This window comes from Hibiscus syriacus, unplaced genomic scaffold (genome assembly GCF_006381635.1).
Source record: "Hibiscus syriacus cultivar Baekdansim isolate YM2019G1 unplaced genomic scaffold, ASM638163v2 tig00110557_pilon, whole genome shotgun sequence".
Taxonomy (NCBI): domain Eukaryota; kingdom Viridiplantae; phylum Streptophyta; class Magnoliopsida; order Malvales; family Malvaceae; genus Hibiscus; species Hibiscus syriacus.
This window is the reverse complement of record NW_024062780.1, coordinates 848,337-901,429: the sequence shown is the minus strand read 5'-3', so window position 1 is coordinate 901,429 and position 53,093 is coordinate 848,337. Positions and strand designations below refer to the sequence as shown.

General features: G+C 34.4%; 9 protein-coding genes and 1 pseudogene across 15 annotated transcripts; 5 read left to right on the top strand and 5 right to left on the bottom strand.

Moving 5' to 3' along the window:
* Nucleotides 1-1,679: 1,679 nt before the first annotated feature.
* LOC120132213 lies at nucleotides 1,680-13,997 on the bottom strand. The gene is made up of 3 exons (XM_039149026.1): nucleotides 13,719-13,997; nucleotides 11,787-13,225; nucleotides 1,680-1,707 (listed from the first exon to the last, which is right to left on the bottom strand). The coding sequence occupies exon 2, from the start codon at nucleotides 13,076-13,078 to the stop codon at nucleotides 11,819-11,821; it is 1,260 nt and encodes a 419-aa protein (XP_039004957.1). The 5' UTR covers nucleotides 13,079-13,225; nucleotides 13,719-13,997; the 3' UTR covers nucleotides 1,680-1,707; nucleotides 11,787-11,818.
* Nucleotides 6,976-10,340, top strand: LOC120132212. 3 transcript variants are annotated; one of them, XM_039149023.1, is made up of 7 exons: nucleotides 6,976-7,106; nucleotides 7,505-7,612; nucleotides 7,961-9,158; nucleotides 9,416-9,466; nucleotides 9,536-9,634; nucleotides 9,742-9,906; nucleotides 10,024-10,340. In XM_039149023.1, exons 3-7 carry the CDS (start codon nucleotides 7,980-7,982, stop codon nucleotides 10,153-10,155), a joined length of 1,626 nt encoding a protein of 541 aa, XP_039004954.1. In that variant the 5' UTR covers nucleotides 6,976-7,106; nucleotides 7,505-7,612; nucleotides 7,961-7,979; the 3' UTR covers nucleotides 10,156-10,340. The 3 variants fall into 3 exon arrangements, with proteins under 3 accessions (XP_039004954.1, XP_039004955.1, XP_039004953.1); XM_039149024.1 differs by lacking the exon at nucleotides 7,505-7,612; XM_039149022.1 differs by lacking the exon at nucleotides 6,976-7,106 and having other exon boundaries at nucleotides 7,180-7,612.
* A 1,740-nt stretch (nucleotides 13,998-15,737) lies between the features above and the next one.
* LOC120132214 (centromere protein O-like) lies at nucleotides 15,738-19,394 on the top strand. 2 transcript variants are annotated; one of them, XM_039149028.1, is made up of 13 exons: nucleotides 15,738-15,891; nucleotides 16,025-16,070; nucleotides 16,174-16,222; nucleotides 16,313-16,361; nucleotides 16,598-16,668; nucleotides 16,870-16,928; nucleotides 17,153-17,251; nucleotides 17,673-17,730; nucleotides 17,959-18,095; nucleotides 18,182-18,238; nucleotides 18,332-18,429; nucleotides 18,738-18,922; nucleotides 19,176-19,394. In XM_039149028.1, the coding sequence occupies exons 2-13, from the start codon at nucleotides 16,062-16,064 to the stop codon at nucleotides 19,244-19,246; spliced, it is 942 nt and encodes a 313-aa protein (XP_039004959.1). In that variant the 5' UTR covers nucleotides 15,738-15,891; nucleotides 16,025-16,061; the 3' UTR covers nucleotides 19,247-19,394. The 2 variants fall into 2 exon arrangements, with proteins under 2 accessions (XP_039004959.1, XP_039004958.1); XM_039149027.1 differs by having other exon boundaries at nucleotides 16,025-16,073.
* A 968-nt stretch (nucleotides 19,395-20,362) lies between these two features.
* Nucleotides 20,363-43,862, top strand: LOC120131922 (pentatricopeptide repeat-containing protein At1g63130, mitochondrial-like). 2 transcript variants are annotated; one of them, XM_039148779.1, is made up of 4 exons: nucleotides 20,363-21,989; nucleotides 24,698-25,023; nucleotides 40,177-40,187; nucleotides 43,853-43,862. In XM_039148779.1, the coding sequence occupies exons 1-2, from the start codon at nucleotides 20,507-20,509 to the stop codon at nucleotides 24,994-24,996; spliced, it is 1,782 nt and encodes a 593-aa protein (XP_039004710.1). In that variant the 5' UTR covers nucleotides 20,363-20,506; the 3' UTR covers nucleotides 24,997-25,023; nucleotides 40,177-40,187; nucleotides 43,853-43,862. The 2 variants fall into 2 exon arrangements, with proteins under 2 accessions (XP_039004710.1, XP_039004711.1); XM_039148780.1 differs by lacking the exons at nucleotides 40,177-40,187; nucleotides 43,853-43,862 and having other exon boundaries at nucleotides 20,364-21,996; nucleotides 24,706-24,849.
* LOC120131924 (COP9 signalosome complex subunit 5b-like) lies at nucleotides 26,309-28,700 on the bottom strand. 2 transcript variants are annotated; one of them, XM_039148783.1, is made up of 6 exons: nucleotides 28,246-28,700; nucleotides 27,314-27,595; nucleotides 27,083-27,230; nucleotides 26,907-26,980; nucleotides 26,727-26,810; nucleotides 26,309-26,638 (listed from the first exon to the last, which is right to left on the bottom strand). In XM_039148783.1, exons 1-6 carry the CDS (start codon nucleotides 28,624-28,626, stop codon nucleotides 26,549-26,551), a joined length of 1,059 nt encoding a protein of 352 aa, XP_039004714.1. In that variant the 5' UTR covers nucleotides 28,627-28,700; the 3' UTR covers nucleotides 26,309-26,548. The 2 variants fall into 2 exon arrangements, with proteins under 2 accessions (XP_039004714.1, XP_039004715.1); XM_039148784.1 differs by having other exon boundaries at nucleotides 26,727-26,804.
* On the bottom strand, nucleotides 29,975-35,908 carry LOC120132081 (protein KAKU4-like). Its single transcript, XM_039148919.1, has 12 exons — nucleotides 35,581-35,908; nucleotides 34,976-35,040; nucleotides 34,674-34,753; nucleotides 34,312-34,418; nucleotides 34,074-34,183; nucleotides 33,169-33,351; nucleotides 32,536-32,785; nucleotides 32,374-32,450; nucleotides 32,147-32,183; nucleotides 31,017-31,184; nucleotides 30,633-30,717; nucleotides 29,975-30,541 (listed from the first exon to the last, which is right to left on the bottom strand). Exons 1-12 carry the CDS (start codon nucleotides 35,819-35,821, stop codon nucleotides 30,193-30,195), a joined length of 1,752 nt encoding a protein of 583 aa, XP_039004850.1. The 5' UTR covers nucleotides 35,822-35,908; the 3' UTR covers nucleotides 29,975-30,192.
* LOC120132080 lies at nucleotides 35,830-37,219 on the top strand (annotated as a pseudogene).
* Nucleotides 38,723-44,098, top strand: LOC120132079 (replication protein A 32 kDa subunit A-like). Its single transcript, XM_039148918.1, has 10 exons — nucleotides 38,723-38,896; nucleotides 39,015-39,125; nucleotides 39,327-39,424; nucleotides 39,618-39,659; nucleotides 39,783-39,860; nucleotides 40,426-40,504; nucleotides 40,618-40,938; nucleotides 43,337-43,416; nucleotides 43,738-43,806; nucleotides 43,897-44,098. Exons 1-10 carry the CDS (start codon nucleotides 38,798-38,800, stop codon nucleotides 43,979-43,981), a joined length of 1,062 nt encoding a protein of 353 aa, XP_039004849.1. The 5' UTR covers nucleotides 38,723-38,797; the 3' UTR covers nucleotides 43,982-44,098.
* A 1,695-nt stretch (nucleotides 44,099-45,793) lies between these two features.
* LOC120131926 (flowering-promoting factor 1-like protein 2) lies at nucleotides 45,794-46,127 on the bottom strand. The gene has a single exon (XM_039148787.1). It carries the CDS (start codon nucleotides 46,125-46,127, stop codon nucleotides 45,828-45,830), a length of 300 nt encoding a protein of 99 aa, XP_039004718.1. The 3' UTR covers nucleotides 45,794-45,827.
* Nucleotides 46,128-49,608: 3,481 nt separating this feature from the next.
* LOC120131925 (glycosyltransferase BC10-like) lies at nucleotides 49,609-52,396 on the bottom strand. 2 transcript variants are annotated; one of them, XM_039148786.1, is made up of 10 exons: nucleotides 51,930-52,396; nucleotides 51,518-51,616; nucleotides 51,197-51,297; nucleotides 51,040-51,111; nucleotides 50,849-50,939; nucleotides 50,509-50,589; nucleotides 50,313-50,372; nucleotides 50,098-50,220; nucleotides 49,970-50,008; nucleotides 49,609-49,882 (listed from the first exon to the last, which is right to left on the bottom strand). In XM_039148786.1, the coding sequence occupies exons 1-10, from the start codon at nucleotides 52,299-52,301 to the stop codon at nucleotides 49,754-49,756; spliced, it is 1,167 nt and encodes a 388-aa protein (XP_039004717.1). In that variant the 5' UTR covers nucleotides 52,302-52,396; the 3' UTR covers nucleotides 49,609-49,753. The 2 variants fall into 2 exon arrangements, with proteins under 2 accessions (XP_039004717.1, XP_039004716.1); XM_039148785.1 differs by lacking the exon at nucleotides 50,313-50,372 and having other exon boundaries at nucleotides 49,869-50,008.
* Nucleotides 52,397-53,093: the final 697 nt, after the last annotated feature.

Genomic DNA, 53,093 nt, shown 5'->3' with positions numbered 1-53,093 from the left:
TGTTTGTAAGTCATCTGGTATGTCCCACTCAGAAGGATGTGGAATAGGGTAGACAATCTCGGCATAAGTCTGTCGATAAACTTCTGTAGTGTAGCAATCCATAGCGTATGCGCTTGAATCATCTTGGTTTAAATGAAGAGCAACTTTTATAACATGGCCACACGGATAACCAGATGTTTGCCATTTCATACAACTACACGTCTTTGCATTTAGATCGACTAGCCCATTTAAGTTATTATCCAGTACTTGAAACAAAGTGTTTGAACATGGTTCAACTCTCCATGACGTTGACTTCACAACACGTTTCGTTATCTTTTTTTCAGTCCATGGTGTAACACGATGTTCCAATGTTCCTGTAAATTTAAATAAACAATACTTAGTAAAATATATAAATATGATAAGTTACGAATTCAAAGAAATAATACCTGCATGGTTTCTTTTCTTGTAGTACCACTGTTGAATAGAGGCTCGAAAAAACTCCATTAACATAGTAATGGGTAATTTCCGGGAATGACGACTTAGAGCGTTGATTGATTCTGCACTATTAGACGTCATGAAACCATATCTTGCTCCAAGTTGATGTACTCTTGACCATCTTTCAAACCCGACATCTTCTAGTGTTTGAGCACACTGAGGCAAAACACGTCTTAAACAATTTATATGCTTATTGAAATCCACTTCCCGATAAGCTTTTACAGCCTTCCAGTATGTCCATTTGTGCTTTTTTATACCAGCAGAACTTGATTTTAGATTTCTATACAAATGAACACCACAAAGTCCATGAAAAGCATCTGGGAAACACCTTCTAACAGCGTTGTCAATTGAGTTTGCCCTATCGGATATGATTGTCAGATTGCTAATAGGACCTATGCAATCCCTAATATGCCCCATAAACCATGTCCATGAATCAGAGGTTTCAGATTTGCCAACCCCGTAAGCTATTGGCAATATCCCATTGTTAGCATCCATGGCTACTGCTAATAAGTTTACTCCAAGGTATCGACCTTTCAAATGTGCTCCGTCAACTATAATAACTGGGCGCATGCAAGTAATAAACGAACGAATCTACAAAATAATATACACAAGAAATATAATCATTTAAATGTGAAATGCATGTAACTAACAAAAATGAGTCAACAAAATTATATTGATTTACTAACCGTAGCACCAATGGCGATAAATAGCAACTCAAAGTGTCCATCTCTATCTGTTTTGATATGAGTTACCGACCTAGGATTTTTCAGCTTTAAATTGTGACAATAAGCCGGCAGTTGGGCAAACAATGCTTCTGGCGACCCCTCAACAATTCCAAGGCATAACATTTGGCTCTCCAAGCTTGAGAATATGATATACTAATCTTGAACCGAGCATTCATGTCAGTCATAATTTCATGTCCCCGATATACCCTGCCATTCAAAAACATTAACTCAGCCAGAAAACCACCCAACACCTTTTTGTTTGCCTGTCTATGGTGAGGAAAAACTTGGGTTCTTGAACATGTATGTTTATCAATAAAAGTCCTAACTTGAAACATTTCGCAATCTTTTATTCTCTTTGCAATCATACGCAACGTACAGTTTTTGTCAATCATACACCTTGTTTCGAAACGATCTTTGCTTGATTTGTTAACTTTTAGTTGATAGCCATCTTCCACACATTTCGTATACAAAGCTATCTTCAAGTCTTCCTTTGTATCAAAACAATCATCTTTCTTGATACGAATAACTTTTGTGTAACAATCAACTGCTTTCTTTACCAACTCTTCTTCCGGTATCTGAAGTAATTTTGGTATATTCCAGTTATACGCCCGTGGCATTTTCTTTTCTTCGGGGACTTTTTCTTCTTCTTTTTCTTCTTCAGGATTATATGAATTACAGAATGGATGTTCAACATGTTCATTCACAGTCGTAACTTCCTCCTCATTATCATCAACAATACATTCTTCGGCAACGGCTGTTTCATCATCAAAATTCGGGTATTGACCAATATCAAAATCATTACACGCAGGGTCTGTTTCTTCTTCTGAAACATCATCAAAATCCGTGTATTGACCAATATCAAAGTCCGGATATTGACCAAGACCAAATTTCGAATACTGACTAGTACTCACAATTTTTTCTGTTGGCTCATCATCGTCTAACTGGTCAATACGAAAACCGGAATTTGGTGCTGAAAGTTGATTGGGATTTGGATTAGAGAAAGGTTGTGGGTTTTGAGAAAAACTTAGTTGATTACTACCCGCTACTGACCCAACAATACTACTTCTAGGTTCAACAACATACAATGTAACATCATCTTGTGAAACACTAATGTAAGCAATGAATCGTTCAACATCTTCATTGTCGGTTAACAAATAAACTTTACCATTTCTCTGATAAGATAGCCTAAATCCACTTAGGGGCTCTAAATTCAATTTATTTGAAACACGTAGCATTAGAGTTTCATAAGTTAACTTTTGTAAAGACAATTTTAGTTGAAGATTCATGGGTAAAGGCATATATTGTAAAACACCATGAACATTATCCCATGACCCTCCAAAACACAAATCTATCCAAACATGATCAACATTAGATGATTTCATGGTTGTAAATTAATTTACTAAACAGACGAGCTGTGAAACTAAAACCTGTTACCGGATTGGGAAGGATGTCGTTGGATATAGGAACGGATGTCGCCGGAGAGAGTGATAGATGGAGATGGAATGAGTTGCGATTTAGGGATTTAGTTTATGATTTGCTGCTGTTGCGTAGTTATATACCCAAAATTTCAGTGTTGTGATTTACAGATTCTCGTTGCGATTTACGGATTATCGTTGCGATTTACAGATTCTCGTTGCGATTTACGGATTATCGTTGCGATTTACGGATACGCGTTGCGATATACGGATACGCATTGCGATTTACGGATACGCGTTGCTATTTACGGATACACGTTGCGGTTTACGGATACGCGTTGCGATTTATGTGTTCGCGTTGCGATTTTCATATTCGCGTTGCGATTCTTGAAAATCGCAATGCGAATTTGTACTATCGCATTGCGATTTTCAAGAATCGCGTTGCGATTTTGGAAACTGATTTGCGATTCTGGGGATCGCGTTGCGATTTTTATTTCGCGTTGCGATTTTGTTGGTCATTTTGGCAAATCCAAAAAAAGTTGGTTAAAATCGTATATTATAAGGCATTTTTGGTCACTGAGGCGATTTTCTCTAATAGTAATGGTATTGTTGGGTATTAACCATTCTTTCTTACCAAATCTCATCAATCAAAATGAGTATTTATGTCGTACGGTAGTCTTAATATATGGTTAAATACTATTTAAAACATTATTTTTTTACTAGAAATGTTAATTTCGCTAATTAATTTTCGGTAGAACCCAATATTAACATTTTCGGTATAAAAAATAATATTTTACGTAACGCTTTACCGGAAATGTTAAACATTTTAGGTAGCGTCAAATATTAATATTTTTAATAAAAAATATTATTTTAAATAACACTTTACTAAAAATATTTTAAAAAAATAATAATATTTCCATAAAAAAATTATTTTAACGGTATATTAAATTTGCGTACGTGAGACGTCCCAAAAATGACAGATATGGTATCCTAATTGGTTACGTACGGTGCTTGCTTTGATGATGTTTATTGAACACACGTTAGTTTAATGGGGAAACTACATATTTAACACTTCAATTATCAATTTTGGTCCGATTTATAATCTAAACTTTAATTTTTTAAATTATACTTAATGTTTAGCTTTCATTTTAGTTTAGTACCCGTTGTAAAAACTTAATACCTTTGATACCTAAACTATCAGTTTTGGCCCATTTACTACACAAACATTCGTTTTTTTAAATTTAACGTGATACTGAAATGAAACAAAAGTTAAAGTTTTTAACGACGATATATTAAAATGAAACAAAAACAAAACTTTAGGTGTGTTTTTAAAAAAAATTAAAAGTTTAGATACTAAAACAAACTAGAACTAATAGTTTAGATACTAAACACGTAATTTACTTCTTTTTTTTTTTTTTTGCAAAACAATGTATATAAAAGACATATAACGAAGTCTCTTCAAATACTTCACAACACAAGTCTTAAGTTCATAATTGTGACATTTGTGCTTACTGAGAAGAGTTATAAAGAATTACAATAAAAGAGAAATGAATTAATAATAATGGTTAATTTAACTTTTGGCCATTGATTTTGAATTTAATAGCAATTTTACCTCTGACTTTGATTATGTGTTGTAAGTTGGCCCGTGACTTTTTGAAGCTTAATATTTGATAGAATATGTAAATATTGAGTGTTAATTTTATTGGTTTTTTAAACTAGAATCAAATGAAAGAATGTGTAAATATGGGAAACTAAATCTATAATTATACCAATTAAAAATTAATGAAAAATAAATAAATATTGACAGCTACTTACTCAAGTGTTCACTTTCAAAATCGTCAAAGATTAAATTACTTTATTTATCTCGAGAGAAATACAAATTTAAGGTTGCTTGTGATCACAAATTGAGATTTAGCTCTTTAAATTTAATTTTTAAAAAAATATTAAAGAAAGACATAAGAGTTATAGGTTATAATTACGAAGTTTAAACCATTTTTATAAAAAAATGAATATCATATTTATGTTAAGAGGTCAAGAATGAATTATGTTTCGGTGATGATGGTGAATAGTGAATGACGATGAGAGATTTTAGTCGAATTCACAAGTTAAATTAATATATTATCTAAATTTCAGGTGTGAAATAGAAAAAAAATCTTTTTTACTAGAGTGATACATCATCAAATTAATGACATTTAACTTTCAATAATATAAGTCGATAATTTAAGTGATTAAAATATTTTTTAAATTTAATGACCAAAAGTGACCATTTAAATAGTTTGCCCTTTAATATTTTACCCGTAAATAAATATAATTTTAATAAAATAGAAAGTAAAATTAAGCAGTTGGAAACGGCGGCAGTTTGGATCTTTCTTTCACTTTCAAACACGTGGAAAATACTTAAATGTTCCATTCCCAGGGCAAATTAAGGCGTTTATACCGAAATATCACATTCAAACCCATTAAATACCTTTCAGACTCTTACATAATATTACTAATCTAAAGGGTAAATTACCCTCTCGTATTCGCGGGGTTCTGTCCAAACTGGAGTCACATAAAAAAATGTACGAATTATCATCCACGCCTTCGTTAAACTTGTAACATATATGGAAGACGTATATCATAAAGCACGCTATGTGAGAGGGCGCATTTCAAGATGCACACCTTTCGAAGTCCAATTCATCCATCAAAATATTTTAAAAAATATACTTTAAAAAAATTAAAAAAATAAAACTATAAAGATTAATATCGTAATTTTATACATATTAATTTCAAGAGTTGAAGATCTTAATGACAACACAACAACAACAACAACAAAACTCTATTCGCATATATAATGGGGTAAGGGGGAGGTAGGGTAGTAGACTGCCCCAACGTTAAGTTGAGAGCAGCTTCCGTGGAAGACCTCCGGCACTCAGAAAATTAAAAATAAAGATAAAATACAATGCATGTATAAATAAATAAATAAATACATAGTTGAACAATCTTCGTATGTGCGTCTGAATAGGAAGTAATCCCTGCAAATAAATCCCTGCAAATAAATCATTGCGTAAAAATCTCTGCATATAAACATAAATGTAAGACCCGACTAAATTTAAAAATAAGAAAATGAAGAGAATGCTACACAGAAGTCAGTGATAGCAAGCTACGAGAAGTAATATAATTAAATGGGTTAAAACCTAAACTAAGACAACATTACTCTGCTACCATAGTTCTAAGTCTTCATAAATTTCAATGACATAAACGTATAAAAATAGAAGTCATGTAAATTACTACAAAAAAAAAAATGGCTGTCCCTTTTTTCCCATATGTATGGGGGTAAGGGGGAGGTAAGATAGTAGGCTGCCCCCAACACCAGGTTGAGAGCAGCTTCCGTAGGAGACCTCCAAATTATGAAATGCCCTCCATGGGACTTGATCCCACGACCTCAAGGTTTAGAACCTTGTGCTCTACCAACTGAGCTGGATGTAAATTACTACAAAGACATTAAAAATAAAACAGAGATGCTACACCCTATGGTTGTGACCCACACTACTCGTCTACCCTGGTCTTAAGTCTCTATACTTTCCTATCAGAGTTCATGTTCTCGGTAAGGGCTAAATCCTTCAAATTAGATATCAAGCAGTATACACACTTCCTCCTTGGTCGTCCTCTCTTTCTGGCACCGTCGACTGTAATCGACTCTACTCTCCTGACCGTATCCGACGGTTGTCGCCTAAGGACATGCACAAACCATTGTAGTTTTCTCTCCCTCAATTTTTCGGATACATGCGCCACCCCTAATGACATACTAATTGCAGAGTTTGGTGTCATGTCCCACAGAGTCCTATCACATGCCCATCGAAGCATTCTCATTTCTACGGCCTCCATTCTCTTTACGTGATCCTTCTTGATTGCCCAACATTCTGATCCATACAACAACGCTGGTCTTATTGTCATTTTATAAAATTTTTCCGTAAGTTTTAGAGGCACATTATTGTCACACAAAACTCAAATAGCAGCCCTCCACTTTAGTCATTCCGTCTTTATATGGTGTGTAACGTCATCATCTATACCCTCATCTTTATGTATCATAAACCATAGGTACTTGAAAAAATCATTTGAGGGGAGAATGTGTCATTATATGCATACTTCTACATCTTCATCTTCATCGTTTTGGTTCATACTGAAGTTTAAATATAAATATTCCGTCTTTTTAATATTGATCCGTAGACCTTTTTCTTTCAAAATAATATTTCAGGTAATCAATTTACTATTCAGCTCATTTTTTATTTCAATAATTAAAATAATATCGTTCGCAAAAAATATATATCATAAAATACTATTTGGTGTCGTACAATAGATGTGATACATAATCGAAGCAAAGATGTAAGGCTTGAGAAATATCTTTTCCCCATTTTATTCTTCGCCTCCATCTTCTTTAAGACTTTAAATCTCGGTTTCTCTCCCTTTGCACATTCGAATAATCAAAACGACAATACGGAGAAGCGTAGAGGTATATTTTCCCTTCATATTTATCGCCCCTTTATTTTATTCCCTTTTTTATTCTTTTTGCCCTCCATGAATTCTCTTTTCTGACCGCTTATTTTGAAGAAAAAGAATCAAAATCCCTTAAAGCTTGATTATTTTGATGCCTTGATCTTTCTGTTTTCCAAGGATTTTTTTTTCATGCGGTAGCTTGGGAAGGGAAAGGCATGGCCAAGTCTTGAGGAAATCTTCAATTTGCTTTTCCTTTTTAGGGTTTCCTTTTGTCTGCTACTTTTTTTTCAAGTTTATTTTCGTTTTATGATGTGTGATAAGCTTTTTCCACCCTCAAATCACGGACGAAGTCTCCTTTTTTCTTAGAAAAAAAAGAAGAAATGAAAATGATTGTGCGCTGAATAATTTAACCAGAGAGAGAGAGAGACCCGCTTTTCTTGGGAACAAATTCAGTACTGGAGCGTGTGGCCAGTCTCTGCTATTGCACTCTTTGAACATGTTTTGATTCTTTTGATAACAAAGGTGTTTCTTTCTTTTATATCTTTCTTCCTCTTTCCTCTCTGCTCTCAAGTATTCTTCTATCTTATTTCTTCCATTTAGTTTTTTAGCTGCATTTTTCTTCTTGGACTTTGCCATTTCTTACTGTGTGTGAATTCTCCTTTAGACTCCATAGTTTTTATTGATAGAAGGTAAGTACAAAGTTTAGGGTTTTATCTATTATGCATGTTAGTGTTGCTTTAGCAGTTTTTATCTTACCACCATAATTCGTGGTTTCTGCTGGTAGTATGTATGCTTGCGGTTAATTTTTTTTGGCCTCCTGAACTAAATTTATTTCATGGCTACGCCATTAATATGATACATTTTTTCCAGAAAGATACTTTTAACCTACATGGATGGATATACTGGTAAAAGAGCTATTAGTGGGCTTGTACCTGGCAGGAGATCAAGGCTTGTCCTGAAGGATCAGGTTAATATCAAAGAGCAAAATGCACGGTTTTGCAGCCGTATTGGATGCAGTAGGAGGATGAACACTGTGAAAGGAACACCCAATTTTTGCTCTGAAAAGGCCAAATCTCCTAATCCTTCTTGCTGCACTTCATCTAGTGAGAAGGAAATTATTGGAAGTTCTTCTGGTGTATATCCTGCAGTTGGCAACACTAGAAAATCCTCTACAAATCTTATCAGAAAGTTACCATCTCAGCTGGAAATAGATTCATCTGAAACTAGTAGTGTTGAGGAAGAGACGGAAGTGTTAGAGATCGTATCCCCACCAGGAATTATTCAAAGAGGGCTGCAGCCTCAAGCTGAAGCTGTTGATGTTGAGGAAGTTACCGTGATGGAAGTAGGAAGCTATAGTCTAGCATCAAACACAAGACAAGGGAGAAGCTTTACTCAAAGTTCTGGGTTGGACAACCAGGATACTCAGGCAAGTCCATCTTTTACTTTGGCATCTCGAAGTGCTTTCCGTGCAACACAACGTAACACAAGCAAGTATGGTTTGAGAAATCCAAGATGTAACTCTATTTCTGTTGTCTCTTCTGGTTGTTCATCTTCGGATTCAAGCCTCAGCAAAGGGAAAAATACAGTAAAAAGGAATAATTGTGAAGGAGAGGGTAGTTCATCCACCTGGGGGAAGAAGTTGAGTGGGTCATCTTTGGAAGGACTGAACAACAGTTCTAGCCTTGGGGTTTCTATTTCTGATTCAAGGCAAGCCAGAAACTGGTCTTCTAATAGGGATTGTAGTATTACTTCTTCAGTCAGGACTCAGAGATTAAACAGTAGTTATGCTAGAGGGAGACTCCCTAACCAAGCAAATGGGAACAGTTTAACTTCAAACGGGTCACCCTTAGTCATCCCACAAGCATCTGAATCTGATATACATTTTGATTTGAATGCTCCTGTTTCCACAGAAACTGCCTCAACTTATGCTAGTTCTTACAATCGACCGGGTAGTGTGGGTGAGAGTTTACGCAGTGTCATGCCTTCTATACCTTCAGAAGTTGGCCTATACCGCTCTTCAGTGAATTGGGCTAGATTCCAGCGCTTCAATATGGATGACATTGCTGAGGTATACTAACAGGATATTCCAACCTGGAATTCTTATGCATGGATTTACAAAATTTCCTCTCCCCCGGCCTTCTTTACCATGGAACTCAGGGAAGGGCCTGAGTGAGGTTTGAATACGGATTTACCCATTAATATCTTGAATCATCTGGTGTTATAGAATCTCTCTTGGGAGAGGCAGAATGAAACATTAGTTGTCCTTTTGTTGCATCATTAAGCTATTGGAGCATAATCTGTTCCTTTTGCTTTGTATTTACCCAGGTATTATCAGCACTTGAGAGAAGTGAACAAGTTGCACAGTTGACATATGAGGTAACTAGTTTTGAAGTGCCTGAGCTTATCTGATTATTCTATATCGTTGATTCTGTTTCTGTCCTGCAGCAATTACTTGTTCTGGAGACCGGCTTGCTCCTTGATGGCTTAAACTTTTATGACCGGCATAGAGACATGAGATTGGATATTGATAATATGTCATATGAGGTTTGTCATTGTTTCACTATGTGGGTTCAAATCTGCATTTTATTTTCTCCACGCTATGCTTGTTAAGATAAACTAAAAGTATTAACTTTTGTTGCTATTCATGACAGGAATTACTAGCTCTAGAAGAAAGGATGGGTACTGTGAGCACTGCCCTACCTGAAGAAGCAATGTCAAAATGCCTTAAGAAAGGCATTTTTGAGGCAACATCTTGGGAAGATGCAGTTGTCTGCTTTAAGGGAGAAAAAGATGATATCAAATGCAGTATATGCCAGGTCCTTTGCCACTCAACCTTCTACTTTATTAATGTTCTTCTCCGGATATGACTGCAACGGTTTCTTGACCGGTTTCACTTAAACTTAATGGAATTCGTTGGGTTTTTTTCTCCGTAGGAAGAGTATGTCATTGGAGATGAAGTAGGGAGGTTGCACTGTGAGCATAGGTATCACATTGCATGCATACAACAGTGGCTACGGATGAAGAATTGGTGCCCTATTTGCAAAGCATCAGCAGAAGCCACATAGTTGTATTCGCCTACCTCATTATCAAGTTGAATTTTAAATAGGACCATATATGTAAATATCAAATCCATCCATATAGTGGCAAGGATATTTTTGGTCATTTGTGGCTCTCTCAAGACAGTGGATGCTATTGGATTACCCCCCTCCCTTTCAAATGGGCACTTGAACAATCAATTAAGTTGTTGATCGGTTAAAAATGCAGACGCCGTTATGTCATATATTTCAACTTAATTGATTATTTAAGTATCACATTAGAATCATGTGCTAATTTGAATTTATTTTCCAAAAAAAAAAGATATCAATTTGAGGGTAAAAAAGCCGAGGTTACCGAAAGCTTCAGCTACCCATTTGTATAATCAAACCCTTCAAGGGAATAACTTGACTCGAACAGTTGGCTTTGGCAAAAAATAACTCGGGTGAGTTGTTTTATGCATGTTTCAGATATTGTCAAGCTAATCAAACGCAAATCATCATGTTTTGAGTTTTGAGGATGCAATTACAGTTGCAGATCAGTGAGCACTGCTGAGAGAATTGAAAAACAATTCCTCAATCAAACTAATATATAATATAAAATCTCAATCTTATGGCCAGGGGATAAAACATGATTCCAGGACAGATGGTTTTAACAAAAAAAAAAAAAAGCAGCTCAAGAATTATTGGTTTATCATGTCATTGCTCTATGTTTCCCATACATACAGCATAATAAATACATTGAATTTCACAAGCATTGCCTGTATGATTCACCTTCAATGTTGGGGGAATTGGTATTTCACATTGCTCATCGTACGTCCTTCACGACCATCTGCAACAATCATCAAGCGCAAACTACATAATTTTCAGGTGCTTCACAATATGAAAACATCATTCACTGGTTCAACAACTGAACCTCGACATACCTGCAGATGGTCTGGATAGCGGAGATGGCCAACAAAGTTAATGCTGTTAGAAAAAACCCAAAGATTGTGTCCATCTAACACTATGTTACATGCAAGTAAAATGGAGACCAAAATACATATCCAATCAACAAAATAAGAACAGTAGTTTGAGCACTACGAAAAACTGTATGCCACCAAATCTCTTGAATGGTAATTAATTACAATTAACAAATCATAACTCCACAAAAACATAGAATCAAAGCCTCACAAATAGGTTTTTCAGTGGCCATTTGGCAGAAAAGTAAAATATAAACCAAGTGGAAAATATAAGTTCTCAGATCTAAAATTACATATAGAGCAAGGCTGCAGCTCTTTCACAAATAATTTTACCTTTCACCATGCTACAAGGCAGTGTCTCTGCAAAACTTTCTTAGATTTCCTCTTCAATGGCTGTAAATTACAAGAAATATTGAGATCTGTAGAAGACAGCCAACAACAATGCTAATTGTACAACAGAGCAACAAGTTGCAAGTACTTCCTTTTCGAGCACTTTAGCTCAGTTGCTCAAAAATAATAATCGACCTGTTCCAGCTCTGCAGCAAAGGGTACAGGCTTCCCGACACTCAAACCCATAATTTAATCTTGCAGGGGACAGAGATCTGACTGGGAGCAATCTGGTTCATGTCAGTAAGTGTAAACAAAATGGGAGCTTCAACATTTGTCAAGCACAGTGAACCAGAATGAACATATCTTTATAACAGCTTCATGATAAACAATTTTTTGTTGAGCATTCATTCTTCAAAAGAATGCATACATATTTTTTCCAGCAGCAATGACCAATCTTCACCCAGCTGCTGGGGATTTAGCTCCATTGCAACTTTAAAATCAAGCAAAGAAATTGAGCGCCTCTGCCCCTGTTCCTGCAAAACTTCTGTAGGCCCAGAGCTACCCTGTATATGCAAGTGATTACTTGGACACAAACCATTAACAAGCTTGCCCTGATGCTGCTGCGTGTGGGCAGAGTGCTTTCTCAATTCATGTGAAGGCCTTGACCACACCAGGACACACGATCTGATCAATCTCTTCAAGTATACATCCACCACTTTGTTTAACATGCTAGCACATTCCAATGAAACCCCTCCAAGGCCCTGCACTGCTGCAATCTGCTCCATACGTTTCTTCAATGTCTCAGTATCATACAAACTGCCACTGTCATAGTAGCTAACGAAGTCGCCACTGCTTGCCACAGGCAGAGTTTTGTAGGCCCCACCAACACTAGCTGAACAAAATGGAATCCCAAGAGGGGCACGCAAAGGATTTCTGGAGAAATCAATGTGGTTGGCTTGCTCCACCTCCTCCCCATCTTCAACAATAGCTCCTTCAGTCAGACCTTTACTAAGCACCCTTGGTTTCCCCATAGAATGCCCCCAACCTTCTCTTTCAATTTCCGGCTGCTCAGGAACTGCTTGAGGATGCTGCAATGGTCGCTGATAATCATAGGGTGTCAAATACCCATTTTCCAGACCCAAGTTATTGCCATTGTTTTCAGTATCCATGGGTTGATGTGAGAAACTCTCAACCTTTCCATTCGGCCCCAGTGGGCTGGGCCGATCCCGGAGCTTCCTATCCTGTATACCAGATCTAACCTTTCGCAGGGATGACATTGGCAAAACCCCATTAGAAGAAATGGCCATGTTCGGATTCCGGTTGGGTACAAGGGATCCAGTTGGATCATGCCCATCATCTCTACCAACATAACTTTTCACATTTTGTATCAAAGATTTAGTGGGACCTGCTTCATGAACTGGTGGTGGAGTCTTAGCCTGACATGCATTTTTCAATATTGAACGTATCAACTGATTATGAAGTGGCAGATTCTCCCTTCCAAGAATGCGGTAACATGACTTATCAAACTCACTTTTACTGAGTTTCTGACTCAAAAACCTACTCAAATTATAAAAATACCTTTTTGACCTCTCAGCCCCAATCTTCTTCACTATCTGGGCTTTTAAATCACCTAAATTGATTCTGGAGCCTTGCTGTGGCTGCATTGCTCAATAAACAGATTTCTACACCATTCACAGAACTTTAAAACCACTGAAACTTGTTTCCACCCCAATTTACAGTTTTCTCCAACACCAAAGGAGTCCGAATCCACCTATTTGCATGTTATACAATGCAAATCAAACTCTTAATCTCTGCATTTTGAGAGAAAAAGAGCAAGAATGAAATCCCAGAAAAATGAAGAACAAAAAAAATCAAGAAGTCCAATTTCCACGCATCCCTAAGACCCTCATAGGAACCATTCATACAATGCAAACCCAAATTTCATGTTTGCATAATAAGAACCCTAGGGATCAAAGTCCACTTAAGTAATAAACAGAAACCCCACAAAAAAAAAAACAGATTGAATAAACGCAAAGCACAAATCAAAACCCTAAAGTTCGAACATCACGAACCGCAAATAAAAAAGGGGGAACAGTGCAGCGATCGAAACCCCCAAAGGTATCACTTTTAAAGACAATTGAAAAAAGGGAAAAGACTGGGGAATGGGGAAATTGAAGTTGAGGGAAAGAGATCAGTGGAGTTTGGTGGGATTAAGAGCTGATGAGGAGAGCTGGAATTGCAGAGAAAAATAAGCAAGAAGTAACGAGATAGAAGCTTAAGAACGATTGATAAAAAAAGGCTAACCTTAGGCAAGTTGCTCCGCCGATTGCAGAGAAATTCACCGCCACAACAGTTGTTGATTGGTGTCGAGGTTTGGGGTTGGATTGCTCGCAGCGTCTATCGATTTCTTTTCCCCCCCTTTTCTTCCTTCCTTCCTTCCTTCTTTCTTTAAAATAATACTAATATATAAACAATCTCTGTGAGTGCATTTTCTTTTTCCGACCTCTTTATCTCTCTCTCCTCTTTCTCCTTCCCCCTTCCTCTTCTTGGTTTGCTAATGCTATATTTTCAACACGGCTTTGTCTTACGTTAGCTCCATCTCTCGCTCGCTCGCTCGCTCGCTGCTATTATTATTATTTTTTATTTAATTATTTATTTTGATAGTATTAGTTATTATTATATAAATGATGATATAATAGAAAATTTTAATTGAATTCTTATCAAATTTAATATTTTAATTGATTTTAATTAAAAATTCAAGGACTTATTTAATTTTTAAACATAAAAATAAAAGTGTAGTAGTATTAAAATACTTATAAAGTTATTAAACCTTAAACTAAGAAGTTGAGTTGATGCACTAATTTGAACTAAAAATCTATATTCATATAACTAATTGAAAAAAAATTACCAATTTAAACTTTAAAGTCAAGTTCAAATACCAACACATATGTAAGAAAAATTAGATAGTTTTAAAGTCATCACGTTTTACTTGTTCAGTTCTTTTTGTCTGTTATTATGTTTGAATCTTGTTTTTTTTATATAAATAATTAAATTGCTATTAATCTTTCAATCCATTAAACAACAATTATTTGCATTTTAATCACTGTTTTTTGACAGTGTTAAACCAAATCAAAATTTTTAAAATTATATTTAAAATAGAATTAAATAGTAGAAATATTAAAAAAATATCATTATCTTAATTTAATATTACTCTTTTAAACCCTTATTTAATTAATTTTGCTATTAAATGTTATTATTTTACCTCTTGTAAGATAAAAAAAAAAGAATTGTTATTAGATCGAACTTCAAACTAGAGTAGAATGAAGGGTTCATACAAATCTCTTATTAGTTTCTTTATTATATAATAAATTAATATTTAATTTTTAAAAAAAATCTTTTTTTAATATTTAAATTTTAATTACCATGTATACTCAATTATAAGAGAGAGAAAATCCCAGGGTGTTTATTTTAAGCAGTATTGCAAGAGAAGTTCTGGTTTTAATATACGATTAAAGAAAGATGCTACCAGAAATGTTATTATTTTTTAACATTTGTAGTAAAAAAAATACTTAAAACATTATTATTTTTTTACCTAAAACATTAATGTTTTTTAACATTTACAGTAAAGTGCTTAATATTAACATTTCCGATAGAAAAAAATAAGGTTTTAGATAGCGCTTTACCAGATATGTTAACAAACCCGGTAAAGTACCCAATAATAACATTTCAGGTACAAATAATAATGTTTTAGGTAATTTTTACCGAAAATATTAAAAAATAATAACATTTCCCGTAGCGTATTTCCTTAGCCGTATATTAGGTTGCCGCACGTAAGACTTCCTCGTATCGCAATGCATTGTAGAAAATGTAAAAGCAATCGCCCAATAGCACAAACATTTGGGTAATTTTGGTCTAATATCATAAGTGGGTTAATTATTTAGTCTAATACAGTACCATTTATTTTAGTTTGGAAACTATGGCATGTACTTTAGTGACTTTGAATTCGTAGGCATGACGGGTTTTAATAAAATATATATTTTATTAGAATTTTATCATTTTGACTTGATAAAATATAATAAAAAATATATTTTATTAGAACTCATCACTTTAACATGACATATTTTAATAAAAGATATTATTTAGATAAACTCGTCAAATAGACGTGACAAGTTTATCATATATTATAACATTTGTCATAAATCTTAAATTAATTTTGTAGATGACCTAATTGACTATTTTATTTACCTGCTTGGCCTATTGGGCCAATTTTACCCAAACATTTGAGCCCATTGATATAATAATAGATGGAAATCACGAACATACACCTTCTCCCTTAAGCCTTTCTTTTTCCTCCCGCCTCTCCCAGTTTGTTTTGGCCTTTAGGGTTCGGTTTCAATTTACAAAGAAAACAGGAAAGCAAAGCGGTCACTCACTCGTGGAATCCGTCACGCCGAATTGTTAAGGATTCTTGGACAAGGTTTAATGAAGTGTCCAATCTCTGTTTCTAACTAATCTATACAAGCTAAGCTAGTTATATAGTATGATCTTTAATTTATCGGATTGTTGCTAAAATGCAAGCTTGAAATGAAATGTTTGAAATTTTTTTGAAGGTCCAGCAAGCTAAAAGCGTATTTCAAGCCTTTAAAGATGGGAGAAGTAGTAATTATTCATTTCCTACATATTTTTAATTTATTTCAGCCATATATTGTAGTTATAAATTGTTGTTTTGGGGCAAAATCTCACCGTGTAATTGGTACAGAATTTCATGCAAGAGGAAGATATTCGATTGGAGACTACACGTGCAAGATGTAACTAATATCTGTTTCCTATAGTAATTCTTTATGTATACATTATATTTCTGTTTCTAAAGGAAATGATTTTCTTTTGCGTTTTTTCAGTTGCAAATGTTGTCAAAAGGCACGCCCAACTTACAGAGCGTCTCTCCAGGTGTGTGTATATATATATAATCTCTGTCCTTATTCTTAAGGGATCTTCTTTGTTATACTGGTACGGATAGATTACACAAAAATGATAGCGCTGATGTCTTATACCTACTTGTCTAGGACAGCTGATTTCTTGTTGGTTTTATGAACCTAGAGTATAAAGCTGATGAACGAGCATGTATTCTCTGTCTTTCTCTTTTTCGTTGAGGGTTAATGCTTCAAATGGTCGTGATTTGGTAGGGATTCTGATAAGATGATATATGAGCGTCTGCAAAAAGAATTTGAAGATGCAAGAGCTTCTCAGAGTCAAGGTAAATATATGCATTTGCAGTACCAAGTAACCTTTCCAAAACTGCGTTTTGCAGCAATCAAATATTTGTTTTATAATGCCTGAGCTATATGCTCAAAATCTCATTTGGTATTATACCCTATCTAATATGAAAAAAAGGTTGCATAATTCATGTATTTATTACTCTGACAAGAAATTTCCTTTTCCCCCTTTTGATATTCAGAGATTAACTTAGATAGTGAACAGTGGAATGACGGACTATTAGCTACAATAAGAGAGCAGGTATCTATTTTTTTTCCTGAATGCTTTAAAGTAATTGTGCTTCCGGCTTCCCCCCTTCTGTTTGTGGTTCTATTTTACTGTTCAATTCAGAAAATTTTACTGTGGAGTTGTCTTGACATTGAATGATTTTCTTGCTTTAAATTACTCATTCTGGTAATGATAACTTCTCCACTCCCCATTTTATAAAAGTTGTGTAGATGCTAACTTATCTGGTTTTTGATCAGGTTCATATGGAGGCTGATAGAAAGGCCACGTCTGGGGACACAAACAACATTCCAACATCTCATTTCCAGGAAAAGGTTACTTACAGAGTCGGAAATAAGGTAACAAAATATATTGATAATATTTTTTTTGCAATTTTCAAGATCTATAATCTGGATTATAACTGATACTAAAACCTTCCTCTCAAAAACTTGATTTGGAAGAATGCTAATTGAAATTAATATCATCAAAATTTACTCAAATCAAAGATGAGGAAAGCTGGGGCAGCTCTCTAACAGTTTCTGGGATCAGATTTAAATTTAAAGGGGGACGTGCTTTTAATTTTCATGAATCTGTAAGCTATTGAAGTTGGAAAAAAGAGTTCTTAGTTATAGTTAGGCTAGTCAGTTTCAGAAAGATGTGTAACTATCAATAGGTTTTGTTTTAAGTGATCAGTATTGCAACAACTCTCTTATGTACGTGCTTTTTTATTGTTGTATCTGTGAAATCATTTTTTGGGAGCTCAAACTTATAAGTGAACAGGTGATTTGTTGTTTGGAAGGAACAAGAATTGGCATACTATATGAGACATCTTTTGCAGGTACTACTGAAGAAGTTTTTTATAATTTGATTATTAGTATCTGCAGTTAACTATTTAATTGGCTCATGGCATGTGAAAAGTCATGACCTCAAGCTAAGGCTTATATTGTGTGGTGTATTTGATTTAAAGAAATAATTTTTTTAGAGAAGTTGGATAAGAAAATGAATTCGTCCTTCATATATGTGACAAGGGTTACTCTTGCGGTTCTTTTTTCTGTAATTTTGGTAGGGGAACCTTGTGAGCTGTACCATTGTGTGCTAGAGAGCAAGTCTTTTCTTGAAAAGATGACTGTCATTGAACATACAATTCCTTTCTTTCTGCCACTACGAGAAGTAGAAAATGATCTTCTTTCTTCTAATGCCATGGTAACTTGGTTGCATATCTGGTTTTTAGATTAAGATAATGATATTAGATCAGCTCTTAATATTTTTGTTTATCTATATACTTTCAGAGGTTTATAGATCATATTGGAGAATTATTGCATGCTTATGTGGACAGGCGTGAACAGGTAATGCTGTCATGTTGCTTTTATGAAATTGTTATTTTTTCTTATCCCAAATCAGTAGTTCTCATGTTTAAGTGATGTTTTCCACCATGACAGGTTCGGCTTGTTAAGGAGCTGTATGGAAATCAAATAGGAGAGCTGTATCATAGTCTTCCGTACCACATGATTGAATTTGCACTTGATGATTCTGATTGGTTGGTCCACTTTGTACTTTCTGTATATTTACATAGTTTTGTTGTATCTTTGGAATATTTTTGTTTCTGAAATTCGTTGTGTTTGCCTGTAGATTGATACATACAGTCTCGTTGTGTTTGCCTGTAGATTGATACATAGTCTTTATTAATTTTCAATTTTTTTTAATAGAAAAGTGAATACGAATAATTTTTTCTTTTAGAATAGTCTTCACTATAAGGTTCAATAATTATCTTAAACAGGCAATACATGTTAAGTAATTAGTTTTGCTTGGCCATTGATGGGACTGTTATGTTTGCATTTGTTGCAGCAAGGTGACAATCAGTCTTAGATATCCAGATCTTGTTTCTGTTCTTCCAACTCGAGTAAAAGTTCTTGTGTGGCCAATGCATCGATTGAAGAAGAATCATACAAGCGGAGCAATGGGCTCCCAACCTATTCCAGCTCGATTATCTTATGCGGAAGATGCCTTGAGAACCATGAGCTTACCAGAAGGTATTACTTTTACATTTACTTTTCCCGCTTCAGTTGAGAAGTTCCTGGTTTGGTGTCGTGAAACATCATTTGCTGCTGAATTTTTGTTTGGATTCAAGTTTGAAGAAATCTTCATGAGATGGCAATTTCATTGCCTTAAAACCCCCTTATTACTTTTTGGCTTTGCTATGAGCGGATAAGTAATATGTGATTTGATTTTCATTGAGTTTTTCCACTAACACTTGGTTTGCCTCTTGCTTCTTTGTACCATCAGCATACGCGGAGATTGTGTTGAATCTACCACAAGCATCGCAGCAAACATTTCAGGTTGGGAGCCCCAGTTAGCACTTCACGTACTTTCCTTTCAGTATGTGGTGTACAAAAATTGTATGGGTTGTATAGGATGACATACATGCATATATACTTATGAATCATTGGGTATTGTTGGATTTCCATCATTTAGTTAGCATAGAGGAACATCCCCAATTTCTTATTGCCTTGCTTTACATGCGCATATATTCTGGCTTCATCTCTCTCATCCTGCCCCTTTCACCAGAATCTCATATAAATTTGATTCATTTAGGTATAGTCAGGTTTGGACTTTGAATATTACAGTTTGTCATCCATATTTTTAACATTTTGAACAGTTATAGTCAGGATACCAGGGAAGTTTAGACTGCTATAAAACTAAACAACAAAAATATATAAAAAGTGGGAATTGGAAATATGGAGGTCTTACATTGTTAAAAAGAGTAGTTCGCTCTCTTACATTCATAGACATACATAAAATTTTACGTTAGAGAATAAAATTTATATTTAATAATTTATACTAGAAGTTTAATATATAAATAGGGCCTCATGTCCTCCCGTCTCTCTCATTTTTTTCTCTGATTACATTATAAACGAAAGTGACAATGTAAGACGAAAATGATCCTTGATCATATCTATCCAGTACTACAGCTATAATGAAAGTTACTAAAATGGTTTAAAAAATATTATTAGCTTTTTAAGAAAAAATATTTTTTTATTTTGAATTTAGAAAGGATAAAATATCATCGGATAAATTATTTATTTAGTACCTAAATTATCAGTTTGATATGTTTTATTACCTAAAATTTTAATTTTTTTTTAAAACTATACTTAAAATTTAGTTTTTGTTTCATTTTAGTACTCCTGTTTAAAATTTAATGTTAAATTTTGAAAATAAAAATTTAGGTACTAAAATAGATCAAAATTGATAATTGGTACTAAACGAGATTTCAACAATAGGGGTACTGAAATGAAACAAAAATTAAACATTAAATATGATTTTAAAAAAAATTAAAAGTTTAAATATTAAAACGGATTAAAACTGTAATTTAAGTACTAAATACGTAATTTATCAAATATCAAAATACCGAGTTAGTGTTTACTAGGAGAGTAGGAGTTGAATTAGGGATCCGAAGTGTTTAAATCGAAACTGCAATTGCCATCCTCCCAAGTTTTCTCTCATTTCATTTCTTTAGGCATTCTTCCTCTCTGCCTCTCGCGACTTCTGTGCACTGTTAATTGTGGTTTCATTTCAATCTCTGCTCTTTTTTCTTCCATTTTGCTTCATTTCAAGGTATGGGCAAGCTTAATTCTTCTTTTATTCTTCGTTCAATTGTTAGTGGTGGAAGGAGTCTTCCTAATTTCCACTCTTCTCTTTCTTTTTCTGTTAACACTATTGCTGCCAACATCAAGCCTTTAAGTACCCAAAAAAAGTACGACCGATATGAAAATGTTGATGATGCTCTGGCTTTGTTTAATAAGTTGATTGAGAAATACCCGAAGCCTTCAATTGTGGAATTCAATAAACTATTTGTAGTACCCATGGTTATAATGAAACATTATGTCGTTGTTGTTTCTATGTATAGCCAACTGGGACTAATTGGAGTTTCCCACAATGTTTATTCTTTGAGCATCTTGATTAATTGCTTTTGTCAATTAGGTCGAATTGATTCTGGGTTATCTGTTTTGGGGGAAATGCTGAAGTTAGGTGTTGAACCTAACGTCGTAACCTTTTCCACTTTTATTAATGGACTTTGCAAACAAAGTAAGTTTTCTCTGGCTGTGAGTTTGTTCGATGAAATGGTTGAAAAAGGGTATCAACCTAATTTAGTTACTTACAGTATTATACTTAATGGGTTGTGTAAGATCGACAATACAGATAGAGCTGTAATATACGGCACTGTCATTGACTGTTTTTGTAAGAATGGTTTGTTGAAAGAGGCTCTTGGTCTCTTCTCGGAATTGAAGGCTAAGGGCAATAAACCAAATATTGTTATTTACAATTGTTTAATACATGCTATGTGTAATTTGGGCCAGCAAAAGGAGGTAAGGAAGCTTTTGAATGAAATGATGGATAGCAATATTTCACTTTATGTTATCACATATAATATCTTGATTGACGCATGCTGCAAGGAGTGTAGGATTTCTGAAGCTATAGATACCATTTACACAATGAGAAAGCAAGGCATTGACCCCGATGTTTTCACATATAATATATTAGTTGATGCTTATTGCAAGGAGGGAATGGTTTCGAAGGCTGAAGACATTACTGACATGATGAGAAAGCAAGCCGTTGAACCTGATGTTGTAACCTATACTATGTTGCTAGAAGGTCATTGCTTGCAGAACAGAATGGATAAATCTAGAAGAGTGTTTCAGTTAATGATTAAGGAGGGTTGTGCACCTACTATACATAGTTATAGCGTCATGATCAATGGATATTGCAAAGCTAAAAGGTTAGATGAAGCATTGAAACTCTTTCGTGAAATATCTCGAGCAGGACCAACTCTAGATACTGTCGCATACACCACTCTAATGCAGTGTATGTTTCAATTAGGGAGAGTTTATGCTGCATGTGCACTTTTGAGGGAAATGCTTGCTTCTGGACAAGTTCCAAGTGTTGTGACCTGTTTGGTTTTGCTGGAAGGTTTATGCAAATGTGGTAGACTTAAAGAGAAGTTGAAAAATTTTCAAGCGATGCGGAATAGTGGGTTGAAACTCGATATTCGCTTTTACAATATCCTAATTAATGGCATGTTCAAAGCTGAACGTATTGATGTTGCAAAGTGGGGATGTAAAATCAGGTAATCGTTGACGTTTCAGTCGGGTTCTGTCACGTCAGGTCAAATTAGATACAAGTCGTGTCAGGTCAATTTGATAGTTTGACTTAGGTCGGGTTCAAGTCAAATAAGCTCGGGTCATTTTCGGGTTGATTTTACCATCAAATTTATTTCGAGTTCTGATTAGGTTAATTTTAGTTCGGATTGATACAAGTTCAGGCCAAAACGGTTTAGGTCCAAATTAATTAAATTCCAAGTTAATTCATGTTCGGATGGAATTCAAGTTGGTTCTCGTTCAGGTTGTGTCCATCATTAATAGACAAAATTCAGGTTGAATCTTATCAGGTACGAATTGACTTCAAATCATTTTTGGGTTAATTATTTTTCGTCTTTTATGAACGATGAATTGTAATTTTTAATTGTATATGATTTGGAGTAAATTACAAAAAATATAAATAATTATGAGCCAATTTTAATAAAAATATAATTTCAAGGACTAAATTGAATAAAGAATAAATTACATACAAAAATTTAAATAAATTAAATAACACGGATGTATGATGCATCAAATTGAAAAATAAATAAGTATGGGTTAATTTCATATACAAATATAATTTTAATGACTAGATTGAAGTAAATTACAAAAATATAAATAAGTATGGGTTGATTTCATATACAAATATAATTATAAGGATTAAATTGAACAAATATGAAATTACAAATTAAAATTTAAATAAATTACACAACATGTAGGGACCAAATCCAAAATAATTGTAAAATATGAAACTAAAATTAATATAAAATAGATTGAATTAAATTTATTTTAAAAATTGAGTAAAAAATTAAATAAATTTTAAGGCACGCACGCACGGTAAGTATAAAGTATAATATATAAGTATATGTATATACACACACAGAGTAAGTATAATATATAAGTATACGTATATATGAGTATATATGTATGATGTACATAAGTATATATATATATATATATATATCATTAAACATAAGTGACTAAAATAAAAGATTTTAAAATTAATATTCACATTTAAATTTGTGCACATTAAAAAAAGAACACACACACAGTAAGTATAAAGTATAATATATAAGTATATGTATATATGAGTATATATGTATGATGTACATAAGTGTATATATATATATCATTAAACATAAGTTACTAAAATAAAAGATTTTAAAATTAATATTCACATTTAAATTTGTGCACATTAAAAAAATAACACACACACACACAGTAAGTATAAAGTATAATATATAAGTATATGTATATATGAGTATATATGTATGATGTACATAAGTATATATATATATATATCATTAAACATAAGTGACTAAAATAAAAGATTTTAAAATTAATATTCACATTTAAATTTGTGCACATTAAAAAAAGAAGGGAAAATAAAAGTAATTAGAATGTATACAGTACTAAATTGTATTGAATTGAAAAATTTAAGAAAAGATTTATAATTAGACCATGACTAAAATGAAATAAATTAAAAACAAATAACAAAATAGAAAACCACTGATTGTCAGAGGACTGCGTTTCTAATTAACCTAAAAATCTATTGGGAATTAAAAATGACGCCAACATTTGTCAAAAAAAATAAAATTTCTCTCTTCCCTTTTCTAAATTCAAAAAAAAAAAAAAAATCAAATTTTCCCTCTTCTCTCTTCTAAATTCTCAAAAAATCAATTTTTCCCTCTTCTAAATTTTGGCAAAATAATTTAATTTGTCAAAATTAGACAATTACCTGTTCTAAATTTATAAACAATCAAATTTCCTCTAAAAAACAATCTTACTTTTAAAAAGTTCTCCTATCCCTAATGTGAATATATATATAAAAGTTTATTGTTTATTTTAAATTGATGATTCAATTTTAAAATTTAAGATTTTCAATCTCAAGTTAATTAATATTTTATATATTTTTTAAAATTTTAAGTTAAATTATGTTTAAATTATTAATTAACTAATACATTTAAATAAATTAAACTTATAAATATTTAAATTAATTTTATATAATATAAAAAATCATGTTAAATAAATAAATTATTTAATAAAATTAATTTACTGATTATAATTAAGATTTATGATATAAGGATTATAATTAATATAGAAAGTAAATTTATTAATTTAATTATCATAACTAACAATTTATATTAACTTTTAAAGAGTAATCATATTAATTATCATAGTTTATTTAGTTGTCAAAAAAATTATCATAACTAACAATTTGTTTTAACTTTTAAAAAGTAATCATATTAATTGTCATAGTTTATTATAAATTCAAAATCTCACAACTTCATCAATTGTAACTTATAAGTCAAGTAAATATCAGTTCAATTTAATAATAGATTGGATCATTTACAGGTTAATTTAATTACAGATCAAGTTTATTACAAGTCAGGTTGATAATATGTCGGGTAATAATAATTATTTACCAGGTTAATCTCGGGTTCAGATTCATATCAGGTCGGGTTCGGTTATCACATTATCAAGTTTAATTCAGGGTCAGGTTGTTCTCAGTTCGGGTGCAGGTCTTAAATTTTCAGGTCCAACTCGGGTTCAGGTCAACACCAGTTCAGACTCGAATCGGTTTCAGATCACTACCACCTTGGGTCATAAACAGTTTTGACTCAAGTCGGTTTCAGTCAGTTTTACAAATCAGGTCAGTTTTTTACATCCCTATTGCAAAGGAATTGTTTCATGAGCTCTCCGTGGAAGGCTTAAAACCCACTATTTACACATATAATACAATGATTAGTGGATTCTGCAAAGAGGGATTACCAGATGAAGCAGATAAGTTGTTCAGGAGCATGAGGGATAATGATTGTTTGCCTGATAGTATCTCTTATCATATACTAATCCAGGGGTTCTCCCGGAACAACAATAGCTCAAAGGCAAAACAACTTCTAGCGGAAATGGTCGATGAGGGTTTTTCTGCAGATATATGCACTGCCAACTTATATGTGAATCTACTCTTATGATCTGATAAAGCAATCTTGATTTAAAATGTTGTGCGGATAGCATAAAGATGATCACTTGTGAATGATTATTAATGTCTATTGCTAATTTAGTTGACCTGCCTTAAACGTTAATGTCTATTTTGATTTTATAAAAAAAAAATCTGACTTTAACTTTTACATGTTCTGTTATAATTTTTTTATCATATTTAAATTTGGTTAATCTTATGCTAACTAGTGACTTAACATTGTTTTTGTTTCCAGCACCAGTGCCGGAAAGATACAGTTTGAGATTTCCCTATATGAGCCTTGTCTGGTATGGATTTCTGCTATGAAAATATGTTTACCCATTTGACCTGCTTTCCTTGCATTTCCTTTACAATTTTAAACTGTATAGATCTTTCAGTTTGCGGTGTTGTAATGGATCTGATCATTTTGTTGGATTTTCAATTGTCACAAGTATATGGCGTTAATGGTTTTCAAACACATCTTTGAAATGTTCAATGTGTAGTACTTGTGGGGATTACATTATATATTAACTAGAAAGATCGAGATGGCTTAACTGGGGCTGTTATCCATCATTTCACCAAGTCTTTACAATTTCATATTGCCATTGACAAGAAGGAATTGTTTGGGGGGGGGGGGAAGAAAGTAGAAGACCCTATAGCAAAGAATGAGTAGAGGAATTGTTTAAAGATAACTCTCAGTCATTTGATATTAAAATTTCACACTCCTAATATTCATAGTATTCGAACTCGAGACTTCAAAGAGTGATAACAATTTCTTTACTACCAAAGTCACTTGGTCGTGCCACAGATTTTGGATACATTGTACGACTAAAACACGCCTGGAATACTCGTGCAAGTCCACCAGCCTTCTCAATCAATTCATCTACAGAGGTTCACAAGGGTTGTGCTTCCTTTGCATGTGAAAAGCACTACACCTGGGTGTGTCTTTCTTAATTTGATGATGCTGGTGGCTTTGGTTTCTTTCCCACTGCTCTCATTTCCTTTCATCATCCAACCATACCGCTTATTATTACGTGGTTAACTGATTTCATTGAGCCAAAGACACACGGTTCCTTTCTCCGTGGCCTTTGAGTTTGACACATCAAAGTTTTGCATAGGCTACAACCCGTTGACATGACCAGACTACTGACGTTTACATCGTATGATTGTGCCACCGTTTCTTAAATTATTATTAGCGTCATCAAGAGTAATGATTATGTTAAACAAAAGAAATTTATTGTGCAAATCGTTAGTTTGAACCATCGACGAGGCAAAAAGGGTTACTGGCATGGAAGAAAATTGGAAAAATTGGCACAGAAGATTAAAAGTAGAGACTAGATGCGGGCATAGTATGCAAACTTGGAATCAAAATTTATTACACGACATGCATAAATTAACACAGAATTTGGCAAAAAGCTTAGTTTGCAACGGATCAATGATGACCCCCGCCATGAAGGAGTCGATTTCTAACACCGCACAACCTGGAATCCCGTATATATGTATTTTCTTCTTGCAAAAACTGGTCTTTCAAGTTCAAGGTAACCATTTCATCTTGCAGGATGTTAGGATCAGGCTTCAACCATAGGCTCAGGACCAGATTGCTCACTATGGGACCTGTTTGACTGTCGTACTGAGTTGAAAAGAATGTCCTTGATGACCTAAAGGTATGAGATGGTTGAAACTGAATGTTATAATCAATTCAAGGTTAAAGAAAGAATTTCCAAGAATCTGGAACGGCTAAGTCACCTGTGACATTAAACCATGGACTCTCTCCACAGTTATCTTTGCACTATCTCTAGTAATCTTAGCCAGCTGAGAATCTTCCTGCAACTAATAAGTGGGCAGCCACATTGCATTCATTGAAAGAAAGATGAATTATCCTCTGAAAATAGTTTGAGCATACAAAATAGCAAAAATGATACAGACCTTCTTTCTAGGGGGTCCTAGTGGGCCGATGCGAGAGTGAGCCAATTGGTTTTCTGCTTGCTCCAGCTTTTCAGCTGCAACATGGAACGGTGTCAACAAAATAAACCAAGAACTTACTCACAAGATAACAACATTAAACAAGAAAATAAGAGTTATTAAAAAAAAAAAAGAGCTACCTAAATCTGAAATTTGTCCGGCAACATAATCTCCATTACCCAAGAGAGGTGAAGAAGAAAGGGTGTTTACCCAGTACTTATTCCATAACAGATCCAGGAGGTGACAATCAAGAGATGACTTGAAATAAGTGATATCCAATGGATAGTACTGCAGAAAAACATACAACAAATTAATCCACAGCAAGAGGACAGGCATTCTTGAAAATAGGGCGAATTGGATTTCATAATAACCTGTTTGCAGTGCACACCAAAGTCTTCAATCTTATTGAGAGGAATTGTCTGATATTCAGAGATGGGGTCATCGGGAGGCGTATATCCTTCACGGTATGTCCTGAAAGCTCCAATCTCAACTTTTCCAGCCGAAACGGTCCTTGTTGGATCGATTACAACTGCCAGGAAGGGCTCCTGAAACCGCTGGTTCAGCATTTGGGTTGAAACATCAATACCAGATAGCCAGCATCCATAGCCTGGATGAGAATGGTACCATCCAACAACATTTTCCAAACGACCAGCCTACAAAACAAACCATCTTATTCTTCTTATTAAGAGAAATGGTTCTCATAGAGAACAGCATTACCATATTTACAGACACATGCGATTATATAGCAACACAGATTTCCGATACAAATATATATTGTGGGTAATGCAAAGAAGCATATCTCACATTGCCTAAATATTTGCCTTTTCAAGTGTTCAATTATATTCCTATAAAAAAAAGTGTTCAATTATAGCCTTTTAAACTTACACTCATTGAGTGATTGAAGAGAAATCCCAAATTTGCTTGATATTTCTTGGGATTTATTTAATTATTTACTAGTCAGTGCTAACGGGTTTGTTTTAAAGCAATATATTAACCAGCATACATAACGGCGAGGAGGCAGGTGAAAACCATCCAGTTCAGCTCAAATTCAATTAACATCATTTTTCTTTCTATAATCTAGATGGTGCAACGATGAGAAATTAGCTCCTAGCAGTGAAAGGAACGCATACTCATAAAAACTTATTTTATTTGGCATTTCCGTCTCCGTATATAATTATCAACTCTTCCCGTTAGTCTTAGCTAGGTTACTATACTACTTAAATTACTGAGACTGGGCTGATTCAGGGTTTCATCAACGCCAGCTTTAAAGCAAAATCATAAAAAAATAGAATTAAAAACAAACCTGTTTATTGGTCTGGGAATAGTCGACCATATATTCATAGGCATCAGCTTGAGCGTTAACCCTAGTCTCAGTCCCTTCAACAGGCAAAGCAAAGGCGTCCATGACAATGATGGCGTCGCCGTCAGTCTTCCCTTGCATCATCCCCATCACCTCTATTGTACCACCAGATCGGGCGTGGACAACCATCTTGAGGAGTGCCAGAGCAGAGATCTTGACGCGCTTGAAGTAGTGAGGATCATTGGCCCAAGGCTTCTCTTGCAGGAACTTGGCTTGAGCCGCCTCGTCATAGTAGAATATAGAATCCGACGAAGGGTCTGGTGTTTCAACTGTCAGAATATTGTTCTCTAATTCCCATGTTTTCTGGGCTATTGAGGAATCCATTGTTGTTATTGTAACTCTTTTTCACTAAAGCAACCGGATCCTAGGTTTTGATCTTTATTGATCCAAGCACCGGAGACGAGAGGACAGGTGGCGGAGGTATAAAGAATCACCGGTTTTTTTGGCCCAATAGGGCAGCCCAGAAAAGAAATTGCAAAATACGCCAAATGTACTTTTATTTTGGGATATACGGTTTTTTTTACTGTGCAGGAAACTTGTCAGTCATCACTTTAAGGTAAGAATTTGAATAAAAAATATTTTTATTCAATTTTGTAAGTCTGATGTGATAAATTTTAACAAAAAAAATATATATATATTTTATTAAAATTCGTCAACTCAAAATAACAAGTTCTAGATTCATTGTAATATTATTGTATTTTCTAAAATAAAAATCCAGGCGCCTTAAGGGCTAAATAAAAAAACCTGATGGGGCAAAAAAACCAAAATCACCCGCCTCCCTCCCAAATGACTCATGCCCATGTCCGCCGTTTGAATTCGAAACTGTTCATCAGTTATTGGGCTTGGCCCTTAATGAAATAAAATAACGGTAAACTACGCATTTAATATTTAAATTCTTAGTTTTGATCCGTTTTAGTATCTAAAGTTTTAATTTTTTTCAAAATCATATCTAAAGTTTAGTTTTAATTTCATTTTAATATCTCATCATTAAAAACTTAACATATTTAGTACCTAAACTATAAGTTTTTATCCGTTTTAGTACCTAAACTTTCAATTGTTTTCAAAACTTAACGTTAAATTTTGAACAATGGTACTAAAATGAAATAAAAAAACTAAACTTTAGGTTTGGTTTTGAAAAAATTGAAAGTTTAGGTACTAAAACAAACTAAAACTGATAGTTTAGGCACTAAACGCATAATTTACCCAAAAAAGAAAAATACATATTTAAGCTTTAATTTTTTATATATAGTCAAAATATACTTTTTATGTGTTATTAATGAATATAAATCGTCATCTTATTTTTAATGTGAATCAATCATTTTGGTACATACATGCAGTCCGATCAAGAAAGAGGCAAGGAAAAAACATTGTCGTAGAGGACTTGTAACGTGAACAGATGCTTGTAAATATATGATGGGCTTGATTTCCGTCTTTGATTTTTACATATATTATCTAATTCATGTTTAACCACCATTCATAACAGCATTATTTGGAGAAAAAAATAAAATTTAGTATAATATGTTAAAGAAAAATGAAAAAAAATAAATTTTTTTGCACACCTATTATTTTTAAAAGAATAAATTAAAATTTTAGATCCCATTTTTTTATTTCTAGATCCGTCGTTAATTCATAAATTTTTATATTTATGCATTTGAATGATCGTTGTACCGAAGTTAATGGATGAAAAAGTAACGACCTAGATTCCCACCTAAAATCTGACGCCTAAATCTCAACCACCCTACACGCAGGCAGCTAAAAGAATGGGTGGCTTTGATGCCGTTTTTGTAAATTTTCCTACAGCTTACAAATGTACCGTCTGTCATGCCATCATCTTTCGCGTCGGCTAGTTTACACGCGCCATTTTACAATTAGTCCTTGCATGATACAGTGTCATTGCCGTCGTCCTCTGTCTCTCATGCTGTATCTGCTCACTTTCTCTCCCTGCTGCTGCTGCTGCTGCTCTATACTAAAGTCGCTTTTGCCTGCCAAGCTGCCTTTTGATGTTGGTGTATTCTGGCCTGGTGAACCTTCATGCTGCATGTTCCAACTGTGTTGGGAACCAGAGGCAGCAGCATCGGTTTCATTCGCCGTTGGCACCTCCGTAGAAGCCTCACACAGAAGCTTACGCTTCTCCTCCGCCACAACTCCAGATGCATTGTCATCTCCGCGTGCAACTGCCTCGTCTTCCTTGCTAATAATTGGTCTAGGATTTTGCTCTTTATCCGCTTCAGAAGACATACTGAAAAGAGGGACAACTGATTAAACAAACATTAATCAAGCCTATACAAATTTAAACCATGCAGGTTAAAAGCTAGCTGTAGCTGTATTACTTGGAGACTGAAGGGAACCCGTTGGGACTGCCTATTCCAGCAACTTTTTTTAATGTCCAATAGTTTTCATCTTCTACTTGTGAATCTGCAAATTATGCTTAGCGGTGAAGCAGGCTTGTTAGAAACTAAGCATTAAATGACAGACCATTTCCAACTTACTCCTACCAAAAATGTTGCATGCAAATAAACACCCAAACAATAAATAAAGTCTACAATTGAGAATTCTCCAAGTTATTTTATCCTCCAATCACTCTATCCGAATCATGCAAACTGTTATATTTTACTGTTGTGGAAGTTGTGGTGAGCTAGTATTTACTCGAGCTAAAAAGAGTTAAATTAATTTGTAAGCATCAAGTGAAAAAAAAAACTTAAGTTGTTTCTTACCCTGAACAATCCCTTCATTAGTACAGCTAAACGGTTGGGTAGGCCCATTGGATTCCTTTAAACGATTGGTATCGGGATCATCAACATCACTAAGACATGAATAGATTAGAAGTTCCAAGAAAATGAACATTGTTTTTTTTTTTAGAATCAAAGAAAATGAACATTGATCTTGTCACCAAAGAGACAATTTTCCAAGGGAATCATTCATTTTCAGTGCTGATTTCTCTTTGGGGTGGGATGGGATTTAATGAGAAATATAGACCAACCTATGTGGTTCAGTCTTTATATATTGGTGATTGAAGTCTTTGCCCCACGTCTAATGTCTCGTCTGATCACAAAAATCTCATTTAGAAACATTTTATGGAGGAAAAGATTTATTAGCGAAAAAGACTATGTAAAAAAGAGAAGAAAAAAAGAGGGAATAAAGTGTAGCTGCAATTATCCACAATTGAAAATGGAAATGTCTCGATCACAAATTCATTAGATTTAGAGAGAATCTAAACAATAAGACCACTACTTTTGCATTGAACCACTGGAAGATTTTGATGGAGATAACCCATCAATCTTCCACAAATAGGACACCACATGCTCTGTTTATGTCCACGAATCAGTAATCATAAATTCGGGAATAACAGAATTGCACTGGTGGACAACCCCACGTTTTCCTACGTTCTTTCATGACCAATTCCAAAAGCATGAAAGCAAAACAGCGGCTAACTAGAAAATAACCAAGTGAGAGCACTTGCATACACCTACTAATTAAATCCAGAAATTTTTCGTGACAAAGAAAATTTAACAAAATAGGTTATGTTTTAGGTGAAAGAAATTTACAATGCCCGGATGGAGTACAGTTTTGAGTCTACTGATACTCATCAACCTTTATTTATACCTTAGTATAATCCTAACTGAAAGTTATAAAGTGAACAGGATATTCATTTCTCTGAATGCTTAAATAATAATTGGAAGTCTCACCAACATCCTGAATTATTTGATTGCTTTGTAACAAGCAGACATGAAACCAAGTAAAAATTACGGTTGCAACAGTCTTTCCTCAAGTTGATGAAATAATATTCATTATGCAGTATATGTTGATATGAGACAATAAATGAAAGAAAGGATTGTTAGAATACCTTTTTCCACCTCAATGCTTTGAGTGGTTTGCATAACCTTTGTAAGAAATAATAAATTTATCAAATACCATATACATTGATTAATAAATGAATTAACATTAATCTAATCTATAAAAACAATGGAAATATTTTGGCTACAAACTAAAGGCATAAATATTTGCATAACTGCACAATTAAAGACATTTTAACAAGCACAATGAGAGCTTCATGTTCCGCCATTAACATACCAGGTTTTGTTCACAACCAAGTGGAGTTGATCTTGGTAAAGCATCAATATGAAATACATCTTTTGTAATCTGTGAAGCTGAAAGGACAAAGGAAGAGAGGTAATGTCTTTGATCATTATGAGTTTATGACCTAGAAACAGTATCTGATAGCAAAAACTGCACCTGGTTTTGTAGCCAGGCCTATAGATGCATCTACTGGCCTTTTAGACCTCTGTGACTTGTCTTCCTTTGCAGGTTCTAAGTTAATGGAAACTCTAGAATCAGGAACCTTTTTATTTTCTGATGGTAATGAAGGCCAACCAATTTTTGAGGACGGTAGATTTCCCAGCATTTCTTCTGTTGCTTTATATCTCACTCTTCGTATTTCATCTTGGATGTTCCATGAGCCGTTGGCAAGAGAATTTCTTTTCCGCTGCATTCGTGTTAAAACAATAAACAGCAAATTAAATCACAACCAAGGGGAAAAAAGGAATTGCAGACAATCATACTTATACCCAGACCACATGCACAATACTGAAATGCATCTTTTCCAATCCAGTTAAGCAAGTTTAAACAGCTTCGGGTTAGAGAAACCTGTAATTTAGCTTCTATTCTGCTATGAAAAAAGAAACACATGCTCAACCCCAAAAGCAATTGCAGAAGTAACACAAACGGTCAGCTGGAAAATCATACATATCCATCTATGATCAAACCACATGTTTATATGCCAAAGTAGCCATCAGTCTTTTTACATGTATTTAGATAAGAGACATTGTGAATTATGACATAAATTCATTCATAGGAATAAGCCTATACCTTGCATGAGTACAGGAAATTGGCCCCAATTGAATATGGTGGCTCTTCCTTGAAGAGTGACATTGCAACTGATGATGGAGATCTAAAATCAGTATTGTTTTTAGAAGGTGATGCCCATGGAGGATGGGTTTGCATGTATGACCTGGCCATGTCCATAGGTGATCCCACTTCACCTTCAACATCCTGCTGCAATAAAACTTACTGAGATAGAAATGGGCATATTTTTGTACTAATATAGCAATCAGATATCAACAGTTTTCATTTTAGTTTTCTTCAACACCAGTGGTGTTTAAATCAGTACTCCAGTAAAAACTTATGTGAAAAGGAAATGACATCGCTTTAGATTGTTGCCTTCACAAATGTGAGTAAACTATGATTCTATATGTATATATAATTCTATATGTATATTTTGGTATTTTATAACACATGAAACCAGGTAAATTTAAGGTACACACAAACATCATAGAGACGTGGACAGACATGTATCCAGAAAACGAAGCAAAGAACACATGAAAAGGCAATAGCTTAAAAGTTGTATGAAAACAGAGGTAGAGCATAATTTCAATCTTCCAAGCAGAAAGAGATGGCACAGAACCAAGGTGAGAAGGAGAAGAAAAATAAAAAGAACATTCGACGTAAATTATCTGAGGCATGAAACCATTAAACATATCAGCTTAAAAGTTATAAGCAGATAGAGGTAGAGGAACTCTTCAAAGCAGAAAGGAGATGGAACATAATCAATGAGAGTAGTGAAAGAAAAGAACATTCAACATAAGTTATTAGGTTATATGAGGCAAAGGGGGTTAATCAATACCAACGGCCTTACTTAAGAAGCTGGCAATGCCTACCATCATTGATGAAACAGGAAGTATCATGGTAATAATATAATAAAAAGAGTTACAAACATGTTTCAGCACAACAGAGTTCAGTGCAGAGGTCCCATGAGGCACTTCTGACTTATAATTTAGTCCCGACTTCTTCTCCTCCAACAACTTTGTTGCCGCCTCCAAAACAGCTTTGTTGCAAAAATCATGATTTTCAGCATCAGAAAAACAAGCAACATAATCAGTCAACCATGAATGCTGTTATTTCATTCTTGAAATCAGGTATCTCGCAAGTGTATGAAAGCTGTACTATTTCCACCTGTTCTCTCAGGTGTTTCATCTAGTCTCCCAATCCCCAAGCCACAGATTGCAGGAGAATCCACAACTCTTGACTTGATAATATCTGTTAGTTTATCACACTCTTGCCTGGTCAAAATAGCATCCATTTATGACTTAAACTATGCTTATGCAACATAAAAATGAGAGATAATCAGTTAAATCAATAAAAAATATCATGCGAAGTTTGCCCAAGAATTTAAACACCAAACATGTCATAATGTACATGCGTTACTAGGTATCAATCACATATTTTAGTTCATGAGAAGAACACCTTATGGAGGAAGAAGAAAGGGAATTAAAGCAAGCTAATAATCCAAATAAGTAAGAAAATCAAGTTCATACCTTGAGAAAGACTCCTGCATGAGAAGCTGCTCTACTATATGCTTAGCTTTGTTCTTTCCTGCAAAAGATTGGGGCTCTCTCTAATGCCCCACAAAGGAACAACTAAAGCGTCCTCTAAGATAATTATTATCATCAATTGTGTCAGGAATGTGTACATGCTACCATGGCAAGTAAGCAAAAATAAAGAAAAAGAATATCATGAAATTTGCATCAAATTTACCCGTATCATCACATAAGTTTTAAGAGAGAAATTAAAATTCCTTTTGAAGTATGGCATAAAGGATAAAGGGTGGAACACTTACATCTTCAATTGCATGAACCCCTTGAGATGAGACTTCCTGGTCATCGTTGTTGTCAAGAGAGTCATCTGCACCAAAAATATATATATAAATAAACAAAAGCAATGCGCTACATGAGCGAACAAAACTGCTTTCAGAAGCATGGACAATGTAGCATCATGGATTGTTTTTCTCCTCCAATGTTAATCTGTTAGCCTCTATTTCTATAAAAGAAATGTGCTTAATAATCATTTTAAAGGTTAGGGTCATCTTGAAAAAGGACGGGAAAGATGAAGACAGCCGCAAGAATAATAAATTACAGTACGTAGCATCCAAGAAAACACGCAGCTATAAAGCGGTTGGCTTGCAAAGCGAAGCATTTTGCAAAAGGAAAGCATAACACAATCAAAATTTAAACTAACGTTACTGCCTGCAATCATGCTATGCTCCGATTTTGTGTGGAATTGAACAGCTAACAAAAAAGCTCATACTTTGATTGCAGAGATGGAAAAAAAACTAGAATTAAAGCTATCAGCACCACCCAAGATATCATCATTAAACTAAGTTGAGAGTGAGTTAGTGGGAAAGTCGCATTCTGAAAATATATGTGCAAAAAGGGCAGATGGAACCTGGACAGGAACCGCATTCCGAAGATGAAGAAGAGGATGAGGACTCAAAGCCAAGAACAGAGGTGAGCACCCGGCCGGCACCAGTAACAATGGCGCGAGTGGGAGGAAAGATGTTCCTGGAGATCCAGTTAGGGTTACTTAGAGCTGAATTGAGAAACCCGGGCCAATCGTAAGGAGTCTCGGGTGACATGGCACCCGATTGGGCGTCTCGGAGTGGGGATGCTCCAGAAATGGTAGCCATATTGGAGGATGAAACATGAAAGAGAAGCTGGTTAGTTAGAAAGGGGCCCGTCAGGCTCAGGTCTCATGGTGATTTGTCGGATGAATTTCTTTGATTATTTGTTCCTTTTCTAGAGTGGTTAATAACCGTTATTTCCAAATTAATCAATTGGCCTAAATTCTCAAGTATTATTATGTTTTCAGCCATTTTCGGCGGGACTGGAAATGAATTGTATGGTCTAGATTTTAAGAACAAGAGCAAGGGCTTTTATTTATTATTTTTGGTTTAATGGTTCTTTAGTCCCTCAAACTTTAAAAAAATAAATACTATATTTTTTAACTTTTTTTCACAATCAATTAAATCTAAAACTAATCAATATAATATTATCATAATAATTCATGTTATTGATAAGACGGTTTGCATATAAATAATAATTAAAATAATATATAATAAATTTGAATTTATATTTAGAAAGACTATATATTTTTTATATAAGTATACTTTTTAATTAATTAGATTTAAAAACATATAATCAACCAAAATAACTGAATAAACCATTGGAATTCAACCCAACTCAAATGGAAGCCCAGCCCATCAGGTTGGAATTCAGCATTTTATCTCGTCTCATACGTCATTGGCTGAGCCGCCTCAACCTCACCGTCACCGTCTAGGAGAGGAGGTTGCCTCTGTAACAATATATACATGATATCAATATATTTGGCGAGCCCTGTTAGGCTATTACCCTCTCCCTTCCTCCCTCAAAACCCTAAACTCAAGTTTTTAGATAATTATTGCTGATTGTTTCTCACCAGAGCTATGTTTCTCACCAGAGCTTTTGGTTATAACAGGCAACTCTGTTGAACTTGTTGGTGGTTCGGAGCTTGTTATAACCAAAAGCTCTGGTGAGGGAATAACAAGTAAAACGCTTGGTTCCCTGTTATTCCCGAGAATACTTGTGCTACTATCGTCAGAAGCCTCGTCCATCACCTGCAAATAACATGGCCATTACAGCTGCTCTGGCCTCTAGGTCTGTTTTCACCCAAATCTTTAGTCTATATCATCTATGATAGGAAATTAAAAATTGCAATTGCAACAACCATCAAACAACTATAATCATGTGTGTGTGTGTGTATCAAAGGGGGAATTCTGCATTGATTTTCAGGTACAGGAGTATGGGAATAGCAACTGCGCAGTCAAGAGAGTAAATAGTGAGAATGAAGGTGATGAAAGCAATGAATAAAAAGGGAGTGGAGGCAATGCGTACAAAAGTTGGCATGAAGAATAATGTCATTCGGAACTTGCCCAAGAATGTCCCATATTAGTTGCTAACTCTCGGCACATTATCATTTCCAGTATTATATTATATTGTATGTGTTGAGAACCTTGCACCTTATTAAATTTGCTTGCACCCAAGCCCAATGTAAATGCATTTCCTCATTTTATAAGCTTTACATATGGCTGTTTGATGTTTATCACTTCCATATTTGATTAACTTGAACTTGAATTAAAATGTACATTTAGAAAGAATTAACCTTGTACAATTTCCCAAGCCACTCTCATCTTCAAACATGGAGCTTAGAGTGAATTAACCAAAAATTGGAAGTAGATTAAACAAAGCAATCTTAACTATAGAAAGCAGATTAAACATGACTATTGCTATTTAAAAAATGGTTGGTTGTCTTTTGTTCTCATATGTAACGGGGTAAGGGGGGAGCTAAGATAGTAGGCTGCCCCCAACATTAAGTTGAGAATAGCTTCCGTATGAGACCTCTAAATTATGAAATGCTCTCCATGACCTCCAAGGTTTAGCCAAAAAATGCAAAAGATTCATTAAAGCATGATTGCGAATCATAAATTTGAGAATCCATTTTCTCTAAATTGAACAGAAAAAGAAGTAGGGAACGTTCATCAATATTCCTTCAGTTTTAATACTATTAGGGTACGTTTGGTTCACGGAATGTAAGATTACCACTGATAATAAAAGATTACCAGGGAATATGATTACTGGGGATGTTGTATTTTGTGTTTGGTTGGTTTAGTAGGAATGTAAGATTACCGTGTTTGGTTAAAGGAATAAAAAATTATTGGAATGTATATTTAACCAAATTGTCCTTATTATATATTTGTTTTTTTAACAAGTTGGAAAATATTTATATATTTTCTTTAAAAAATTTAAATTCATAAAATTTATATAATTTTTTTACAAAATTGAAAAATATAAAAAGATTTAATGAAATGGTAAAATTTTATTTTAACCCCTGAACTTCATATAAAATTTTACTTATAGATTTTTTTTGTAAATCTAAAATAGTTTAAGAATAAATTTGTAATTTAACATTAGTAGAATTTTTATTATTCAATGACAGAATGATATTTTTGAAAAAAAATTAAGGGCATTTTAATCCAAAAAGCTGATAATCTAACACTACCTAAGGAAAGGGGTAATGACATTCCTGGTAATATACAAAAAAAATCCACTATTAGTAATAAAATATTATCGGGAATGAGATTCACGGAGAATGTGAATTTCATTCCCATGAGGATCCCACATTCCCCAAATCAAACAGCTCTTAGCTTAAAAATATATAAAATATATTTAATAAATATGAATAATTTTATTAATTTAGTTAATTAATTAGTTTTAAATTGGATTACTTGATAATTTAACTATGAAAAAAATTAATCATTTTTGATTAAAAAAATTAACAGCTAATCATTTAATTAAATTAATTCGATTTGATGGATTAATTGATTTTACCACACCCCTAATTACTACTGCTAAAAACCCAGAGACGATGACGTGCGGAGAATGGAGATTGCGTTTACCATTTGTTGCATTTTTTCGCGGCCAAGAAGCAGGCGGGAAAAGCAAACTGAGTAGCTGGAAAGTAGACACGGAAAAATCAAATCTCTCTCTTCTAATTCCGTTTTCTTATACATTCGTTTTTGTAATTTCGTTTTCAAGTTTCCACCCTCTCTATCTCTAGAGTTCCAAATATGTTCTCAAGCAGCCAATTCGACGCAGTCTCCGCCTTCTCTGGCGGTGGATTTATGCCTTCCCAATCTTCTCACTTCGCTAATTCAACTCCATCTCAAGTAAGAGTCGGTCATCTCCCTTTACTCATTATACCCAGGAAATAGCTAAAGTATTGTTTCCATAAATTTGTGTAGTCGATCTAATTTCCGTTCTCTTAATTTTGTTTGGGATTAACAGAGCCATGACACACAGGGGTTGTTGTCAGTAACGGTAAAGAAGATAAGTGAAGCTTCTCGATCTGGTGATGAGAAGCCCAATTTCATAATTGACGGTGCTCATGTTAACAATGGACTATTTTCTAGACCGTTTGACAATTGCATTTTTAATTGTTTGCTTTGTATGAAATGAATCCTAATTTTCAAGCCATGGTCCTTTAGTTTCAAACTTCCAATTTCGTGAAGCTTAGTTTTGAAGATTTTTCAATCTAGGTACTCAACTATTGGGTTATTTCATTTTCTTTCATTTTTTTGGGGCGCTTCGCTGTTTCAGGTTAAGGTAATTGGGATGCTGTTTAACAAAAATGTAAGGTCCTCAGATGTTCGTTTCGACCTTGATGATGGAACTGGCCGAGTTGAATGTATAAGATGGTAATTCACCAATTTCCATCTGAATCAAATTAATTTATGAACGTCCTCAATTATTTAGAGTTTCCCTTAATAATAGTAGCCTAGTTTCTGCTTTTGTTTAATTACTACAGTTGAAATCAATGTTGAAATTAGAGAAGCAATTTTACATGAACTCGTAGTCTATCTCATTTAAATGAATAATTGTTTCAATCAGGGTAACTGAAAGTGTTGACACAAGGGAAATGGATGCCTTAGAGTAAGTACTTTACTGCTGTATTTAATTTGACAGGTCGTGATTTATTCTGTGTTTTGAAATGTCATTGGATGCTTTTACAACAAAAATCATCTTATTACACTCTTTACTACCATTGTACAGTAGGGAAGGAACTTATGTCTGTGTCATTGGACACTTGCAAAGCTTTCAAGGCAAAGTGCAATTAAACGCCTTCAGTGTGAGGTACGGTTTAAATTTTCTATTTCTTCAATTTTCTGATTGTGTTACCTCTGTCCATAATCTAATCATATTAATGTTTCTGATTCCATCTGATCCATATCACGTGACATTGTTTCTATGAACTCATTTATATGTGTTTGTTAAGTTAGCTCTCTCTAAATTCCCAATGAAGCAAGCAGTAGAGTCAAAACAAGGATGAATGTTGTTGTTTTATGCTTCTTAGAACATTTTAGTGCTTTTTAGTTGGTGTTTAATTATTTGCTTGCTCTGGTTTGGCACTGCAATGTGAAATTGATGCCAAAAGAGCCTACTGTCCGAGAATCTATCATTGTTCACCTTGTTTTCATTTAATGTCTTCTTATGGTACCATTAGACATCATTGAGCTTCTTTCGAAGTGCAGTGCCTCTTTTATCTATTATTTTTTTAACACCATGTCTTCACTTCTGCCATTTTCCATTTAATTGTTATATTCCTAGGATATGTCTATTTGACTTCTGTTCAATACACTACTGTGCATCTTTGTAAGCATTAGTGTCATTGTTTCTTTGGGTTTCTTGTAATTCTCAGGCCCGTGACAAACTTTGATGAAGTTACTTGCCACTTTATTGAGTGCATATATTGCCATGTGCAGAATTCCAAAGGACAGGTACTTTATGCCTAAAACTGTTAAAGTTGCTAACTAATAATTGCTTAGGCATGTGATTCTTCTCCTGAGATGAGTATTGCTTTTGATTGGTGTTTTCCTCGTGCTAATGGTAGTTAGAGGGTGGTGCTCTGGCGCAGCCAAAGATGACAGATTCATCATTGAGCACTCCAGTGCGAGGTGCATCAAACGTGCACCAGCCAGCTTCGATGTGTAGACGCTCATTTTGTCCGAGCTTTATTCGAGCCGAAGATTACATTTATGACTCAAATAGGGGCCCGAATCAGAGCAAACCCATTTGGTCGGAGCCCAAGACACGACTAACCCACAAGTGTAGGCTCAAGGGTGGAGACATCACCAAAATCTTCAACAGTTTATCCAGCAGATGCCAGACAAGTCCCATAACTGTGCAACCGTTTGGAGATACCTGCAACAAATGAGGGACGTGGGGATATCCATAAAAAAGATAACCACTCATCATCAAAAGGAGGCGGGATCACACAGCAAAAAAAGAACACGGGCAAGATTACAGAGAGAACGACAGAAAAAAAAGGGGGGAATGAACAAAGGAAACGAGCAAGAAGATTGAAGCGGAGAACGACCATTACGAGAAGAACAAAGATTTCATTGGTTTTTTTTAACACAATAGATCAAAGAGAAAAGAACAGTGGTGTAAAAATTTTCTTTCCCATATTCAAAAATCAAACAGTGTTGTCACAAAGGGATTTCCTTGGCCCTGGTTCGTTGGAAGCAAGCAATAGAAACAAGTCAATTGTTTTTAGCATTCGAGTATAAGTAAGTAAATTTCCAAGGTCCTTCTCTAATTCGTCTTCTGAAACTTTATTTTATTTCATTTTTATTGTTCCTTATTTGAAACTAGCAGAAGTGTAAATGAGATAGCTTAAATGTTTACCTTAATCTTGGTTTGCTTCGTTTTGCCTGACATGGATTTGTTACGTTTGGCCATTAGTCCTGAAATCCTTTTGTAGTCCCTTGTGTTCAAGGCCAAAGCTTGCTTGGGACTTTCTTCGAGCACTTTCTCTACTCCCTTGAACCAATCTCAAGACCCAACAGCTTCAACTCCAACAATTCGCATAACCTACTCCCTTCATCGTCTTCTGGTTTCATTCCACAAAACGGTTTCTTAGAATTTTCTAAAGAAGGCGCTTCCTTAGTCTCCTGCTAGTAGCCCAAAGTCGAATCCTTTTCTCTCTTATGAAAATATCCGCTCTGGGTCTCTCTTATTTCCTTCAAGAAGCGACAATAGTTTTTTTCTCTGGTGTGAGCATGAGGGGAGAGTAGAAGAAGAAAGGAGTCTGATGCGGCTGTAAGTTTAGTTTACATTAGATTAGGTTTAATTTTAGTTAGGTTATATATTAAAACTTTAGGGTTAATTATTGTTAGTCACCGTGACCTTAAGGATAGATTAGGTTTAGGCCCTCATAACTTAAGCATTTTCGTTTTAACCCTTATTTTAATTAGTGATATATCTATATATATTTTTAATTTACGCTTCATTTCCTTTTAGTTTACATTAGATTAGGCTAGTTTATTTGTTTGTACTTCGTATAGTTTATGTATTTGATATGTTGTTTTATGTTCTTTTATTTCAGTCCTATGCATGCTCATGGTTTATTAGCAACTTAGGGTCTGAATTATTTGTCCTTCATGTTAAAATGGTTTGAATTTATGTAGTATGCTGAATTTTACATTTTTTAAATTTAGTCCTTATTTTAACATGTATATATACATTTTTTAAATTTATAATTTAGCATGTTATGATTTTGTTTTTGTATTTAGGTCACATGTGTTCATAATATGTTAATATGCATAATTTATGATTTTTAATTAAAACATATATATATAATTTTTGCATGTCACATTGTATGATATTTGTAATTTTATTTAATTAATTTTTGGCATGACATACGTTTTGCACAATTTGTATGATATCTTCATTTGCATAACTCGACATGTTACATAATCGGACTACAGGGTAATACCATTTTAATTTAAAATTGTCCTAAGTGGCCTGTCTTAACTGATTAGATGGTCGTTTTGACAATTTTAAATTAAAAGTGTATCCCGAAAGTGAAACAAAAAATTGATTCGCCACCTAAAATTTGGGAACGAAAGAAAATGAAGTGTTCGTTTATTTAAATTTATCGAGAAAAGGTTGTTATAGCTTTTAAGATATGGTCTCGATATTTGTAAATAATCGAACACTCTTTATCTTTCTAAAACGACTCGGTAATGTTAATTTAATTTATTTTATTTGAGTGCTTTTGAATGTTTTTAAATTTACATCTTTGTTTTATGGATCAAAAATCAAATTAAGTTCGAATTTGTAAAGTTCAATGCAAAGACATTAATTAATCGACTAGGTACCGTTGTAGAGCGTTGTGGGGGTGCTAATCCTTCCCCGCACGTAATCGACTCCCGAACTCGGATTTTGGTAACGCATACCTTAATTTGTTGTTTTAATTAAAAATTATTTAAAATAACAAGCATTTTTTGGGTGCCCAATCACATCCTAATCAAAGATTGGTGGCGACTCTTTGAACCGTATTTTTTTTTCGATCGTAAAGGAAATCTAAAATTTTTCGAAACGAGAGGTTTTTAAATCGCATTTGTTTTTAAATTAAAAATCAATTGAAAGAGATAAATTAAAAATTAATGTGATTTTTTAAAATCTCACTTTTTCACTTTTAAGAAAAAAATCGTTTCGACACGATGAATGGTGTATGAAATCAAAATATGATAGCTTATTGTCAAATTTTGAGATCTTCTTTGTTTTATGTTTTCCATATATATCTTTTCTTTTCTTTTTTCCAGGCGTCTGTCCAATATACTACTGATGGATTCAAGGGTTTTGAAAAATTGGTCCTGAACTATCTGCAGCAACCAGCAATTATGTAAGTGAACTAAAATTGTGTTTTCCCCTTAGGGGGAAAGTGGGTTTCAAAATATTTTGATTTTGAAAACCTGTTATGTGTAAAAAAAAAAAAATACAGGCACGTGCATGTGTTATCTGCATAAAATAGTTAAATTGCTTTTAGATTTTACTTTCATTACGGTGAAAGTAAAATCTAAAAGCAATTTAAGTATTTTACTTTCATTAAGGTACTGCAATTTTCCAAGAGACATTCATCAAATGCATTCACATGCTTTTTCTGAAGGCTTTGCTCTTGTTGTTAGCTTTTCTCTAAATTGATTTGAGTGGTTGTTATTTGCAGTGACAGAGAAATGGGGGTGCATCTAAATGAACTTTCACAACAGCTGAAAGCTCCCATAGAGAAGATAAAGTACCTTTTTGTGAATTTGCTTTTTGTTTTGGGGATTTACTTATAGCTTTGTTATTTATTTGTGTTCCTTATATCTTCTATATATGATAGGGATGCTATTGAGTTTCTTGAAAGGGAAGGTTTGGTGTACTCCTCCATTGATGATTATCACTACAAGGCAGTAGAAGGTTGCTAAATTTGGAGCCTAGTTTTAGCCCGGTATGGAATTGGCATTTCGGGTCTGTAATGACTGAATGAAGATGTATGTTGCTTGCATCCCTGGATCTTTATGATAAGAGCATACATGTATGTGTATGTATGTTTATATTGTGGATAGGATGCTTCGTTCAATCTAGGTTTGGAATGTGATACTGTTGAAATTTGACATGTCGCACGTTTACTTAATATCGGTTACCTACAGTACATCATAATTGGGATTTGAAAGCCATGGAAGAGGAAAGCAGTAAGTACTAGTAATACATAAATTGACACGATGTATGCATGCCTACAGTACATCAAACAATTTGCATTCTACTTTGAATTGGAAAAGGAAAAAAGAAAGAAAGACGTCCCACGTGCAGTCACACCTGGTGAAATGAAGTATCCCGGTCTGCTTCACGTGATACCCCATATGGCCTCACTCTCCCAGTACCTTGGCTCGGGCCATGCGGCCCCGCCCCATCATAATCCACCCTCAATAATCACACTCGAATCTTGCATTCAGAGGTACTTTTGTCTCTACTTGTCTCCCTTCCATTCTATTCCTATTATTTTGTACATACATTTATATAAAAGGTTTCTAAAAGTACACGTCGTCATTTCACACAGGAACAAATCATACCTAGCTGGATTATGGCTGTAAACGCCTCAAGTAGAATTTGAGTATTGAGCTCAATTTGATTCAAAAAGTTCAAAGTTTAACTCGATTCAAAAGCGTGCGAGCTTAAAATCGTCAAGCTAGACTCAAACTCGAAATAAAAAAGTTGAAGCTCGACTCGAGCTTGAAAAAACTTGAATTCGAAAATTCTCGGACTAAGCTCGAATTCAAGCTTAAACTTGAATCTAAACTTTAAGTACATGAATATCTTATATTGCACTTTTAATTTTAAAATTTTAATATATTATTTTTTCGAGTACGCATAAGCTTTTCGAGTTACTCGCGAGATTTTTGAGTTAGGTATCAAATAACTGACCTCGGCTCATTAAGAATTTGAGTCAAGTTCATTCAATTGGAGTGTTGGTTGAGCTTTGATCGAATCGAATTCTAGTAACTCATGATCTATTTTGTCGCATTACGCCCCCTAAGTTGGATGATCATCACTGCAAAGTATTGCCCTCCAAATATCTCAACTTAAGTACTGAACTCGTAAGTTATCCGACTGTTCTCTTTATAAAACTAACATGTAATCAAATGTATATTAATGTTTGGTGACAATTTTTTTTGAATCGGTACCGACCCTTGTGTTGTTGTGGCCATTTCTTTTATCATTGGTGATCACTTACCGCACATTAATCAACACAATTCTCTTAGGTTGGGTCTGCTGTAAAAAATATAGACTAGCTGATCGATGATCGCAATTATAAAAAAAAGATGTTTGAAAACGCAAATTCCTTCAGAAAAATTATCAGTTCCAGAATCATCGGAGTCGACACGTTTGTGTTGTCGCAGACATGGAAGAAAGTCATGGGATCGATGGTAAAATCACCACAACTGCAGCCTTGATCGTTATTACTTTTATACATATACTAATCAAACGTTATGCAGTACATAAAATCATGAAACTAACACCAGTCCACCTTAATCTTTTTTCACTTTGCATTGGCAGGCAGTTTTCATGTAACCCACGTGCAACCACCATGGCAAGCAAATCACTGAAACCCTAAACATGAAGTATTATACAAGCCATGAAAATGCCCTAAACGCACCTGAGCGGAGAAGGGAAGAAGAAGAAGATAAAAGAGAGTGGTAATGCAGCATGATACATATATACATATAGAGAGATCTGTATGTGATGGTGATCGAGTAAGCGTGACGGTCACAGTCACATGTCACGCACGTGGAAGATGTTGGGATTCTTAACGACGATATCGTACATGTGAACGGAGCTGAACTTGGAGAAATCCTTAGGAAGGGAAATGAGATCAATGGAGGAGTGCTTGTGGAACTGGTAGAGGTCAGGGTCACCCCCGTAGTACCTCTCCCACCCTAAGCCCCTCAAAATGAGATCCAACGACGAGTACGACGACACGACCTCACCAGATGGCAAGTGCACCAGAACCCGAGCCCGGGGACTACTTTCGAGCCGATATACACCATTGTTAAACACCCAAACTCCGGCCATTCCCTTTTTCTTCTTCCAATGTATGCGTTCTTTAAAAGTACGTTATATGTTGGTGGTGAGGGAAGGAAGGGTTGGGGGGTATATATATACATATATATTTATAGGTCAGTGTGGTGACGAGACACATAAAAGCTAGAGGACCCTAAACTAAATCACTAGTCTTAGGAAAGCTGTGTTGAGGATGATGTTGATAGGTTAGGGTTTGGTAGAGAATCTAGATATTGTGGGACCTCGTCCCCATGGGTTGCAATATGAACGAGGGTACACAGATGCCTTTATGATATGATTTAGGGTACACATACCATTACCACCCATCCATCCGTGGGGTATGGATGTTTGCGTTTGCACAAAGAATCTCTCCTTTTTTTTTTAATTAAGTATTATATACATATATAAATAAATGTTTGTTAAGTTGTTGCCTTGGTTCTCTAATCAAGATTCTGGTGACAATGCTTTCTTTTGTTTTCTCCAGCTGGTGACACTGCTTTTATCAAGTGACTTGCAGACTTGGGGGCGATCATCAACAACATAATTCAGTCTACGAATATCATTAATAATTAAATGAATGATATAATTATATTTTTTTATTAAGCTAAGTTGATTATAAAATGACATTTATTTTAAATATTTCCTATCATTTGACAATGAACCTTAATTACGTTGTGTTTGAACTCGTAATCTCTAGGAACATCAACGATTTCTTTAATTACTAAAATAAGTTGATTAGTGTATAATATAATTGTATTTAAATAAATAATTATTTTATTTTAAATAGATATTATTTTATAATTTATTGATAAATGTATAAACTCATTTAAAACTATGAAAAGAGTTGGAAAGGGGTATCGGCAGAGCCGCAATGTAGGGTGAAGCCAATTTAGATGCATCACGATATGTCCACGTGAAGAGAGACAGTTATGCCATTCAATCTGATTTAGTCGTGGGGTTGAAATTTATTTATTTATTTTATGTATGAATTATATATTTTTTTAAATAAAATTATGTCGTGGGCTTAATCAGTGCGCAAAGGAGCGGCATCTGTTGTCTCTGGGGTTCCTAATATTCCTTCTCGTAATTGGCTATCCATTGTTTGAAACCTTAAAAGTCACTTTTAGTCTTTTCCTTTCTTATATTCGTGTAATAACAAAATCAATCCAAATTAACTATAAAAATGACTTTTTATACTAAATTATAACGATAAAAAATTCTTTATAATCTTTTTATAAAAGAAGTTTATATGGATTAATTTTTAAAATAATAGATAAATAATTTATTATTCAATTTAATAAATAAAAATATGTATTAATGTGGTATCTATTATTCAATTTAAAGTACAATTGATGTTACACACACATTCTTTCTCATAATGGTTGTCCCTTGTTCCCATATGTAATGGGGTAAGGGGAGGTAAGATAGTAGGCTGCCAACACCAGGTTAAGAGCAGCTTCCGTAGAAGACCTCTGAATTATGAAATGCACTCCGTGGGACTCGATCCCACGACCTCATAATATTTTATCTAATATGATACACACGTGATATTAAATTTTTTTTTAATCTTTTTTATAACGGTCATATCTAAAATGATAAAATTTTTAAAAAATAGTTAAGAAATAAATAAAAATTAAAATAAGTAAGAAAACCCACATGGCATCACGTGGGCTATGTCTATAATATATATGTAATAAAAAAATGTAAGATGGTCCTCACTGGCTCACTCAAGAGTCAAGCCAACCAGGAAAAGGCAAAAAGAACTCATATAACCCGTGTTGTCAAAATCTTTCATATTCTTTGAAACATCATTATTCACTACAAATAAATTTGTCTTTGTCTTGGCTACGAAATGAACTCCAAATTTTTGTTATTTTGGACAAAATTACTAATTTTTAATCAACTCCTAATTTCATACTTCCTTCCCAAGCCTTTGTTCACGTGTGTTCCTCTTTAAGCCTACCAAATGGCACCATGTCCTATATGAAACATACACTCCCATCCCCCGAACCTTTTTATCATTCACTATGCACGTGTATGTGTACCTGAAACAGGGATGGACCGAGGGAGGCGGGTGGGAGCAGTCGTCCCCCTGAAAAATTAAAATTATCATATATTTTAGATTTTTTATATGTATTTTGTATTGAAAATCTGTTTTCACCCCTGAAAATCATAGCAAAAAGTAATGAGTATGAGAATCCACTAAATCCTATGGAACTCGCGTAATATATAAGTATTAGAGGGTGAGGGCATATATACTCACTAATAAATTAAGTACATAAATATATAAAGCAAGATTAGGCCGTCTGTTTATTTATATAATCACAAAAGTAAAGGGTATAATTAGCTGTATTAGTAACCTATAAATATAAAATTAAATCGTAGAAGGAATTATGGAAAAGCTAAAGGGAAAGAAATAGATATAATTTTAAACTATTCCTCGATTGAGTTGGGATAAGTAAATTTATTTGGTGATTCCATAATCCATAATTCCCCTCTCCAATCTCATTAGGTAATGCAAATAGTTGCATACAGTTTGCAAAGCCAAAGGGAATATCATTAGTAAATTGTGTGTATATAAATATAGTTTGTCTAGTGACAATAGTTCAGTGGGAATTATCTCAGCAATTAATAAATAATATTGTGAGGGTATATTTTTTTTAAACTTTTTTATATAAGATTTTAAATTAATAATTCAACCACTCCTTTTATAAAATCATTTTTGTTAAAAAATAATATCTTATTTGAAAAATATATTTTTATAAAGATTCTTTCCTTCTTACCAACATTTGCACGTGGTATCCAATCCTCCAAAAAAAAGTACGTGTGGTATCCATATTATAAAAGTCATTATCAAATTAGATGTCGTGAGGTAAATTAGTTTCTTGGGAAATGCCTTTATTTATGACTGAGTACCCTTATGAAGGGTACAAATTAGTTTATACTGACAACTAAGATAAAAGTCCACTTACCACAAGTCATCTATCTTGGAAAATTATATAAAATCACATCAATTAGTTTATAAAAAGAATCTCCCAAAATATTGCTCGATGAAATTAGATTTTCTTTTCTCATCCAATTATCAAGTTACTTCCACGTTACATAATTTTCAGAGGTGGGGCTAGACATGCGCAATGTACACGACGGAACAGGATCCCGGAATAGTAAGGACCCAAAATGTTCACAATGAGGTTATTGGTATTACCATAGATGATTAAACTATAAAAAATGAGTCCAAAAAGCTTTGTTCGAATGAAGATATGGGAAATATCAATAATTAGTACTATGCTACAGCTGTAAAACTTATCTCTTTTTTTTGTCTAACTCACTTTACGAAAAGAGCCTCTTTTTAAGAATTTACACAGGACCTCCAACGTCCTAGCCCCGACCCTGATAATTTCATTGGTATGGTCGGACAAAATGCATGTAGAAGATCTCTATATAATAACAACAATAATAATATCACCAAAATTTACCATTGGAACCGGAAAACTACGGGAGGATTTTGTGTTAATTAACAACGGGAAGCTTGGGAGGTGGGGTTTTATCTCAAATAAAGTTCCCCGTCCATCAGATTCAGTATATAATTAGATGCAGTGTTACCAACGGAAACGAAACGAGGACAGCAAAGCCGAGGCCTACGCCGCTGTATAATTAGAGAAATTGGTCAACAATCTGTTCAAAGTTTCCGGATAAAACTTTCTTGCGAATAAATAGCAAGGTCTCTTCGCATTGTTCCACAAACATGGCCCGACAAGCATTCTCCTCTGCAGCCAAACCACGAGAAACACAAACAGTTATCTGCCGCAGACTATTATTTAACCCATAGTTTATAATTAGATCCTTTTCTTTACCTTCGGATCACTCGTGTAATGTATGATGTCGTCGGTGGACTGCGCAAGAACGAAATCTGTGAATAACAACGGTAAACAAATCGAAACTATTACATTCGGCACGGAATGAATGTGTATATATGCCGTACCGCAAGGTTCTTGAGGAACTCGAATGTTATATCTTGGGCCCTGAATGATCTGGGATGCCACTTCCCTTCAGACCAATCCACATATGTTACTGACCGATTGGCGATTCCGCCGGGATCAATCATCTGAATTATATACAAGATAATCGGGTTAATAAGTACATTGTTAGTCTTTGGAGTATTCATGCAGGCAGTAGAAACAAGTCTGGTGTACCGACATTAAAAAAGGTTGGCAAGTAATGCTCGTCTGCATAGCAATTGCGGCCGTCAAAATTTGGCTGACAACAAGAGGGGCAAATTAGTTTATAATCATAAGTTTGCAGTAGAACAGAGGCTAATAGAGAAACATAACTCTGAGATAATATTATAATACCGATTATAACAACAGAATAACTATGATGATGGGCAGAATACCTTGCAATAAAGCCTAAAGTTTGTGTAATACAGGGTGTCGGCCATAACTATTATAGCATGCTGCCGCTTCAAGGAGAACCACTGAAATTAAATGTGAACCAAAACCAGCTGAAGCCAAAAAATATTATGTAATTAAGTATCAACCAACAGGACTATTCTAACTGTTGCCAACTAGAGAGATTGCTGTATTAGACACATCTAGGACATCGGGAAAATTACTGCACAAGTTGTAGCAAGATAATTATGAACCACATTCCATTTTAGAAATGAAATATCAATCTCAACGTTCTGGAATTGACAAATAAGCTCAAAGCTATGCTACTACAGTAAAAGGATTAACCTGTGAACCTTTCCTGAAAGCGGACTTCTCAATTTCAGGCATCATATGCTCTGAATACCTCCCAGTTCCATGTGGACCCAGATCAACAAAACTGATTAGAGAGGGATCAGAAGTGGGAAAATTAGTTTTTATGTACTCTTAATATTTACAGAATACAAGACAAGATAAAAAAGGGTTTCAATAATGCTTACCAGTCAAGAAAGCTCACATTAGTGTGCATCAGATAGTTGTAGACATAGTCAAAGTTGTGTAGTGGTACGCAACTACAGGAGAATATTTTAAAAATGAGACTTTTAGATAAATACCTATGATAAGAATATTATGCATGAAATCTGATGCCTCTATCACCTATCTGACAACAACGCAAACTGCTGGTTATCAGGGTCTAAAAGTGCATGTGCCAACAGTCTCCTCTCAGCATCTACCATGGAAATTTTCCCCCAAGCCACCTGCATTTGATAACCTACATCTTACGAGGCATTACATAGCGACATTCAAGCAGACATGTAATATCAATGGTGGAAAACAGGAAAGTATGTAATTCATAGAAATTTGGGGAACAAAAGTGGTCATCATCAAAACCAAAATTGCATTTGAACGCCCATCCTTTGAAGTTTCATTTTCCCTTCTTTGCTCTTGAGAACCTTTTCAAGGCTTAAGTCCACCTACACTGTCACTGCGAATGTCTCGACCAATAAAATGGTCACTGATGTGTACTGGTTTTTCTCTGGAAGCATGTACATAAACAGAGAACCTGCTCTCATGGCCCTGTAGCAAAAGATTAAACTATTGATTTGTTATAAAATTTGAAATTTTCAGAGAAATGAAGTATACAAACTTTTGAGAAAGATAAGAAGATGAAATTGTAACACAGTTACAAACTTTTTCTGAAGGTCACAGAGATCAAAACTTGCTATCAAGAATTCATAATTTCAGACTGTTTCTCAACTAATTAATCTGAAAATAAGCTTGTAGAGTGTGTATAAATGAATTTAACAGAAATAATGGCAACATTTGCAAAACGAAAGTTGCATAACTAATGCAAATCAAAACGAATTGATGATCAAGAACAAAGCCTTACACGAAAGAATATATCCCACAGTGGCTCAAAAGGTAGTGTCCCTGGAGTCAAATACAGGAAAGCAATTTTTGAATTATTTGATTGGGTATGAGGTGCGTTGAGGATCTCCCTAATTACAACCTGAGACATTATCTCTTCATCACTTAGCTCCCTAGAACGAAATGATGGCTGGTAGTATACTGAACAATCTCCAGATGAAAAGATATAGCAGGCTGTTGAACTTGATAGAGGGAAGACATAGGCGGTAATCAAGAATATGATCACAAAAATTACCAATAGAATAATCCACAGTGGCCTCTTCAGATGCGGGCGCTTTCTTAAACCGGACATGACAGGCATATTTTTCACACTTTGCTTCCATGCACGCAGCATGTCAGTATCTGAAAGTACCACTCGGTTACCTTATCTCACCATCTTACAGGTTCACTGTTGAGTGCAAAGATCAGTTCTATATCCTAATCAGGTTATAGCGCTCGGACCATAATCTGAAAACGAGAAATAAAATCAGCATCAAAGCGGTAGGTACAGTCATCGTAACAAGCCTTAACAAAGCAGAGAATGATACTTAAAATTCATGATAACTATCAGAAATATCGAGAACATTGTTGAAAAAAATAATAGAATTTCAGCTGGTGAAACATACTTCCAATAATAAACAATACAGCTACAGGGATAGTATGAACAGCCAAACACGGAAGAACTAAGGCATACACATTATAACGGAGAATCGCAATATCAATGTTACGCTTTAGGCGCATCCATGTGATAGATTGGATACTACTAGCATTGTTTGCTTATCAGCAGATTTTAGAAAATTAAACTCCACATAAAACTAGAAGGCTAAAGAATTGGACCGAAGAGAAAAATTCAGATTTGCGCTAACGATTGAAATGCGAGTTCAATCAATAGTCAATACTCAAACGGAGATTTTTTATTACTACTTAAAACAAAAGGAGAAATTATAATGGAATAGAATAAAACTTGGATTGGAGAGCGATTGGAAAAGGCATGTCAATGGCAATAGCGATAAAAAATGAAAGCAGGGAAGAAGGAAGAGTACCTGTCTGGCTCTGGCTCCGGCTCGAGCTGGAAAATTGGATCAGATCAGATCAGCGAGTGAATTGAGAGATCCGGCAACAACTAGCAAATGCCGATGACCAAATG

Coding starts and splice junctions, on each gene's coding strand:
- LOC120132212 (XM_039149024.1), top strand. CDS start 7,980: ATGGATGGATATACTGGTAAAAGAGCTATTAGTGGGCTTGTACCTGGC. Junction 9,635..9,741: donor TTGATAATATGTCATATGAG/GTTTGTCATTGT, acceptor TATTCATGACAG/GAATTACTAGCTCTAGAAGA. Junction 9,907..10,023: donor TCAAATGCAGTATATGCCAG/GTCCTTTGCCAC, acceptor TTTTCTCCGTAG/GAAGAGTATGTCATTGGAGA.
- LOC120132213 (XM_039149026.1), bottom strand. CDS start 13,078: ATGCAGCCACAGCAAGGCTCCAGAATCAATTTAGGTGATTTAAAAGCC.
- LOC120132214 (XM_039149027.1), top strand. Junction 16,223..16,312: donor GGAGACTACACGTGCAAGAT/GTAACTAATATC, acceptor GCGTTTTTTCAG/TTGCAAATGTTGTCAAAAGG. Junction 18,239..18,331: donor ATGTGGACAGGCGTGAACAG/GTAATGCTGTCA, acceptor CCACCATGACAG/GTTCGGCTTGTTAAGGAGCT.
- LOC120131922 (XM_039148779.1), top strand. CDS start 20,507: ATGGGCAAGCTTAATTCTTCTTTTATTCTTCGTTCAATTGTTAGTGGT. Junction 21,990..24,697: donor CAAAGCTGAACGTATTGATG/TTGCAAAGTGGG, acceptor TTTACATCCCTA/TTGCAAAGGAATTGTTTCAT.
- LOC120131924 (XM_039148783.1), bottom strand. CDS start 28,626: ATGGATTCCTCAATAGCCCAGAAAACATGGGAATTAGAGAACAATATT. Junction 26,811..26,906: donor TAGGACCCCCTAGAAAGAAG/GTCTGTATCATT, acceptor CCCACTTATTAG/TTGCAGGAAGATTCTCAGCT. Junction 26,639..26,726: donor TCCATGGTTTAATGTCACAG/GTGACTTAGCCG, acceptor TCATACCTTTAG/GTCATCAAGGACATTCTTTT.
- LOC120132081 (XM_039148919.1), bottom strand. CDS start 35,821: ATGGCTACCATTTCTGGAGCATCCCCACTCCGAGACGCCCAATCGGGT. Junction 35,041..35,580: donor GGAATGCGGTTCCTGTCCAG/GTTCCATCTGCC, acceptor TTTTTGGTGCAG/ATGACTCTCTTGACAACAAC. Junction 32,184..32,373: donor TTGGTTGTGAACAAAACCTG/GTATGTTAATGG, acceptor TTTCTTACAAAG/GTTATGCAAACCACTCAAAG.
- LOC120132079 (XM_039148918.1), top strand. CDS start 38,798: ATGTTCTCAAGCAGCCAATTCGACGCAGTCTCCGCCTTCTCTGGCGGT. Junction 39,126..39,326: donor ACGGTGCTCATGTTAACAAT/GGACTATTTTCT, acceptor TCGCTGTTTCAG/GTTAAGGTAATTGGGATGCT. Junction 43,807..43,896: donor GCTCCCATAGAGAAGATAAA/GTACCTTTTTGT, acceptor TATATATGATAG/GGATGCTATTGAGTTTCTTG.
- LOC120131926 (XM_039148787.1), bottom strand. CDS start 46,127: ATGGCCGGAGTTTGGGTGTTTAACAATGGTGTATATCGGCTCGAAAGT.
- LOC120131925 (XM_039148786.1), bottom strand. CDS start 52,301: ATGCTGCGTGCATGGAAGCAAAGTGTGAAAAATATGCCTGTCATGTCC. Junction 51,617..51,929: donor TGTGGGATATATTCTTTCGT/GTAAGGCTTTGT, acceptor CTTTTGCTACAG/GGCCATGAGAGCAGGTTCTC. Junction 49,883..49,969: donor ATTACACGAGTGATCCGAAG/GTAAAGAAAAGG, acceptor GTTTGGCTGCAG/AGGAGAATGCTTGTCGGGCC.